General features: G+C 35.9%; 6 protein-coding genes across 16 annotated transcripts in view; 4 read left to right on the top strand and 2 right to left on the bottom strand.

Annotated features, from left to right (window-relative positions):
- LOC107864199 (glycerophosphodiester phosphodiesterase GDPD4) overlaps positions 1-6,486 on the bottom strand; it is a 9,092-nt gene extending 2,606 nt beyond the window's left edge. For 2 of the 8 annotated variants that reach the window (XM_047413974.1, XM_047413988.1), the window contains exons 1-8: positions 6,347-6,486; positions 3,521-3,775; positions 1,961-2,201; positions 1,761-1,847; positions 1,577-1,674; positions 1,001-1,061; positions 711-791; positions 361-453 (exon numbers count right to left, since the gene is read on the bottom strand). In XM_047413974.1, coding sequence (XP_047269930.1) covers positions 361-453; positions 711-791; positions 1,001-1,061; positions 1,577-1,674; positions 1,761-1,847; positions 1,961-2,201; positions 3,521-3,726 — 867 coding nt within the window. In that variant the 5' untranslated portion in view covers positions 3,727-3,775; positions 6,347-6,486. Of the gene's footprint in view, positions 1-360; positions 454-710; positions 792-1,000; positions 1,066-1,576; positions 1,675-1,760; positions 1,848-1,960; positions 2,202-3,520; positions 3,776-6,346 lie in introns of all 8 variants that reach the window. The other 6 variants (XM_047413978.1, XM_047413983.1, XM_016710506.2 and 3 more) reach the window with 6 other exon arrangements.
- A 2,920-nt stretch (positions 6,487-9,406) lies between these two features.
- LOC107875885 (F-box protein At2g26160-like) lies at positions 9,407-10,485 on the bottom strand. Its single transcript, XM_047403370.1, is given in 2 exon segments — positions 9,407-10,359; positions 10,362-10,485. Coding segments are annotated over 2 exon segments (1,077 nt in total).
- Positions 10,486-36,550: 26,065 nt separating this feature from the next.
- Positions 36,551-44,160, top strand: LOC107864193 (probable inactive ATP-dependent zinc metalloprotease FTSHI 1, chloroplastic). The gene is made up of 15 exons (XM_016710493.2): positions 36,551-37,410; positions 37,855-37,939; positions 38,603-39,031; positions 39,115-39,168; positions 39,272-39,337; positions 39,475-39,570; positions 39,651-39,779; positions 39,857-39,909; positions 40,230-40,425; positions 41,073-41,187; positions 41,430-41,704; positions 42,845-42,928; positions 43,017-43,129; positions 43,203-43,452; positions 43,707-44,160. The coding sequence occupies exons 1-15, from the start codon at positions 36,695-36,697 to the stop codon at positions 43,881-43,883; spliced, it is 2,838 nt and encodes a 945-aa protein (XP_016565979.2). The 5' UTR covers positions 36,551-36,694; the 3' UTR covers positions 43,884-44,160.
- A 4,934-nt stretch (positions 44,161-49,094) lies between these two features.
- Positions 49,095-56,761, top strand: LOC107864185 (SUN domain-containing protein 5). 4 transcript variants are annotated; one of them, XM_047413959.1, is made up of 5 exons: positions 49,095-49,386; positions 50,494-51,791; positions 51,939-52,024; positions 56,274-56,419; positions 56,522-56,761. In XM_047413959.1, the coding sequence occupies exons 1-5, from the start codon at positions 49,272-49,274 to the stop codon at positions 56,608-56,610; spliced, it is 1,734 nt and encodes a 577-aa protein (XP_047269915.1). In that variant the 5' UTR covers positions 49,095-49,271; the 3' UTR covers positions 56,611-56,761. The 4 variants fall into 4 exon arrangements, 3 of the variants coding, with proteins under 3 accessions (XP_047269915.1, XP_016565962.2, XP_047269913.1); XM_016710476.2 differs by having other exon boundaries at positions 49,096-49,386; positions 50,440-51,791; XR_001672591.2 differs by lacking the exon at positions 56,522-56,761 and adding an exon at positions 55,740-55,882 and having other exon boundaries at positions 49,097-49,386; positions 50,440-51,791; positions 56,274-56,507.
- A 203-nt stretch (positions 56,762-56,964) lies between these two features.
- Positions 56,965-58,418, top strand: LOC107852086 (F-box/kelch-repeat protein At3g06240-like). The gene is made up of 2 exons (XM_016697140.2): positions 56,965-58,074; positions 58,232-58,418. Exons 1-2 carry the CDS (start codon positions 57,592-57,594, stop codon positions 58,289-58,291), a joined length of 543 nt encoding a protein of 180 aa, XP_016552626.2. The 5' UTR covers positions 56,965-57,591; the 3' UTR covers positions 58,292-58,418.
- A 9,271-nt stretch (positions 58,419-67,689) lies between these two features.
- Positions 67,690-68,418, top strand: LOC124899349 (F-box protein CPR1-like). Its single transcript, XM_047413966.1, has one exon. The coding sequence runs from the start codon at positions 67,813-67,815 to the stop codon at positions 68,344-68,346; it is 534 nt and encodes a 177-aa protein (XP_047269922.1). The 5' UTR covers positions 67,690-67,812; the 3' UTR covers positions 68,347-68,418.
- The last annotated feature ends 3,487 nt before the right edge of the window (positions 68,419-71,905 follow it).

Genomic DNA, 71,905 nt, shown 5'->3' with positions numbered 1-71,905 from the left:
CAACTAGGCTGTGAAGAGTACCATATCGAGAGTAAAAGGGATGGGTGGTGTCTTTATATGTCTTGGGCAATCCTTACCTCTAAAGCTAGCTTTTGGGGTTAAGTTAGGCCCAAGACCCATAACACGGGATCAGAGTGAGGAGTCCCACATCATCAGTAAAAAGGGATGGGTGTGTGTTTATATGTTAGCCATAATCCTCACCTCTTGAGCTAGCTTTTGGGGTTTAATGTAGGCTCAAGATCTATTTTGTTAACATAGGCTAATGTCTTTCACCAACAAGAAAAACCATACCATACATGTTCAAGCAAACATTTTGGCCAGTACGGTAACTATTTGGAAGAATGAGACCTATAGACTTACAACAGAAAGAAGATCCTTCGCAAACTCTTTCTCATACAATGGGGGGCCAACCTTTGCATCAAGAATTACTCGTCGGGCAGAGCCTGATATCAACTAAAGGAAATGAAAGCCAAGTTATTAAACAAATAATGAAAAAGTTTTTTTCTGGAAACAACAGAAGGAATTTAATGCAGTTATTATATTGTTAAAAAAAATAAAATTCAATCAACAATGTGAACATCTCTAATAGCTGCTACAAATATTACACGCTAGGGGGAGAAAAAATAGTGACTTTTATTTCTTGAGAGAGGAGAATGAAAGAAGGGGCATGAACCGAGAGAACACTATTCAAGCTTGGGTCTTCCGAGTACCTTTAATGCATCTTCAAGAGTAGGAACAGTTAGATCATGATGCTCCAACTTAAGCTGACGAACTGCATCTAGTTCTTTAATCTACAAATACAGAATAAGGATGATCTCATTCAACATACTACTCTAATATGACCTGTGATTATGCCAGCTTGTTGGACGGAAGCAAAATCAAAAATACAATAGAGCTATCAAATTACGACGTGATAGTAAATCAAATATTTGAATGCATGGAAAAATGACGATCTACTATTTACTACAGTCGATAAAAAATTAAACTTATCAGTTCCCACCTCCTTTGAGCTTAGATATGAAACTTTAGAATTATTGCTCCCAGTTATCCGTTGCAACTCCCTGCCTGCGACATGTGAAAATCAATGCTCCAGACAACTAAAAGTGAAATAGTTGTTATCATGAAATTCCTAATGAATGTCGTAAAATGTCCCATCTTATCTTCTTGTGGGAAGGCTCTAAAGGCTGATCCAAATCTTAGGTTGTATAGCCAGCTTTGAGCCAACATATATAAGGTAAATCTAGAGCAAAAATGTATTTCAAGCAGAGAACAATGAAGCTCGATTTAATATGTTGTAGAAAGTAACAACTTAATGGGCCTCCAACACGGCCCAGAATGTTTGTCCTACACAACTTCACATTCACAGACATTCTTTTACTTACTTCAAACTTTGTTTCTCATGCGAATTCCTGGAAATTAGATCGTTTGTTTTCATCATGAGAGTTTTCTCCCAGCATAACATAAATATTTATAGTAGCAATACTTATTTCGGAAAGCATTTGTGATTTGACAGGTCATCCTTCTAAGAGCCAAACCTTTAGGTGTAGTCAAGTTGCTAAGTCTTAAGGCCACATACCGGTCATGGAGGGCAAACAATACACCATCTGAAGAACGAGAAACATCAACTTCAATGCAGTCAGCCTGAGAATCAAGAGCAATTTGGTATGCAGTCATCTACATGAGCAGCAAGATTATCAGAATCCCTTCCAAATAATGAATAATTTTTCAACCAACAAAGATGCAGTGACAGAAATGCATACAGTGTTGGGGAAGGCTTTGGACGAATCACCACCATGAGCACAGACCAGAGGAAGACTGCGCAGCCAACTGCATTTCTGTGATTGAATCTGCACAATTATGTTTGAAATAGTCCTCTCAAAGGTTAGGGAACAACAATGCATACCCAAAAATGATACTCCATTAGAAAGTGCAAAGATATGACGGCTAAGCCTAACTCAACCTCAAAAGCCAGCTCATAAGTGGAGGAATGCCCAAGTCCATATAAACAAACTGCCAATCCATTCTCCAACCAATGTGGGACTTTAACACACACACACACACACGCAAACCCATCCACCCACCTAGGCCTAGTTTGAGCATGGAACGGGATGCAGCTGGCATATGGGTCAAGTTCAGTATATCCCACCCCCTCCAAATTTTGCCTATAAGACAGACGTTCAGGATATTTTAAGACAATCAACCTGCACAAACAGAAGTCATGCCTTATAGGCAAAAATTAGAACATAGATATGTTGTCCATTAGACATAAGTTCTAATTTGACCTTAAGACAAACGTTCAGAACATTTTAAGATAGTGAACCTGCTCAATTGACCACAAATTTTGCATTATAGGCAAATGTTCGAGGCAGTGAACCTGCTCAATTGACCAGAAGTTTTGCCTTCAGACAAACACTAGAACATAGATATTCCAAGACAGTGAACATGTTCAAATGATCACAAGTTCTACCTTACAGACAAACGTCAGAACTTACTAAGCTATGACAAAAATTTAAGACCGGACACTTTGAGAGACATTAGGCATAATTTCCTACGGGTGGCAAAATCAAACCCAACCTACCCGACCCGTTCAAGTTTGGATGAGTTATCAACCTGCCCATTAATTAGCTCAACCCAATTCGGCTCATTAAAAATTGGGTCGATATGTAGCCTAAATTAAGTCATGACAAATTTCATCAAAATATTTTTAAAAAGACATTTTTTAAAATTTGATAGGTTATATATAGCCATAGTACACAGAAAAAAAATTATCAGGCACTAAAAATTTATAAAAGAACAAAAATCGCAATTAAAACTTAGTAAGAACTGGATGAGTTGGGTCATGACCGCATTTTAACTCATTTCAGCTCAAATAGTTTTGGGAAGGATCAATAACTCACCCATTTATTAACTTAACCTCACTTTGACTCGTTCAAATTCAGCTCAATCCGTCCATTTAGCATCTCTCACCCATATATTAACTTAACCCATTTTGATCTGTTCAAATTCAGCTCAACCCGTCCATTTAACATCTCTCACCCATATATGAACTTAACCCATTTTGATCTGTTAAAATTCAGCTCAACCCGCCCATTTAGTATCCCTCACCCATATATGAACTTAACCCATTTTGATCTGTTCAAATTCAGCTCAACCCGCCAATTTAACATCTCTCGAGTCTAACTCGCATCTCAAAACTAGCTCATACGAGATGCTGAGTATTGCCCAAATCCAGATGAGCAGATCGTCAATATATCACAATTAGAACTTAGTAAGAACGGGGTGGGTTGGGTCATAACCACATTTTAGCCCATTTTCAGCTCAAACAGTTTTTTTAAGGATCAATAACCCACCCATTTCTTAACTTATCCCATTTTGACCTGTTCAAATTCAGCTCAACCCGCCCATTTAACATCTATCGGGTCTAACTCGTATTGCCCAAATCCAGATAAACAGATGGTCAATTCATTCCCCAACCAATACGAGACTTTAACAGAGCAAGAAGATAGATAGATAGATATACCTGATGGAATGATCGGAGACGAAAATGGAAGTAAATAGGAGGGAGAATGGCGATGAGAGCGAGGACAATAAGGAGAGATCTGAATACTTTTCTGGAAGTGAAAACTCTGAAGTTAGGCGTATTAGACAAAAGCCCATGCCGGCGCTGTTGCCGTTGCCGTTGCCGCCTCTCCATTTTCTGTTATTCAACGAATTCTGTTGGTCCATAAGCCACAAAAATGACAAGCAACTGATTGTTCAAATCCACTCCTTTTAACTGAAATTTGATCAATATTTTAAAATATATAATTTAATATTTTAAAAGTTAGATAGTTGAAAATTATACAAAAATATTACTCCTTTTGTTCAGTTTTATTTGTCACATTTTAAATTGGCACATCTATTAAAAAAAATAATTAATAATATGATTATTTTACCATAGTACTCCTATTAGATAATGCTTACATTGTATCTTGAAGTTAATTTTTAAAAAATAATAATTTATGTTAAGGATAAAACAGAAAAAAGAATTATTTTCTATTGATATGTCAAAAATGACAAGTAAAAATGGAATTTTAATTAGGAAATTAGTGATAAATAAAAGTTAACGGAGGGAGTATAAGTAGAAATTCTTCTCATATTAATATGATGAAAAAATACATATTAAAATATTTGTTCAAAATTGTGCAAGTTGACCTCGAGAAGCGAAATAATGATAAGTAAAAACAAATGAGGAATATTAAAAGTGCTTTTTTTAAAAAAAATAAATTCAATTATTTGAATAAATTTTAAACATATACAATAATTAGGTACGCTCTATGTTTATCTTTACTTGTCTTATACGTATTTCGGTATTTGTTATATTATTGATTGAAAAAATAATTATCAGAAGAAATGATTATAAAAAATAATCAACAGCTTTGCATTTAAAGAAATTTAAAAAGTAGATTTTATAAAAATTTAATGCGTCCGTTTGATTTTTTTTGATACTAGACCACTACAATCTCGAGTGCTTGTGCCTGCTTTGCTCCCTTCATCGTGCATTATATGTTCCAATTTCCCCTTAAAGATATTTAAGTTCAACGTGTTGAAATAAAGTTTTTCTGGTTTAATATGTCATCAATAATGCTTGGAGTCATATTTAGGTATAATTTGTAAAGTACTTTGATCCGAAAATGTACTGAAAGAGTTGGATTTGAGAAAGAAAATTTAGAATTAATTAAAAGCTTAGCATCCAAACATCATCCATCAACTAACATTACAAAGAATAAAATAAGTAAAGAATAAAGAGATCAATCAACTTTTTGTTGGAAAGAATAATGGTGTTACCCAAGTTGGTGGACAAATACGACTTAGTGACAATCTAGTATAAAAGAAATTTAATTTTTCCGTCTTTAAGATTGTAAGCTCCCATGTCTCTTCCACCACCACCTTCCAAGTAGTGATAATCAATGCACCAATCATCAGTAAAATATATGTGACTAGGCTCGACTTCAGCAAACTTAGAGGCATCAATGGAAATCACTGCATTACTTCCCAAGAAAATTGCTGAATCTCCCAAAGTTTTGATCTGCTTGAAGTCGCCTTTGATTACGTCTAGTTCCACCACTTTAAATTTAAAAGTCGCGCTCGAGTCTCCATGGGAAAATGGGGCAACAAGTAACAATGCACTGGATACCTCGACTAGGTAGAACTTGGTTCCAGGGTGTTTAAACAATTGGCTGAGGGTCGTTAGGCCCTGGAATGTCAAAAACCCAAACTTCGCCACTATAACCGACCCCATAAAATCTACCATCATAATAGTTGATATCGGAGAATGCACCCCATTTTTTGTCAACAGGATTCCAGTTGAGGTCTCTAGGTCGCCAGAAAGCTAAATTATGAACACTGTCACAACCCTTTTTTTTTTCTGACTCCAAAAAATATGTATGTATTTTAAGTTCGAAAGGGTATTATTATTAAGGTGACAAAAAATGAAAAATTTATTTCCAAAAAAAAGGATTATTTACATTACTTTTTCTTATTCAGAGTCGCCACTTGGCATAATCCGGTGTGCCAAGTCACCTTTGGAAAATCCTTTTCGAAACGGTTTGACTCTAAAAACTGATCCGCGAACAGAGATTCCGGCTAAGGAATTCTGTTGACCGAGGGGAAGGTGTTAGGCACCCCTCGATCCCGTGGTTCAACCACGGTCGCTTGGTGGAGCATATCGGCTAATTTGACATTGCAAATGTACAAACCACATAAACACACAAAACAAGCAAACCAACAGATCACACAAAATTCAAAAAAAACAAACCAAAATAATGTTCAGTCCAAATTATACAATCCAAAATAAAAAAAAAGATGCTGAAATATAAAACCTATCCTATTCTAAACTAAACTCCACCCGACGTTCCGGGCCTTGATCACGAGCCTCCTTTGCGTACATGCTACTTCGGGGCATTCCCCAGCTAAATTATACAATTGATTCAAAAGTGATAAAATCAAACCATTCAATCAAATTTCAAACATTCAATCAACATCAATCTCTAGATTTGCCTACCCGACCTACATCTTGCCTATTCCCATCGGCTTATCTTGATACTACCAAATTCAATTAACGTTTATTTCAAGTCAAACAACTAATGAATCAAACTAATCAAAATTCACTAATTATATCAAGTTTTCAATTCTCGACCCACTTATTCCCACATGAATTCAAATCTTTCAATTCCTTCATTCAATCAATCAATCAATATCAACCATAATAATCACTATTGCTCAAACACAAGATCGAAACATATCACCAAAGAACACATCATAGCCACATTAAAAAAAATAATAAAGAGAGAGTTAAGAAATGGACCTTCAAATACTCGATTACGATGATAATAATGTTTAGGAAAACCAACTCCAAGAGTCCGAATAGTGAGACCTCAACAGTGATGCAATCCCAACTCGGTATAGAGAAACCACAAATCACAAAATTGACCACGAATGATCCAATTGAAACTGACGACACCCAAAGTAACCAAATTCTAGAATAACTCGACCAAAATTCGATGAATACCACCGCCTCAATAGAACTTGTTGTTGTCGTTGGTAATAAAGATAACCAAAATACCCTAGCGGAGAACCTCAACAATGAACCCCAATTCGATATTCAAGAAATTGCTACCCGAACTGCTCACAATACCCGATCGAGACCAAACAATAACCAATCTTCCAATAAAACCAGTACAAAACCCACAAAACCCACGAAGAAACACAAAGCCAGCTAAAACGCAACACACATTCAAATGGAATAGCGACAATAAACTAGCTTTGGATTGAATTTAAGAAAAGGGAAATCAATGGCGTCGTTTCTCCGATAGATGCACTGGAACAGTAACCATGAACGATGAATGGTTTTTTTTTTCTAATGAGCCCGTTGAAACAGTGACGAAAAAGAACAAGGATGGGAAGAAAAATGACGAAGACGGGATCGGTTTCTGTCTATATCTCGCCCGGAAGTCAGAGGAAAGCAATGAGATTCGGCGAGTTTGAGATCGATCCAGCGAATGACGAACGGAGGAGATGATTCCGGCGAAGCTACTGTCGGAACAGTAACCCGAAAACAACCTGAATAAGAACGACCAATTCGAATCCGCAACGAAACCCGAAATCCGACTCAAATCGAAAACCCAGCTTCCGAACCTAAATCCCCAATCAATTTTGATCCCAAAATAGTGTTGAATCCGGTGAGGAGACGCCGTTTTCCGGCGACGAAAGGTCACCGGAATAGTAGCGTGAACGAGCTGTTGTTTCTCTTCTCTCTCTGTTCTCTCTCTCACTATTTTCTCCGATCTATGTGTGTGCGTGCGGTGAAGAGAGTGTGAATCCGGTGAGTGTGTGCGTGAATTTATCTCGGTAGCAGCTGAAAATGGAAGATGATGGTAATAGTTTTTGTGGTGAGCGTGTTCTTGTGTATTTAGTGATGGTGAGTGTTATGTGTGCCGTGGAGAAGAAAAAGAAAAATGGAGTTCATCCATGGCTACTGTCGTGTGTATTCTTAATTGTCCAAATGGGAAATTTCAGTGAGTGTCTTTTTTAGGATGTGAGGAGTGTGTGTGAATGTGAAGAAGAAAAGGAAAAACAAATGGATCCCCCCTTTTTTGTATTGATAGAATGGCCAAATCTGTGGACCCTTTTTATTCGTGTGTCCCCCTCCTTTTATGATGAGAATGATGATAAAATGGGTCTCCTCTCTTTTAGTTTGTTATTGTGAGGATAAAAATGTGAGTGGGTAGGAAGGTAGAAACTTTTAATTGGGTAGGTTGTTAGGATAAGATAAATTAGTTAGAGATATATTTTTTTTGTTTATTATTTTTGTGTATTTTTATGGGATATAATTACATGGTTGAGGATACATGATAGGATAAGGTAAAACTAAATAGAAGTGATATCAGGGAGGAACAAAATTAGGTGTCTACAAACACCAACATAATACGACCAACAACACATAATCTGATGTAACAGAAGGACTTGGCTGATAAGATAGCCTTCTCCACGGAGTGAGAGGTACCTCTCTCTTCAACTGGTCCGTAACCCTGTAAAGCCCATAAGTTCTTTTCAGGAGGAAGTGGAATTTGGGTACGAGAAAAAGGATGCAACAAATTCATCTCTCCGTTAATAGTAGTATATGCCATGGTGCAGAGCCATCCCTTTGTTGAATAACATTACGCCTTTCTAGCTTCGGGGAGGAATATGCTTGAAACTTCCCCGTTTAAAAGAAAGTAAAATTCTCGATAATCATCATCTTTATCAGCGAGCATCAGTAACGGAACTTGGGGCTCCAAAGGCACTTTATAAACTTCCTTTGTACCAGCAATTCTCCATGAGGTACAAACAGAACAAAAAGGAATGAAATCTTTCAGCAATTTAAAACGTTTTGCAATTAAAACAATGAGGTCGTAGGGTAATTCTGCCCAATTTCCCATAGAGAGAATGTGTATGGTTAATTTCTTGGGCAAGTACAAAAGTTAAACCTTTATTTATAATTAGGACTTCAACTCGTGACGGCTTAGCGTTTACGTTAAACCAATAAATTCATGAAATACATGTGTCGAAATTACAATGAAAAAAGTGATAGGAGTCCTAATTTGCATGGGATTTAGACTAAAAAGTAGAAATTTACCATAATAACTTTCCCAATTCGCTCAAAATACGAATTAAAACACGAGTTTAAGTTCGGAGCACCGTGGTCGATCAGGTGACTTTTACCCGTTGTAGCAGGTCATCCATCCATTTTTATATTTTTACCTGAGAAATGGATGACCTGCTAGAACACAGACGGTGCACCAACTTAAATTCATTAAAACACATTGAACAATTTTGCCTTCCTTAAATAATATGCAAATTAGGGTTTTACGTAAGGAAAAAACACAATTATACAACCATGACCGCAATTATTAGACTTTTTGGTAAAAACATTGAATTTAAGGAAAGGAAGCAACAAAAAAAAAAGAGCATAAACCATAGTGTTTGTGTGTTTGCAAATGATATATGATCTGTACTGAAGTTCGTTGATCCAAGATATATTTGAGGATCAAATGAAGATAATTTTGTACTGAAGTAACAGTTGCATGTTATGACTTGTTTAAGAAAACAAATTTCAAAATTTACACACAAATGTTATTGCAATATTTAATACCATAAATTACAAAAGTCTTTATCTTATTCAAGATTGTGCCAAGTCAAACTGCGATAACAAAGTGAAACAGAGCGACTACTTGCGAATTGAATATCATAAGCCTGAATCGTCTAGAGAAATTGATCAAATACAACTACATTCACCCAAAGAAAATAATAAATCACAAAGGTAGAAAGAGACAGTTACTCCTAATGATCTGAACCGACATGGAGGTGAGCGCGATCAGATTAACAATCAGAATGATGGTGCAATCCAAGTTGGGCCAGTAGGACTTGGGGATAATTCGGGAAAAAACGATTTAATTTTTCCATCTTCAAGATTGTATATTCCCTTATCGCTTCCACCCCTTCCATTAAAAAACACTCTATGCGAATCATCAGCAAAATATATATGATTAGGCTTGACTCCTTTAAACTTAGAGGTGTCCACGGAAATTGGTGCCTCACTGTCCCAAAAAATAGCTGAATTTCCCAAGGTTTTAATCTCCTCCTTTGATGTACGCTTGATTACATCTAATTCAAACACTTCAAATTTAAAGGTCTTATATTCGCCATATGAATATCCTCCATGGCCAATTCGGGAAACAAGTAATAGTGCACCGGATAGCTCGAATAGGTATAACTCTGAGCTCTCATACCATATATCAACCTCCAGCTTAAAAAGAAAGCGAGGCCCTGTAACATCGAAAACCCAAACTTCACCACACAACGTCACATAATAAAATTGACCTTGGTAATAATTGATAGCTTCGATTTCACTTCTAATGGCAATGTCAATTTTAGTCCAGTTGAGGTCTCCATGTCGCCAAAAAGCCAAATACTCACTATCTGTAAAATAGTAAACCACAAGTACATAATCAGATGTAACAGAAGGACTGGCTGATAAAACAAGTCTTTCCATAAAGTCCAATGTATCGCGTCCTGCTTGGTAACCCTGTAAATCCCATAAGGCTTTTTCCGTAGGAAGTTGAATTTGGGTACGGGTGAAAGGATGCAACAAGTTCATCTCTCCAGTATTCTTTTCCAAGGTACACAGCCATCCTTGTGACGGAAAACACTCTCGTCCTCTAGCTTCCGGGAGAAAAATGCGTGAAACTTTCTTCTTGGAAAGAGAGTAGAATTCTCGATAATCGTCATCTTTGTCCTCCAGCATTAGCAACGGAAGTTGCGGTGAAAGTACATCGAATTTTCCTATGTAGCGGCGATTTTCCAAGAGGTACAAACAGCACCAAAAGCAATGAAGTCTTCAATCACTTTAACACGCTTTGCAATCTGAGCAATGAGATCGAAGGGAAACTCTGCCCAGTTCACCATTGTTGAAAGGTAAAAAAGAAACAAGCGTTGTTTATGGAAGTAGACAGTATTTTACTAGAACTAGAATTTGGAACCAGTTGGAATGCTTTACTTGAGGAAGTTTTTGAGTGGATTATCCTATTTTCGGGTGGATAAACTTCAACTTGCCTCCATGAGCAAGGAGACTTGGATAAAGTTGAATAAGTAAAGACATGTGTATTGTATTAGTAGGGCGCAAATTGGCCAGGTAGGTGCCACATAGGACGCGTATGTCTACTTATTCAACTTTATACAAGTTTAACTGTCTACTTGTGCATGCCCAAAGTTCAAGGGCATAGGTGCAACCCAAAGTTAGAGGCCATAGGTGCAAGTTGAAGCAATGTTAAAGGACATGTTTATCTATTATGCCTTGCGCACTAAAGATCTAATGGTCTTTAATTTTTGTCTATTTGGCTCATTTAATTAATGAAAGCTTGTCGACCAAAGTACACTTATTTATCCCATCCTTATTCGCTTTTCAAAGGTTTAGAACTTAAGTTATACGCTTTGTGTAGTATTTTTTCAGAATTTGTTATAGTGTTCCGCAGTTAGATGTTCTTTATCTTTTTTTAGAGAAAAAAATTGGTAATAAATATGGGATGGTAGAGTGTATATATTGTTCTGTGTGTTGTGCATTTTTATTGTTCAAATGTGAAAAAGAAACAAGCGTTGTTTATGGAAGTAGACAGTATTTTACTACAACTAGAATTTGGAACCAGTTGGAATGCTTTACTTGAGGAAGTTTTTGAGTGGATTATCCTATTTTCAAGTGGATAATACGCCCTTTGTTAAGATAGTCAAATACCAGTGTCAAGATATTTGTCAAAGTATATCAATTGTTAGATTGTGCTAGATACACATAGTCAAATATTGTAGGTACACATAATCACATATTGTAGGTAAAAAGCAGGATATCAGGGATCTGATGTTGACCTTTTCGTACCTAGCTTTGTGTATATATTATAGGTATAATCTATCATTTTGTAATGAGCTGAAATACAGCTACATCTGTAATATGGTATCAGAGACTCCTGCTGTCTTTGTAGAGGCTCAAGTTGCCTTTTCCGGTGACTGTTTTGATAGATTTGCCATAACTATTCCAGCTTCTTTCTTTACTAGCAGCACTTCCTGCAGGTTTTCCTGGCCATGTTAACCTGTCATTCTGAGTTTGTGAGGTCCAATCGTTCATTCTAATCTTACCCATCACTCATATAATTTTCAGCAAAATCAGTCATCTTCATAGACTGTTTCTTCCTTTTTCTGGCGAAGCTCTTGTTCAGTTAAGATCTGAAATAGTTATACCAGATCTTTAGTCATCAAGAGGAACCTTGTTCTTCTATTTCCTTTGTTTCAAGTTCTGTTAACCAAAAAAAATTCCTTTTTTTTTGTAACTCATTTTTTTGGAATTTCAGTTAGTTGTTGAAGCCATAATGTCAGAGAAAGGTGAATCTCTAACTAATGTCTCAGAGAAAACTGAATCTTCAGGTGATTTCAAATCCATGTTTTCCTTTATTTCCAGTTCTCCTGTTATAACTACCATGAAATTGAAAGGTAGTAATAATTACACACCATGGTCTTCATCTGTCGAGATGTAGTTTACGGGACAAGGATATGAGGATCATTTAGTTAAAAATACTAGTGATATTGTTGCTAGTGAAAGGACTAAGTGGACTCGAATTGATGCTCAATTATGCAATCTCTTATGGAACTCTTTGAATCCTAAATTACTCAATCTATTTCAATCTTGAAAAACTTGCTATAAAGTTTGGACTAAAGCTAAGACTTTGTATACGAATGACAGACAACGCATATACAAGGTTGTCTCAGACTTGGTCCAACTTCAGCAGAATAATCAAGATATGGCGAGTTATTTAGGGCAAATCGATACCTTGAAAGATCAATTTGACTCTCTCATGCCACTTTCTGAAAGTGTCACCACGCAGGAGCAACAAAGAGATAAGTTCTTTAGCATTAAAAGGACTTCGATCTGATTTGAGTCCTATAAGGGATCAAATCTTGGCAAGTTCATCAGTTCCTTCCTTAATCGACGTTTCAGCTCAATTGCTGCATATTGGTTCAGAAACAAATGATACCAATAACGTTGAGACATCTGTATTAGCTGTGAAAAATGAGAACTCACAGGAACAAAATGTCCACCAAAGGGAAAACATTAGAAACTCTAGACCCTATTGTAACTATTGCAACAAGCTAGGCCATACTCGACAAACTTGTTGGAAATTGCATGGTCGACCACAACCTACTAACAATCGTAGTACAGCTCACGTGGCTCAGATCCATAAAGATACAGAGGGTCAACTGTCTAATTCTATTACTTTTTCTGGAGCAGATTATAATGATTACTTGCAGTATCAAGTGGCTACGCAACAATCACCTTTAGCTGGCACCCCACAAACTGGTAATTCCTTTGCTTGTCTAACCAGGTCTTCACCCACTTGCCCATGGATATTGGATTCTGGTGCATCTGACCATATCTCTGGTAATCAGAATCTTTTCTCAAATCTTATTCATTTCACAACCGTCTCCGCAGTTACCTTTGCTAATAGATCACGAACTGCAGTAAAAGTAATAGGGGATGTGCAACTTCTTCCCTCTATTTCCTTAAAATCAATTTCATTTGCTCCTAAATGTCCATTTAATTTGATATCTGTAAGCAAATTAACCAAGCACCTCAATTGTGGTGTCACTTTTTTGGCTGACTCTGGGGAAGATGATTGGAGCAGGATATGAGTCACAGGACTGTATCACATGTCAAAATCGCCACCACCAGTTGCCTTCACTTCTGCTGCCTCATTTGATCTTCTCCACAGCCGTTATGGTCACCCGAGTCTCGCAAAACTTCAAAAACTAATGCCTAGTCTTTCCACTTTATCTTCTTTTGAATGTGAGTCATGTCAACTTGGGAAACATAGTCGCACTTCATTTCCCAAAAGAGTCAATAATAGGGCCACATGTATGTTTGACATTGTTCACTCAAATATATGGGGTCCTAGTCGTGTCGTTTCAAGTCTAGGATTTCAGTATTTTGTTACCTTTATTGATGACTTCTCCCGTTGCACATGGGTATATTTGATGAAAAATCGTTCTGAAGTATTCTCTATTTTTCAAAAATTATATGTTGAGATAAATAATCGATTTGGTGTTTCAATAAAGGTATTACGCAGTGATAATGCCAAAGAGTACTTTATCTTCTCCCTTTTCCAGTTTCATGTCGTCTCAGGGAATCACTCATCAGACGTCTTGTATGTATACTCCTCAACAAAATGGAGTCGCCGAACATAAAAATAGGCATCTCATTTAAACTTCTCATAATTTACTTATACACCATCACGTTCCTCTTCGTTTTTGGGGAGATGTTGTTCTCGCTGCTTGTTATTTGATCAATAGAATGCCCTCCACTGTGTTGCAACAACAAAGTCCTCACTCAATTCTTTTTCCAGGTCAAAACCCTTATCATCTACCTTTGAAAGCGATTGGATATATTTGCTTTGTCCATGATCAAAGTACTAGAAATGACAAACTCCAACCAAAATCAATGAAGTGTGTCTTTCTAGGATACTCTCGTCACCAAAAAGGTTACAAATGCTATGATCCAAAAACAAATAAATATTTTATTAGTGCAGATGTGACATTTTTTGAAACATCTCCCTATTTTACACCAAGCACTACAAGCAGAAGTTTAATTCCTCAAGTTTTGCCAGTACCTATACTTCCTCTACAACAAGTCACTGTTTCAGAAAACCCTCAAACCGCTCCTCATCTTCAAGTATACACTCGACGTGTGATACGGGAAAGACGAGAAGCACGAAACAAACACCAAATCAGTCCACTAATCTTAAGGATTCGAGGACCAAGATGGAGACCACACTCGGATTCGCTACCAACAACAAGAATACAAGATACAATAGTATATTTTAACACCCAAACAGCTACAAAATGTGATGAACAAGATGAACAACAATAATACAAGTTTTGGATTCAACGAAAACCCCAAAACAGTCCACTATACAACACATACACGATTTGCAAGAAAATAAAGATAGATAGTGAGACCAAGATTATTACAAGATTAAGAACCAAGTGTATTTCAACACTAACCCCTAATGAATGTAACAATCAAAACCATACTCTTACGGTGACCACCAAGGGAATGAACTCACCTCAAGATCTACCGTTTCCAAGCAAAGATCAATATTGGCTTTTCCAAGCCCTATACTAAGGATGACTTTTCCAAGCCCTACAACTAAGGGTGTTACACTCTCAAAAGAGAGAAAATATGTCTTTCAATTTTTCATCATTCCAAATCTCGTGAAAATAAGACTAAGGGGGACTATTTATAATATATTATAAATGAAGATAAAAAGACCACTTTGCCCTTAATGAGAGGGGCGGTCATGGTGTGTAAATACACCATGTGTAATGTCCAAAATGCCCTTAATTAAGGTCCAAAACCGTGAGTCCTCAACCTTAAATGCTCCAAGCAATCTTCCACACGCGAATTGCTTTAAGTTATGCTCAAAACGGGTCCTCCATGCATGCTATCGTATTCTCGAGGTGACCAAGTCTTGAGCCTCTATGTGTTGGCCTCCAAAAATGTCATCAAAAAATAAGATGGCCATTTGTCCCGTATCAACGTGCTCGTCCTCTTAACTGATAATTATAGCACTACTCCTAGTCCTGATACATTAGTTGCTCCCGATGACTCTTCTCTTGCTCCGTCATCACCTTCTTCCGTCATGCCTTCATCAGATGCAGTGACCCCACCAATTGTCATACGTAAAGTATACGTACTACACGAAATCAACAACCAGAAAGATATAATTGTTTAAGTTATCATCGGTTGTCCTCATTATATTATACCTTTGTGTCTACCCTATCTAATGTACCTATACCAAAAATTGTTAGTGAAGAACTAGAACATCCAAGGTGGAGAGATGATATGATTGAAGAAATAAATTCTTTACAGACCAATAACACTTGGGAGTTGGTCAAGTTACTGAAGGGGAAATCTATTGTTGGAAGTCGATGGATCTATACGGTAAAAGTGGGTTTGGATGGAATAGTTGATCGACTGAAAACTCACCTTTTTTTCAAAGGGTATACCCAATTTATGGTCTTGACTATGGTGATACGTTCTCTCCAGTTGCCAAAATTGCATCTGTTCACTTGCTTATCTCCTTAGCAGCAATGCATCATTGGACGCTTCATCAACTAGTTATTAAGAATGCATTTTTGCATCGTGAACTTGCTGAGGAAGTTTATATAGAGCAACCTCCTGGGTTTGTTGCTCAGGGGGAGTCAGACTTAGTTTGCCATCTCAAACATTCTCTATATGGCCTCAAGAAATCTCCAAGGGCATGGCTTGGCAGATTTAGTTCTGTCGTCCAACAATTTGGCATGTCTCGAAGTAAAGCAGACCACTCTATTTTCTATCGACATAATGATCCAGAAAAGAACATTTATATGGTCGTTTATGTTGACGACATTGTCATAACTGGAAATGATCCAGAAGGAATATCACAGCTAACGCAACATTTGTTCAGTCACTTTCAAACCAAAGATTTGGGGAAGTTAAAAGTATTTTTTGGGAATTGAGGAAGCACAATCCAAGACAAGTATTGCTATCTCACAAAGAAAATATGCTTTGGACATATTAGAAGAGACATACATGTTAAATTGCAAACCAATTGACACTCCTATGATCCAAACATCAAACTCGTCCCTAGACAGTGGGAGCCACTGAAAGATCCCGATAGATATAGAAGATTGGTCGGTAAAATGAATTATCTCACTATCACATGCCCGGATATTTCATTTGCAGTAAGTGTGGTTAGTCAGTTTCTCCAAGCTCCATGTAAAGATCATTGGGATGCAGTAATTCGCATCCTCCGATATGTCAAAAGAGCTCCAGGACAAGATTGATATATGAAGACAAAGGTCACAGAAACATTGTTGGATATTATGAATTGGATTGGACAGGTTCTCCAACAGATAGACGCTCTATGTCTGGCTATTGCGTCATGATTGGAGGCAATTTAATTTCTTGGAAAAGTAAGAAGCAAGATGTTGTTGCCAGATCTAGTGCGGAAGCTGAATATCGAGTTATGGCCCTTGTTACATGCGAGCTTATTTGGCTGAAACAACTTCTCCAAGAGTTAAAATGTGTTGAATTCAAACAGATGAAGCTTATATGTGACAATCAGGCCGCCCTACATATTGCCTCAAATCCAGTTTTTCATGAAAGAACGAAACATATAGAAGTGGACTGTCATTTTATTAGGCAGAAAATTGAGTCCGGATGCATTACCACCAGCTTCGTCGGTTCAAATGACCAATTGGCAGATATTTTGACTAAGTCCCTTAGAGGAGCTCAGATTGGATACATTTGCAGCAAGCTTGGAGCATATGACATGTATGCTCCAGCTTGAAGGGGAGTGTTAAGATAGTCAGATACCAATGTCAAGATATTTTTCAAAGTATATCAATTGTTAGATTGTGTTAGATACACATAGTCAAATATTGTAGGTACACATAGTCACATATTGTAGGTAAAAAGCAGGATATCAGGATCTGATCTTAACCTTTTTGTACCTAGCTTAGTGTATATATTCTAGGTATAATCTATCATTTTGTAATGAGCTGAAATACAGCTACATCTGTAATACCCTTTAACTTGACTTCAATTTTGGGCGTGCACAAGTAGATACTTAAACTTATATAAAGTTGAACAAGTAGACACACGCGTCTTATTTGCATAATACATGTAGGATGCAAATTGGCCACATAGGTAGCATGTGTTTACTTATTCAACTTTATAAAGTTTAAATGTCTTCTTGTGCACACCCAAAGTTAGAAGGCATAGATCCAAGTTGAAGCCAAGTTAAACGACATGTTTATCTATTATGCCTTTCAGTTTTCGCCCTAAAGATCTAATGGTCTTTAATTTTTGTCTATTTGGCTCATTTAATTAATGAAAGCTTGTCCACCCTTATTTATCCCACCCTAATTTGCTCTTCAAAGGTTTAGAACTTAAGTTATACGCGTTGTGTAGTATTTTTTCAGAATTTGTTAGAGTTTTCCGCAGTTATGCCCTCTGGGGCATATGTTCTTTATCTTTTTTAGAGAAAAAAATTGGTAATAAATATGGGATGGTGGAGTATATATATTGTTCTGTGTATTGCGCTTCTTTTTTTTTTTTTTTTTGAAATACATTATCCCCTTTACGACATATTTGTGAGATATTATGATACAAAAATAAATTTATGTGTTGATAAATTTTTATTTTTTTTAGGTTTTCCATCCGGTGTCCGGTGCCCGCATTGGAGTCCCGAATAATCCGAATCGCGCATTGCAAGGCCCATTAAGGTGGCAGCGCTCCCAACAGAGTTTTCTCTATACCCAAGTTTGAACCCTCAATCTCTGGTTAAGGGTGGAGCAGCCCCATCCACTGCACCACAACCCATGTTGGTGATAAAAGTAATTTGTTACTTCAGAACAAGCAAGCAACTGCTACAATTTATAAAATATCCTGGTTTTTGAGTTGCATACATGAAGTATCGGTTGTGCTCCTATCTAAATTATCACCAACTATTATTAAAACACACCTCAACAATCAGTTGTTCCCTTTCCTACTCGAACAATGGTGATATTTTGGAACAAGCAACCAACTATTATGATCTATATAATGGTAGTGAGTAATGTAAGTTTCGTTAGAGCTTTGGACTACGCTAATTGATTAGTCATCATTTGCTTCAGGATCAATTGCAAACTCCAAACTAGTCAAAAAAGGACTTTCCACAACAATATTGTACATATGCTGCTGGCATGACGGGTCTAGTTTACAGAGAGAAGGACCGGTGGACGATCAAGATCCACATCGAACTTATGGATGGGTGCATTAATATAAACAACAGATGTTTGAGTAAGACAAAGAGCCTCACAGAAGTTAGCGGAAGCATAACTTCGACCAGGTTTAAATACTACCCCGTCCGAAAGACTGGAAGAACAAGTACTGATTCTTCCAAAATCATTGACCAGCGTTTGGGAGTTTGCAATGCCATTCATAGGGAATATACAACTCTCCGGATTGATTTACACTCCCTCAATAACCTCAAAAAGGAACAAAGTTACCGTTAGGTTCATTCGCATCACAAACACAATGAGTGTGTCGTCTGCATATAAATTATGGGTAACCTCAATGTTTCTATGCAGACGCCAAGGAACTTACCCTGAATCCCCTCATCCATGATAATTCCATCCCTTTAAACATCAATCTGCTGAAATTAAACCTTCCAAAACTTGTTAAAATAGGAAAGGGGAAAGAGGATCACCTTGCCTTATAGCTTTATAAGCCCAAAAGAAACCTTCTGGTGCAACTGTATAAGTATACAACAACAGCAACATACCTAGTGTATGCCCACACAGTGGTGTGTGGGGAGGGTAAAATGTACGCAGAACATACCTTTATAGAGGTAAACTATAAGTAGACATGTACGAAATTTAAATCTTAGCGTTTGCGTGTTTGCAAATAATATATAATTTGTACTGGAGTTCATTGATCCCTTACAAATTTGAGGGATCAATGCAGATACTATTGTACTGGAGTAACAGATGTTATGACTTGTTCAAAAGTTCACACAAATGTTATTCCAATATTTAAGACCACAAATTTAAAAGTCTTCGTCTCCTTATTAAGGATTGTGCCAAGTCAAACTATGATTTAAAAAAAAAGAGTGAAATAGATCAATTACTTGTGAATTGAATATTAGAAGCTTGAATCATAGAGAGAAATTAATCAAATACGATGACATCCATCCGAAAAAAAGTAATAAATCACAAAGCTAGAAAGAGACTGTTACTCCATGTGATCTGGGATGACGTGGTGGTGAGTGCGATCAGATTAATCGTCAGAATGATGGTGCAATCCAAGATGGATAGCTAACTCTTGATGGTTTAGTCAAATAGAATAAATGGCGGCAAAAAACACGTCCAACCTTTCCATATTCAAGATTGTAAGTCCCCATATTGCGTTCGCCAAAAATATCAAACACTTGATACGAATCATCAGTAAAATATATGTGATTAGGCTTGACTCCCGTAAACTTAGAGGTGTCAATAGAAGAAGGTGAATTACGCCCCAAAAAAATTGCTGAATTTCCCAAGCTTTTAATCTTCCTCTTTAATGCACCTTTGATTACATCTAATTCAAATACTTTAAATTTGAAGGTCTCATATTGACCATATGAATTGTGATGATCAAATCGGGTAACTAGTAGTAGTACACCAGATAGATCGACTAGGTAAAACATTGATTCCTGACTCCGCATATCACTCCCAAGCTGAAAAAGCAAGCGATGGCGTGTACCCTCAACAACACAAACTTCGCCATACCCTGTTACATAATAAAATTGATCCTTGAAATAATTCATAGCCGTGACTATAGTGTCAGCTTGACCATGAGTGTCAATTTTAGTCCAGTTGAGATCTCCATGTCGCCAAAAAGCCAAACAATTATCAGAATAATAGGTACGATAGGAAACCACAAGTACATAATCACATTTAACAAAACAGCTCTGTGCACAAAGGTCAATGTCTCGGATCCTGGTTTGTAATCCGGTAAAGCCCATAGGGCTATTTGTGAAGGAAGTTGAATTTGGGTACGGGTGAAAGGATGCAACAAGTTCATCTCTCCGGTCCTCTCTTCCACGGTACAGAGCCATCCTTGTGACGGAAACCAAAATCTTTCTCTAGCTTCCGGGAGGTAATATATGCGCGAAAATTTCTTTTTGGAAAGAGCGTAAAGTTGTCGATAATCGTCATCTTTATCTCGATTTTTGTCACGAAAGTGCATCAAAATTTTCCTTCGTAGCAGCAATTCGCCATGAGGTGCAAACAGCACTAAAAGCAATAAAATCTTCGAACACTTTAACACGATTTGCAATCTGAACAATGAGGTCGCAGGGTAACTCTGCCCAGTCCGCCATAGTAAGGAATCTAAGGGAAAGAAAGAAATCAAATCAAAACAAAACAAAAAAAGAGCAGAGGAAACTTTGTTTATATGGGGTTGGCGTGTAACATAGGATTAGGGTGTACATAGGTGGGTTGGTTTGTTCTTTGGCATAATACATATATGGTTTGTTCTTTGGCTTAATACATATATGATCATTTTGATAGTGCACAAATAGGACTTTTAACTATTTAAAACCTGAACAAATATAACTTTCGATTTTGCAACCCCATGCGTGAGTTTCACTCGCGCCTACGTGAAAAATTAATTCAAAAGGACTGACTTGGAGGGAGGTCATATTTGTGCAGTTTTGAATAGTTAAAGGTCATATTTATACACTTTCAAAGTTTTGTTTTTTGTGTTAAAACGGGTCGTTTTTATTATTATAATTTTTTTATTTATTTATATAGCAACAGCTCCTAGCTTTTTTTATATTAAAAAAAAAAAGTCACTAGCAGGGATCGAACCCGCACAGTAGGTTGAAAGAAGCGCCCAAGAAGAGCAAATAACACCACTGGTCTATCTAAGTACCTTGTTTCATGTGGTTCAACATTAATATACGTACATAAATATAGATTTTCTACCTTATATATACAACATAATATTTTTACCGAGGGGGTTTTGGGTGAAACCCATGGCAATCACGTAGGTCTGCTCCTGTGTTAATTTAATAATGTTTTGATAATGTTACATTTTAATAACGTTAATTTGATAACGTTAATTTAATATACTACTGCTACTATCCTTAATAACGTTAATTTAATAACGTTTTATTAAAACTAGAGAAAATGGTTTGTTACCCCCAACCTTTAGTCGAAATTCCAACTACACACTCAACCTTTTAATGTGACCTATTACCCCCTGAACTTATTTTTACCGAATTTATTACCCCCAGTTGCTGACGTGTCACTGGACATGACTACACGCGCCCATAGGCGCGTCAGTTGACTTTCTTTCACTTTAAAATCATGATTTTTTTATTGCCACATCATTATTTTTAATAATTATTATTTTTTCTTAATAAATATTGGCTTCTTCTTCTATTCTTCTTCTTCAATGGCTTCTTCTTCTCCTTCTTCTTCTTTTTCTTCTTCTTCTATTCTTCTTCTTCAATGTCTTCAATAGTGCAGCTTCAATGGTGAAATGTCGATGAACAGTGACGGCGCCGGAAAATTCAAAATTGCCGGAAAATTCAAAATTCCGTCGATTTTTTTTTGATGAATTTCACGTAATTCGATTCAACATTTTGATTCAACACGTTGATTCAATATTCGATTCAGCTTCACGTAATCAATGGCATTCGACTTTTTTGATTCGACATTCTCACATAATTCGAGTTCTTGGATACCATTGAAGAAGAAGAAGAAATGTCATTAATGAGTTCTCACTTGAACTAAGAACTTCGATTCAAAAAACTTGAAAAAAATTAAGAACTTGAATTCTTGAATGAGGAAGATGATAAATTAATCTTGAATGACATTGATTAGTTCTTGGATGCTATTGAAGAAGAAATGTCATTGAACCCGAATTAACTTGAAAAAATTTAAGAACTTGAATTCTTGAATGAGGAGATGATGAAGATGATAAATTAATCTTGAATGCCATTGATGAGTTCTTGAATGTTATTGATGAAGAAATGTCATTGATGGGTTCTTGTATGCCATTGAAGAAGAAGAACTGAAAAAAAAAATAAAGAAGAAGAATTGAAGAAGAAGAAGAAGAAAGAAAAATAATAATTGTCATTGATGGGTTCTTGGGTACCATTGAAGAAGAACAAGAATTGGAGAAGAAGAATTGAAGAAGAAGAAGAAGAAGAAGAAAGAAAAATAATAATTGGGAAATAATAATGTTAAATTATTATTATTTTTAGAGTAAAAAATAAAAAATAACGTGGCGGTGCGTGCATCACATCATATTTGCAATGACTGGTTGTCATTTTTGGGGGTTAATAATTCCACTTTAAAATAGTTCAGGGAGATAATAATTCCACTTTAAAATAGTTCAGGGGGTAATAGGTCACCTTTAAAAGTTGAGTGTGTAGTTGATATTTGAGGTAAAGGTTGGGGGGTAACAGACCATTTGCTCTTAAAACTATAAATTTTTTTATTATTAGTATAGTTTCATCTTTAATTTAAAATTTAAATAAATTATATTTAGATATATTATATAACATAAATTCGCCCTTTGCTTTATCATATATATACATACCCGCGTGATTTTTTCGTATGAGGCTGACCCACCTAATTAATAAATCTTCAATATTGCTCTTTTTCCGCAATGAAAAAAATAAATTAGATGCAATTTTCATCTTTGAGCCGAAAATAATGAAAAATAATAGTGAAAAGTGATTTAAAGGTCATATTTGTGCAGTTTTGAATAGTTAAAGGTCATATTTGTGTACTGTCAAAGTTTAAGGTCAAAGTTATAATTTGTTGTCAAGTTTAGGGTTATATTTTTGTATTATACCCTTAGATTTCAAGCTGGACGTATCCAATTTTGCGTGTTGAACACGTGTTTTGCCACGTAGGATCGAGGTCATATTTGTGCAGTTTTGAATAGTTAAAGGTCATATTTGTGCACTTTCAAAGTTTAAGGTCAAAGTTATAATTTGATGTCAAGTTTAGGATCATATTTATGTATTATGCCTTGTTCTTTTATTAAAAAAAAATTAAATCAATAATATCGGTTTTTAAAAATTATAAACCAAATCAAACCAACATAAAATTGGTTTTTTCGGTTTAGATTTTAGTAGGTTCTTTCGATTTTTTTATTTTTTTGGTTTTATTTTATAATTTTTAGTTTTTATAATTATATTGTTATTAAAGACCACATCAAATATTTTTTCACTCATGTGCTAATAAAAATCAGAATTATGAAAAACTGAGGAGCGAAAAACTCTCTTAAAATCAAAAAATATAAAAAGTGAAAAATTTAGGTTTAAAATTTATATTGGATTTTGGATCATTAATTAGCAATTAATGGACAAACATTATAATTTAAATACCCAAATCTAAATATATATTTACATCTATTTCTAAAATATTGAAAATTAATAAAACTAATTGAAAAAGTGTTTAAAAAGTAGATTATAATATATATATATATATATATATATATATATATATATATATATATATATATATATTATGTCAGTTTGATTTGAGTTCGATTTGATTTTTTTTTGTTAATACCAAACCAAATCAAGAATGGTCGGATTTTTTTCTAACGCCAAACCAAATCATAAATCATTTTTTTTTTATCTGATTTAATTCGTCAATTCGATTTGACTCGACGGTTTGATCTATACACCCCACGGGCCACCATAACAATGCATTCATTTTTTAGTAGGATTTAGAATACCAATGACAATCCCTTTAGTTTTAGGGAAATATTGGAACCCGTAATTTCTTAGGAAGCTTAATTAAAGCATATGTAAACTAATTTCACAATTTGAAAATTTTTAAACTAATTTTGAATTCTTGTCAATATAGGAATATACTGTCCTTTGTTAAATGTCCTCCTTTTTCAATACCATTGTCCAAACATATTCCACTTTTAACAGTTATGATGTTGGAAATTGAAAGAAGTTGAATTGAATAATTGGAAGAATGATTGATAATTGAATTGAATAATTGATTGATTGATTTGATTTAATATAATTGAGTGTAACATCCTGAAGGTTTTCTTAGCTAAATTTTGTCCCTAAAATATCAAGCATTGGCTTCTAGAATGATATATACTTTTTTTTTCCAGTGGAAGCCCTTAGATTTCAACTTTTCATTACGTAGATGACTGAATAAGCTTTCCATCGATATAATGTTCGTCCAAAACGGACACTCGGTGAAGAAGTTATGGCTATTTTATGTGCTAGTCGAAAAACATCGTCATTCTGGTGTTTAGCGCGCCACGGAGAGAGTTTAATTAGCAATTGTCAAATTCCAGTGGGACATCGCGATAGTGGCACGTCGCAGAGGATCCCAATTTCCTATTCATCAATTTCCAGTGAGCCACTACGATAGTGGCGCGTCGCGGTGGCCCATAAAATTGGGTTCCCAGTTTAATTTTTCCAGCTTCGTTCAGAAGTTAACAAGGGTAATTTGAACTTTTTCCAAGGCTCTTAAAACGTCCAAACAGTAGATTAAGACCTCTACAAGCAAAATATATGACATTCTCAAGATTTTCCTCAAAACAAAAACCCTAGTTCATATACTTCTCCTCCAAGAAACTCAAGATTCAACTGTGGGTTTTTAAAATTGACTGACGATTTGGAATCCTCAAAATCATAGACTTAAAGGATCATCCCTTATTCTTCGTAATCGAGGTACGTGGGGTTTATCCTAAAAACTACATGGGCTTAAAACCATTAGAGCATGATTTTTAGATTTTTATGCATGAATTTCAAAGGGGTTTTGGAACCTATGTTCAAAATTACGTACTCCGAATGTTTTAATGTTACTATTGTTTTGACCTTGTGGTCCTATCTCCTAAAATTGACTTACATGTATACGTATATGTATGGAATTTGAGATTTAAGATCGTTGAGAGCATAAATTATGAATTCCCTCTCGTGTATTGAATTAAAGATTATGATTTTGTGATTTGAAAGATGTTTTCGCAATATTATAACATTTGAGCATGATTTGAAATTGTTGAGAGGGTGTTTCTTGATATAAATGTGTTCTCGTGTTTAAGACAAAGAATTGCATGTGAATTGGGAACTTTGACATGACCACCTTGTACTATTGAAATGCTTGACAAAGATGAGTTTACATGAGCTCTTTGAATTGAATTATCGAAATGGTGGTCCCAAAACTTGTGTCTTGAAAACAGAGATTTATGATTGACTAATAATGGCTCAGAGATGTGACTTGCAAGTCAATGGTATGACGATACCATATGTATTTATGCCATAACAGAATATGTTTTCAGAGTATGTTTTCAGAGTATGTTTTCAGAGCATGTTTTCAGAGACTGCATGTTTTGATAGAGTTTTAAAAAGGGGCTTAAAGAGGGTTAGGTGGTCACCCGAAGAAGGCGCGAGTTCAAGCAACTCCTAGCTTGAAAACGTATTTGCCGATACGGGTAGATTATTATTGTATGCTGGCGACGATCGTGTGGCGTAGTAGATTCAGAGACTCCGACCCTTGCGGCACTCTTGCGTTGGGGGCTTCGCTACCGAGTTAATGGCAATTTCCATATAGCCCATGAAATTTTTTCAAAGTTGTAGGGTATACCACCTAGCGCGGAAGTAAGACAGATTTCTCAGAGTTGAGATGATTTTTCAGAGTCTTTAAAATGCCCATGTGAATTCTTACTATTTGTTATACTGATGAACTGTTTTAAATTGCTCTCATATATGTTGAATAATAAATGATTATTTTGGATATGCTCTACATACCAATACATCTGTATTGACCCCCCCTACCTCTCAGGTTCTGAGACTCAATCTAGGAGTTCAGATAAGTAGTAGATAATTCAGACAGCTGATCAGATTGTGCAGTGGTGAGCCTTCTCTATTCCAGAAGGCCTGTCTTTTCAGATTATATCACTTATTTCAGTTTTGGTCTATTGGGAGCCTTGTCCCAGTTTTAGACAATTGTCAGATTTTCATGTAGTAGAGATTTCGCAGACTGGGTCAAATATTATTTAGATGTAGTTGATTTACAGTTTCCATACTTATGTTGAATTCAGAGTTGACCATGTTTTCGTAGCAGATTATGTTTCCGCATCTTCTTTATTATATGAATGTTGTGCATGATTATTAGATAGAGAAGGGCGTTCTGGGACTTCATGATTCGGGATGTCCGTCACGGCTAGGCCCTAGTTCGGGTCGTGACGTTGAGGTACAATATTCTATTTATACAAGTCTAAATAAGTTAGAGGTTTAAATAAGGTACAAAATAATAAAGTGATAGAGTCCTAAATAAAATAGGATACTCTTCTAATAGGATATACTCTAAAGATTTACATGTACACTAAAGATTTATCTAGGATGTATAAAACAAATAAAATAACATATAAGGATTTTCTAAATTTGAGCCGAAATAAACATGTTAAAGCGGCTGAAACCAAGGTTGATTCAAGCTTTGTACTACAACAAATGAATATATAATGAAATAAAATAGGTGAATCAAACTGATCCAATTAACAAGTACAACAATATTCCAATAAATACTGAATAAGTTTTTGTTTATCCACAGGCAAAGAGTTGACAATATCTAGCTAATTCGGAAGTCCATTCATACTTGAGATAATAATATGCTCATATCAATGAAAGAAGCAAAAAAAAAATTAGAAGTTCACAGTTCACTAGTAAAAGGGATTAAAGTTGAAGTAATTCAAACAAATAGTCACATGAAATTCTTGAAGCAAACATACGTGAAAGGGATATGTTGGTTTCATAGTATATGAAAGAAGTGTGAATGGAAAAATGGAGAATAAAATGGTGGAGGGGAAGGAGACACTAAAATGAAAAGTGTACTCCCAAATTAGAAAGTTTACTCTTTCTCCCACATTGATGGAAGAAAAGAACTTGAAAGTGTTTATAATCAAGAACACTTACTCCACATGGAAAGTAAGGCAAGAAATAATAGATGCCTTGCGCCGTCGTCGTCGTCGCTCGCTCGGTTTCGGCTTCGGCGTCGGATTTGGATTTTTGGACCTCCAGTTATATATACATGCAGTAACAGTTGCACTGTTTCAAGTGAACTATTGCATTATTTTCGAACTAGTGCTTCAGAAATGATACATTGTTCTGAACTGAGGCTACAGAAGGTTGCAATGGTTCGAAATGATGCTTCAGAAGGATGTAATCCTTCAATGAAGTGACACACTGATTCATGAAATGAGATGACCGTTCAGGAAAAGATGAAATCATTGATGAACAGACATGAATTTACAGTAAAGGTGTAACCTTTGGAGTGAACCATTGCCTCTTTTTAGAAGAGGCATGTTGTGGCTATATAAACTGGTTTCTTCTATAGGTTTAGTACGAAATTTTCAGATTAAAAACTCTCTTCTTGTCTCAAAAATATTCTGTTGATCACTCAAAATGTTCTGTGAGTTTGAAGATATTCCAACCGTTTGAGGTACCACTACTGTTGGTCTGTTAGCCATTTTATCCTGGGAGGAAAAATTCCACAACCTCGGGTACAGTGAGGGGGATTATTTCCTTAAGGAAAATCCGTGAATTCGGACGACTTGGCTATTTTCTGTTTCATCTAAATTTCTGCAAAATAAATTACACCTCTTGGAAAGGTCATTTGATCTTGTGTTAAGGGTATTTGATATACTTCATTGTGTTCTTGTTTATACTTGAACTCAAGTTGAAGTCGGTGTTGTTATATACAGATTCTGTGTACCCAAAGTACAAACAAAATAACAATCTTAAGGAAATAATCACTATTACAGAATCTGTATTGCTTGTTTTTGGAGATTAAAGTTTTAACTTTCTACACCGTCTGAACTTAACTAGTGATTTGAAGTCATAAAAACTCCATCACAAGTTAAAGATCATTCGGTTGACAATTGGAAGTCATAAAAACTTCATTGTTAACTAGAAATAAGAAGAAGAAAAAAAAATTTAAAGTTGCTTAATTTTTATAAGTAGTATTCTGAAAATACTAAGTATTTTTTGTCTTGTGGTGACAAAAAAAATGGAAACTGAAAGTCAAATGATGGATGCGACAACATCTATGGAGGCAACTAATATTGCCACATCAAGTCACACAAATGCTCCACCAATAATGGCACCGGCGGAGAAGCCCAAAAAATTTTCGGGCATTGACTTCAAGCGGTGGCAGCAAAAGATGTTTTCTTATCTCGCCACTTTATGTCTGCAACGGTTCACTAGCGAAGACGCTCCTGAGGTATTCGAGGGAACCTCGGACAAAGACCGTTTCGTTATTGTAAAAGCTTGAAAACATTCGGACTTTCTTTGCAGGAATTATATTCCGAGTGGTCTCCAAGACGACCTCTACAATGTTTATAGTGGAACCAAGATATCAAAAGGACAGTGGGGGGCACTTGAACGAAAATATAAGACAGAGGATGCGGGAATTAAGAAATTCCTTGTTACACGATTCCTGGACTTTAAAATGATAGATAGCAAATCTGTTGTCTCTCAAGTACTGGAGTTGCAAGTCATCATACATGATCTCCTAGCAGAAGGTATATTTTTGAAAAATACCTTAGTTGAACAAATTAAAAATGTTCTTAATACTCACATAAACTGTTTTGTAGGTTTAATCGTAAATGATGCTTTCCAAGTAGCAGCGATAGTTGAAAAGCTACCACCTTTGTGGAAAGACTTCAAAAACTACTTAAAGCATAAACACAGGAAGATGACTGTTGAAGATCTTATTGTCCGACTTCGTATTGAAGAGGATAATAAAGCTGTCGAAAGAAGGTCAAAGGGGAATTCTACAATTAATGGAGCACATATTATAGAAGATGACCAAAACAATTTCAACAAAAGGAAGAAAGTTGAACAAGGAAGCAATCAACCCAAGAAAAAGTTCAAGGTAAAATGCTTCAACTGTGGCAAGATTAGCCATAAGTCCACAGATTGTCATGCCCCAAAGAAAGGCAAGAAGAAGGATCAAGCAAATATGATTGAATCCAACAAAGAATGCGATGATCTGTGTGCTATGTTCTCAGAATGTAACTTGACGGGGAATCGTCGCGAATGGTGGATGGATTCTGATGCCACCCATCATGTATGTGACAACAAGGAGTTGTTTTCATCATTTGCTCCGGCTCAAGCAGAAGAAATGATCTACATGGCTAACTTTGCTACTGCTAAGGTGGAGGGAACAGAAAAAATTTGCTTAAAAATGACTTTCGGCAAGGTCTTAACACTGAACAATGTGTTATATGTTTCGGAGTTACGTAGGAACTTAATTTCTGTTTCACTCCTAGATAAGAACGGATTCAAATGTGTAACAGTTTCTGAAAAAACTGTAATTAGCAAAGGAGAAATGTATGTAGGAAAAGGTTATCTGACCAAAGGCCTTTATAAGATGAATGTAATGACTGTTGAAATAAATAAAAGTTTGAATTCTTCTTATTTGCTTGAGTCTTATAATTTATGGCATGAATGTTTAAGTCATGTTAATTATAAAACGTTACGAAAACTGATTAACTTAGAAGTTTTGCCAAACTTTGAGCGCAATAAATCAAAGTGTCAAACGTGTGTGGAATCGAAGTATGCTAAGCATCCTTATAAGTCCATTGAAAGGAATTCCAATCCCTTAGACTTAATACACATTGACATTTGTGATATGAAGTCAACACCATCACGTAGTGGGAAAAAGTATTTCATAACTTTTATTGACGATTGCACTAGATATTGTTATGTCTACTTGCTAAATAGTAAGGATGAAGCAATAGATGCGTTTAGGCAATATAAAACTGAAGTTGAAAATCAGTTAGACAAAAAGATCAAAATGATAAGAAGTGATAGGGACGGAGAATATGAATCTCCCTTTGCGCAAATATGTGTAGAGAATGGAATAATCCATCAAACAACGACCCCATATTCACCTCAATCTAATGGAATTGCAGAAAGGAAAAACTGAACTTTGAAGGAAATGATGAATGTCTTACTTATAAGTTTTGGTTTACCACAAAACTTATGGGGGGAGGCTATCCTTACGGCAAATCGTATACTCAACAGCGTTCCCCATAGTAAGACACAATAACTTCCTGACAAAAAATGAAAAGGAAGGAAATCCAACTTGAAATATTTCAAAGTGTGGGGGTGTCTAGCGAAGGTTCAAGTTCCAATGCCTAAAAGGGTTAAGATAGGACCTAAAACGGTGGACTGTGTATTCATAGGATATGCTAAAAGTAGTAAAGCATGTCAATTTTTGGTTCATAAATCCGAACATTCGAATATTAATGAAAATACGGTGATTGAATCAGACAATGTTGAATTCTTTGAAAATATTTACCCATATAAAATTAGACATGAACAGTCTAGTGGAGGATCTAAACAGACCTCGAGATGAACCAAGTGAGAATGTACATAATGAAGAAAATCCAAGATGTAGTACACATCAAAGAATGTCAACTTTGTTTGGATCAGATTTTGTAACATTTCTCTTAGAAAATGAGCCTCAAATATTTAAAGAAGTTATGTCATCGTCAGACTCATCCTTTTGAAAGGAGGCAGTCATTAGTGAGATAGATTCAATCTTAAGCAACCATACATGGGAATTGGTTGACCTTCCTCTCGAAAATAAACCGTTAGGTTCTAAATGGATCTTCGAAAGAAAAATAAAGGCGGATGGTACTATTGACAAATATAAGGCAAGACTTGTAGTAAAAGGCTTCAAACGGAAGGAAGGCCTTGATTACTTTGATACATATTCGCCAGTAACAAGGATAACCTCAATTCGAATGTTAATTGCCTTGGCGGTGGTATATGATCTTCAAATCCATCAAATGGATGTGAAGACCGCATTCCTAAATGGAGATTTGGAGGAAGAAATATACATGAAACAACCTGAGGGTTTTGTGGTTTCAGGAAAAGAAAATAAGGTGTGTAAACGTGTTAAGTCACTTTATGGACTAAAACAAGCACCTAAGCAATGACATGCAAAGTTTGACCAAACAATGTTGACAAACGGATTCAAGATAAATGAATGTGACAAATGTGTATTTATTAAAGACACACCAAATCACCAAGTCATTGATTGTTTATATGTGGATGATATGTTGATCATCAGCAGAGATATTTGTGACATAAATGCAACCAAACGAATGCTCGAGAGCAAGTTTGATATGAAAGACCTTGAAGTTGCAGATGTGAGCTTAGGTATAATAATCCATCGAACTCTACAAGGGTTAGCATTGTCACAGTCTCATTATATCGAAAAAGTACTTGACAAGTTCAAGGATATGGAATTTGGTATTACCAAGACTCCATTGGATGTGAACTTTGCACTTCGAAAGAATAAAGGTGAAAACGACTCACAATTGGAGTACGCAAGAGTATTGGGATGTTTGATGTATATAATGAACTGTACACGACCAGACATAGCATGTGCAATTAGTAAATTGAGTCGGTACACGAGTAATCCCAACAAAACTCACTGGATGGCATTAAAAAGAGTTCTGGGGTATCTTAAATACACTCAAAACTATGCTTTGCATTATAATAAATATCCTGCGGTACTTGAAGGATATAGTGATGCAAATTGGATCACCGAATAGAACGAAGTAAAATCCACAAGTGGATATGTATTTACTATCGGTGGAGGAGCAGTTTCTTGGAAATCATCCAAACAGACTTGTATCACTCGCTCTATAATGGAATCTGAATTTATCGCATTATATAAAGCCGGTGAAGAAGTAGAATGGCTTTGGAATTTCTTGGAAGATATTCCGTATTGGCCCAAGCCAGTGGCACCAGTATGTATACACTGTGATAGCCAAGTGGCAATAGGTAGGGCAGGGAGCATGATGTATAACGGTAAATCTCGTCACATACGACAGAGACATAACACCGTTAGGGAATTTCTCTCTAGAGGAATTATCACTATTGACTATGTAAAGTCAAAGGATAATGTTTTGGATCTACTTACAAATGGCCTATCTAGAGAAGGAGTGGAAAGAACATCCAAGGGAATGAGTTTAAGGCCTAGGACGAGTCAGCATGGCGGTAACTCTATCTAGTAGACTGGAGATCCCAAGAGTTAGGTTCAAAGAGATCAAACAAAGTTGTGTCTGACAGGTTTAACCACGTTAATTACCCAACCCATTCTCATGATGTAGATAATGTATAGTAAACTAGGATAAGACTTAAGGTGAAAAGTCTTTTAATAATTATCTAAATTTGGCAGAATTGACCAAACAGTTTTAATCTACAGGATTGAACGTTTAGAAATCACCTATGTGAGGGCGAAGTAGAAGCCGCTTCAAAGAGAATGTTAGTAAAGGCCTATTCTCTAAGCTCTCATGAAATCGGGACGTGTTCATGGCTGAAAAGAACAAAACCATGAGAACCATAAACGTTAAAAGGCTGGTTGTGTGACATGTATTGTCTAGGTGTACATTAAAGCTCGACAGCTCAAAGATATCAAATCTACCAATTGACTGAGTGCATCCGATGCATGATCACTACGGAAAGTTCAAAGGGAAACCCACTTATACAGATGCAATCAGTCTTTGCTTAATGATCACATACTTGTCCGTAAAATTTTTACGAAAAATAGACATTCTCCATTCATGTGGGGGATTGTTGGGTTCATAGTATATGAAAGAAGTGTGAATGGAAAAATGGAGAATAAAATAGTGGAGAAGAAGGAGACACTAAAATGGAAAGTGTACTCCCAAATTAGAAAGTTTACCTTTTCTTCCACATTGGTGGAAGAAGAGAACTTGAAAGTGTTTATAATCAAGAACACTTACTCCACATGGCAAGTGAGGCAAGAAATAATAGATGCCTCGCGCCGTCATCGTTGCTCGTTCGGCTTGGCTTCGGATTTGGATTTGGATTTGGCAAATGATCGATCGATGAGATCTATCTTTTTGGATAAACTTTAGTTGAATTTCGAAGAATGGCAGGGAAAAATACAGTAAAAAAAATTTCTATAGTTTCGGACCTCCATTTATATATACATGCAGTAACAGTTGCACTATTTCAAGTGAACTGATGCATTGTTTTCGAACTAGTGCTTCAGAAATGATACATTGTTCTGAACTGAGGCTACAGAAGGTTGCAATGGTTTGAAATGATGCTTCAGAAGGATGTAATCCTTCAATGAAATGACACACTGATTCATGAAATGAGATGACTGTTCAGGAAAAGATGCAATCTTTGATGAACAGACATGAATTTACAGCAAAGGTGTAACCTTTAGAGTGAACCATTGCCTCTTTTCAGAAGAGGCATGTTGTGGCTATATAAACCTGGTTTCTTCCATAGGTTTAGTACGAAATTTTCAGATTAAAAACTCTCTTCTTGTCTCAAAATATTCTGTTGATCACCCAAAACGTTCTGTGAGTTCGAAGATATTCCAACCGTTTGAGGTACCGCTACTGTTGGTCTGTTAGCTATTTTATCCTGGAAGGAAAAATTCCACAACCTCAGGTATAGTGAGGGGGATTATTTCCTTAAGGAACATCCGTGACTTCGGACGACTTGGCTATTTTCTATTTTATCTTAATTTTTGCAAAATAAAATACACCTCTTGGAAAGGTCATTTTGATCTTGTGTTGAGGGTATTTGATATACTTCATTGTGTTCTTGTTTATACTTGAACTCAAATTGAAGTTGGTGATGTTATATACAGATTCTGTGTACCTGAAGTACAAACGAAATAATAGGATATATATGCCATGTCCAAAAACATAAAAGGCAGTCTGATGCACTAAATTTATCGCTATGCGTGGTGTCCGGGGATGGGCCTTACCACTAGGATGTATCGTACGCAGCCTTACCTTGCATTTCTGCCAGAAGTTGTTTCCAAGGCTTGCCATATCCAAAAACAAAACAAAAAGAAGTCTTGTGCACTAAAACTCCTATTATGCACAGGGTTCGAAAAAGTCTCACCTCAAGAGTGTATTATATACAACCTAACCTTACGTTGCATTACTGTCAGAAGTTATTTCCAAGGCTTGAACTCGTAACTTTCTGATCACATGATAATAACTTTACCATTTACTCGAAGTCTCCCCTTCATATCATGTTAAAAATGACAAGTCAAAACAAATGGAAAGAGTAGTACTTACATAATTAAAACCTACATAATTAATACAAGAATAACTAAAGCCTGCACAATTAATCCATGTATAAAATAATATATAAAATTCCTTATATATTTGTATAACTCTAACCAGTAATTAAACGATCTTAGTGGCTTGTTTGGTACAAAAGACAAAGGATAATTACTTTTGAGATTAATTTTAAGATGAATTTATCTCATGTTTGGTTGGAATAAGATGCATGTGATAACTAATTTTGAGATAATTAATTCCAAAATAATTTTTTTTTTTAATTTTCACTCGATGTTTGATATCTGCATTGGAACCCGAATAAATAGAAATCACAGTGAAAAATTTCACATTGTAGGGTAAACCTCTTCCTAACAAAAATAACTTCGTACTCTATAAGGTTCAGCCCCATTTTGTTCAACTTTGGCAGCAAGAATTTTTTTCTTTGGCTGCCAAAGAACTAGTCAAAGATGGACAAATATTTTCAAGAAAGATGGCTGCAAATTGCATGGTTCTTTGATGTCATTGATGATATCAATGGGGACAATTCTTGCCTATATAAGGAGCTCATTAGCTCTATGGAAGAACACCACAACTGAGAGGACACACCAATTTGAGAAGAACACAACATTTGAGAAGATGGAGTTGTGTTTGTTTTTCTTCTTTGTAGAGAGTATTTGTGAGAGAGTTGTGTTGTGAAATACTTTAAGTAAACCTCTTCTTTGGAGTGATATTTGTGAGGTTATTTTCTTGGGTATTTGGGATATTAGAGTATTTAATTACTCTAATTTTGTACTCTCTTTTGTGTCTTTGTACTCTCTTTTTGTTCCGTTGGTGTTTAGTAAAGTTACTCCTCCTTTTGGTTGTGGACGTAGGTTAAGTTGACCGAACCACGTTAAATTTGTGCCTCTTTTATTTTTCTCAACTTATCGTTATTATCGTCTTTTTTATCGTCTTCAATCGATTATTTTGTTTAATTCCGCACTATCCAGGATTTTTGATCTTAACAAATTGGTATCAGAGTAGGTTAATCTCGATTTTGTCTTAGTAGTCACCATAACGATTACAAAGATTTATGTTGAGAAATTTAACCGAAATGCAAACTTTGGTATGTGGCAGTTGAAAATGAAAGCTATCCTAGTTCAGGATGATTCTGATATCGTACTGCAAGGAAAGGAGAAAATTTCAGAAAAAATGATAGACGAGGAGTTTGATAGCCTTGATAAAAAGGCGAGATTTAGTATTATACTAAATCTCTTTAAGAAGACGGAGATACCTTCCTATGATGTATGAGAATGGAGGGGGAAATTTGTAAGGTCCAGTCCCATTTTGTTCAACTTTGGCAGCAAGAATTTTCTTCTTTGGCTGCCAAAGAACTAGTTAAAGATGGACAAATATTTTCAAGAAAGATGGCTGCAAATTGTATGGTTTTTTGATGTCATTGATGACATTAATGGGGACAATTCTTGCTTATATAAGGAGCTCATTAGCTCTATAGAAGAACACCCCAACTGAGGGGACACACCAATTTGAGAAGAACACAATATTTGAGAAGATGTAGTTGTGTTTGTTTTTCTTCTTTGTAGAGAGTATTTGTGAGAGAGTTGTGTTGTAAAATACTTTGAGTGAACCTGTTATTTGGAGTGATATTTGTGAGGTTATTTTCTTGGGTATTTGGGATATTAGAGTATTTAATTACTCTAACTTTGTACTCTTTTTTATGTCTTTGTACTCTCTTTTTGTTCCATTGATGTTTAGTAAAGTTACTCCTCCTTTTGATTGTGGACGTAGGTCAAGTTGACTGAACCACATTAAATTTGTGTCTCTTTTATTTTTTCTCAACTTATTGTTATTATCGTCTTTTTTATCGTTTTCAATCGATTACTTTGTTTAACATACTCAAAGAGATACTCAAAGAGATTCTAACCCAAAACTTCTTGTTCAGAATAAAAAACGTGCTTATCTTTTCACTATAATCCTTGTGGGATTTTTCAGGACAATTTGTTTCCAAACGCCCCGCAACGATTTAATTCCATACGACATAAACGGCAAAGGGGCCGTTCGGTGGAAACAAGTTATCCCAGAATTACTAATCCTAAAATTAGCTATCTCCAAATTAGTTATACCATTCTCTAGAAGTTATAAAAATAGCAATATAATTTCAAAATATTATCCCATAAATTTTATCCCAATCAAATATGGAATAAGTTCAACTTAAAATTAATTTTGAAATTAGTTACCCCTTATCCCTCTCGCCAAACACCCCTAAATGCAATACGGGTCATCGGGTCATCCGTTTGACAATTCGGATTCTGATAAACTGGTTTCACTTTTCTCTCTTGTGAAGCTTTCTTCATTCACTCCCAAGAACAAATTGCAGAGCAAACAAAGCTCCAATTTTTCTTCATTAAAATGCTCAACAGTTAATGAATTCTCACTTGAGTAAACATGTATTTAGCAACAGCTAGTAATTGTATATCAGTAAAATCCATTCATCAAAACCCTAAAATTCAACTACAAAGTTCCTTCATAACCAAATATCCATATCAAAAAAGTTTCAAGAATTCAACTTTTCATTCAAATTTCAGAAAAAGATCACATTTTTATCAATGCCCATATGCAATTCTTGGAAAATGGAAGTCAATTCTTAAGCCCACTGAAGAAAAGGAAAGCAATAATGAAGATTTTATTACTAGGGTTTTGAAAGAAAACCCTAGCCAAGTGGAACCCAAGTATCTAATTGGGAATAAACTTTATACCTTAAAGGAAAAACAAGATTTGGGTAAGAAGGGTTTAGGTAGTGGGGTTTTGGAGATACTAAAAAAGTTGAATATTAAAGGAATGGTGAAGAATGGAAGTGATGAGGGTAGTTTAGTAAAAGGGGATGTTTTCTTGAAGGATATATTGAGGGAGTATAAAGGGAAGTTATATGTACCTGAGCAAATTTTTGGTGCTAGTTTATCTGAAGAAGAGGAATTTGAGAAAAATGTTGAGGATTTGCCTAAGATGACCTTGGAGGATTTTAAGAAGTATCTGAAATATGATAAGATAAAGTTGTTGATTTTTAAAGAGGATAGTGGAGCTTATTTGGGGTTTGGATTTAGAGATTTTGTTGTTGAGTTGAAGGAAATGCCTGGAGAGAAGAGCTTGCAGAGAACTAAATGGTTAGTGTCATAAACTGGTTGAGTACTTTTACTATCATAGATTGTTATGAACTGGTTAATTTCTTTCATTATTAGCTGTACTATTAGTCATGGTATTACCTTGTAGTTTCTTGTCCTTTGAGTTTGGTTACTGCTTTTTGTACTTGTTTATCGTACATCTTGTTGAGATTATTGTTTAGGATGATTTGTCAGGTTGTCTATAGTTTTTTGCTGTGGCTTCTTCATTGCCGTTATTTCTTTTCCTGTACTGCTTGGACTGTTTTTACCTTTAGCTGAGGATCTATCAGAAACAACCTCTCTACCTCCAAGGTAGGGGTAAGGTTTGTGTATGCTCTACCCTCCTCAGATTCCACTTGGTGGGACTAGATGGGTATCTTGTTGTTGTTATAATTGTAGATTCTTATGTTTATGCGATCATTCTCTAGTGTTACTGATATCAATCAGGGCAATGAAGCTGGATCAAAATCAAGCTCAGACTCTATTGGAAGAGTACACGGGGCCGCGGTATGAAGTCGAGAAGCAAATGATGGTATTTCACTTTGCTTGGTGCTTTCTTTAATAATGCATTATGACTATAACTTCATTGAAGAACTTGAGCAATAAATGAGTTTAACAAAGACTGTTGATTCATTTATATGCAGTCCAGTGGGATGATTTTTTATTTTATTTTCCTTTCTTTTGCATTAAGTATATTGTTGTGCTGATATTCGTTGCGCATAAGTGTTGCAGCATCTAAATGTTAGCTGACAGCCTAAAAAGTGATAGTAAAATTGTCTTTGAATCTAATTATATTATGCTCAGAAAGAGGAGCACAGATTCAGTAAATCAAATATGTCATTTCTTTAAGATCAAATTTCCATACGTGTCAGAGAAATCAATATCTTGTTCTTCTGTGGTTGCCTCTATCACAAGGGAAAAGAGTAATTAAAATATATGAAAAGGTTCTCAAATCCATTAGTGTAAGGTTGTTTCATCTCTTCTTTTTAGCTTAAGACTGACGTCGTAGTTGCTTGAACCTTGAAGAAATAGGTGCTTTCTCTAGTAATCCAATTGTCAAGACTGTAGAACCTAAGTTTGGTGGGATAAAGATGTGGCTTACCAATAACAGGGTGAAAACTCTTTGACTTTTCAAGTACGTTGGAAAACCAGTCTTTCTTTTTCCTTTACCTCTTACAGAGTGATCCTATTGCAGTCTTGGGTGGGTAAATTACCAGAGTGTCCTAATCCAGCTGCATCGAAGATATCAAGCAGAGTAGTTGTAGAACTTGCAATGCTGACTGCTGTAATGACTGCTGCTGCAGTGATTGTGGGTGCTTTCTTGGCTTCAGCTGTGTTTGCTGTGACAAGCTTTGTTTTTGCCGTGACTGTGTATGTCGTGTGGCCTGTGGCCAAACCATTTCTTAAGCTATTCTTTGGTATCATCTTTGGTATCCTAGAAAGAGTATGGGATAAGGTTGCTGATGCTTTTGCTGATGGAGGCCTTAAGTTGTATGAACTGTACACTTTTGGTGGTGTCTCTGCAAGTATTGAGATGCTGAAACCAATCATGCTTGTTTTTGTAACTATGGTCCTTCTTGTCCGATTCACTCTTTCACGAAGACCTAAGAACTTCCGAAAGTGGGTGAGTAATACTCCCTATCCTGGAATTATCAGTTTATCAATATTTTCTTCTTGCAAATTTAAGATGCTCTGTGCTTCATTCAGGACATATGGCAAGGGATAGAATTCTCCCAGTCCAAGCCACAAGCACGTGTTGATGTGAGTTTCCAGTTTCTCACTTTCTCTGGTCACGGACATTCGCAACTTTTCTTTTGTAGATTATGACCAACATTTTGTCTCTAAGTAAGAAGTTTTTGTTCAGGGTTCAACTGGAGTCACATTTAATGATGTAGCTGGGATTGAGGAAGCAGTGGAAGAACTTCAAGAGGTAACAACGTTTTACACCATATATAATACTTCCTTCTTGTGTATTATTCTTTTCCATTATAATGTGTGAAAGCGTGTCCCTCAGTCACAGTGTTTAGATTAAAATGCTTCTAATTCCTGCCTATTTTTGCTGGCTAGTTAGTGAGATACCTGAAGAATCCTGAACTATTTGATAAAATGGGGATCAAGCCCCCACATGGAGTTCTTCTGGAGGGACCTCCTGGATGTGGCAAGGTTTGTTGTTCATTTCAGACCTTAGTTGAGATCTCTAAAAAAAGGGCCTTCACTAAAATCCTACATGACGCTTTTCTCAGACCCTGGTTGCCAAGGCTATAGCTGGTGAAGCTGGTGTTCCTTTTTACCAAATGGCTGGTTCTGAATTTGTGGAAGTTCTAGTTGGTGTTGGTTCTGCTCGTATTAGAGATTTGTTCAAGAGAGCCAAGGTGAGTATAATACGTAGTCAATGAACCATGCAACTTCCCTTTTTATGTTTTGAAGAATGCGTTGATTCTTGTCTCAGGTGAATAAACCATCAGTTATCTTCATTGACGAAATTGATGCACTCGCAACCAGGTATGGATATTTGTCTATACGAATAAGGGTGAATGTGCGTATCTTTTACTGGTTTAGCTTAGTACAAAGGGAAATTTGGAGCTGAAGCATCTGGGTGTTTCTCCTATCATAACCTCTTTTTAGCTAGTGGTAGAACTATTGAAATGGCCTTTTGAACCTAAAGGTACTAATGTCATGTTGTGGACATCGCTAATGTGTTCAGTGTGTGGCCATCTAGATATTCTTTTTAATTGTGAAAGAAATAACTTTGACGTTCATAAATGACCTGTAGACGTGTGAAGTGGTTATAGTCTCTCAAAATTATTATTCTTAATAAACAGGCGTCAAGGGATATTAAGTGAATCAACTGACCACCTCTATAATGCGGCAACTCAAGAAAGAGAAACTACTCTAAACCAGTTGTTGATCGAGCTAGATGGATTTGATACTGGGAAAGGCGTTATATTCTTGGGGGCCACAAATCGAAGGGATTTGTTAGATCCTGCCCTTCTTCGTCCTGGTAGATTTGATCGCAAGGTTTGTTCTTCTATTGAATTAAATTCTTTATCAACTGAGCTCCTCATGACTTGAATCACTCTATTCATGGTTCTGTGTGCGCGCGTGTTGGTTGGAGGAGGTATAAACATTTTCCATGTTTATATAAGGCTACTATCATGATTCCTCGACTTATTGATTCTTTCTGTATAGGCGCTTCTATATGCTGGATAAAAAGGAACATGATAAAAGCTAGTCAAAAAAAAAATCAAAGTGTTATGATTCAACATCAAACTGAAATACAGTATGTTATTTTATGTGATGCCTAGTGTGCCGCAAAATTCTTTTACAAAGTCCTTGGTTTTTTTTCTTTTTTTTTTTTTTGGGGGGGGGGGGGGGGGGGTGTAAATCTTTTTTTGGGCTTTTAAATCCTAATAGGTGGTTGTTTATGGGCAAAACATGTTTTGACTTTCAAGATAGGAATCATTTTTCGTTTCAGGCGACTTGTCAACATGCTGTTAATATTGGTAGATTCTATAGAGAATAAGTATCCTGAACAAAATACCTTAAATAAAGGTGCTCTGAACTAAGAAGTGTCAAATTGCTTATAGTAGCTATCTGATCTTTATTCCTCACTTCTTTCTGGAACACCATATTTCACGCTTGTTACATACATTTCTCTCTTTCAGATAAGAATTCGGCCTCCCAATGCAAAAGGAAGATTGGACATTTTGAAAGTACATGCACGGAAAGTTAAATTATCGGATACTGTTGATTTGGCTAGTTATGCCCAAAATTTACCTGGTATTCAACTTTACTTCCTTTCGGTTCATAAGAGATCATCTTCAGGCTACTAGTCACATGTTTTGCTCCCATGACTCGAAAAAATTACACTTGCTTGACTCTGGAGCTGCAATAGTCCCTGTCGCCAGTGGAAGATGAGGGTTACTGCCATAGTTCATCCATAATTTTTTGCATTATATTGGTTTCAGTTTAAATTTTTACTTCCTGCTCCTGGTCTGCTAAATGGTGGTCTTGCAATTCAGGATGGTCAGGTGCAAAGCTGGCTCAGCTTCTCCAGGAGGCTGCTCTAGTAGCAGTCAGGAGAGGGCATAACTCAATTCTTCAGTCGGATATGGATGATGCAGTTGACCGACTTACAGTAGGACCTAGACGGGTTGGGATTGAGTTGGGTCATCAGGGGCAGTGTCGTCGAGCGATTACCGAGGTGGGGACTGCAATGACTTCTCATCTTTTGAGGCAATATGAGAATGCAGAAGTTGAGCGTTGTGACCGAATATCTATCAATCCACGTGGCAAGGTTTGATTTGTTCCCTAGTTGCTTCATCTTTGAACGTCATCTTTTTGGGATCTGATTTATTACTCCCTCCATTCACGTGAGCGTTATCACGTCATAACATTTATATGGCTATAAAACTTTTGAAACTTTCGGCCTTAAATCAGTGTTATCAAAGGCGAAAAGCTTTCAAAAACGCTCCAGGTTCATTGGGATTTAAGCTCAAAGCACATTCAAAGTGTGGGCAAGTAATTAAACAAGGCACGATGAAGGAAAAATGTATGCAAGAAAAAAAGTAACAAATTCATTTATAATGTTTCCTTAACAATTAATACATCTCTTTGCCGATTATATTATTGTTTAGTAGTGCTTGGTTTAAGATAGAACTCATGGGCAGTGAGGTGCATTCCTTAGTGCCTTGCTGACGCTGAAGCAGCTTAAGCGACGGAAAGCACCTCCCTTGAGCTTTTCTGAGCTTCAAGTCTTGAGCACGCTAACATGAGCCTTTGCTAATATTGCCTTAAACATGCCATACCAGTTGCATGGTTATGAAAACTTCTCATTAGTAGTAAACGATAAGTATAAAGTCATTTTGCGTCATTCTGTTTGGAACGGACTAAGCATGAAAGTGTGTCACAAACAAGAACATTGGCAGTATTAGTTTTTCTCTTGTGACCAAAACTATATTTCATGTATACCTTGCCTGCCTTCTATATTAGTTCATTAAGTACTATATTCCTGGGCTTTAACAACATTAGAATCCCGTATCCCTTAGGTATGGACTGTTGATCTCCTTATAAGATCTTTGTCTCTTGGACAATCCTCGCCACTTGAGCTAGCTTTTAGGGCAGAGTTAGACCCAATGTTATTGTCTTGACACTCTAAATGTCCAGTTCTGAGCATGTTGGAGGGTGTTACATCACACACTGGGTAAGTGTATGGGCTATAGTAATCTCTTTATGTGAACCAAGTCTCCATACATGGTCTTGGATGGTGCTCGCTTCTTGGGTTAGCTTTTGAGGTTGAGTTAGACCCAAGGTCCAATTAATAACATACTTGAACACATACTGATTGTGTTTTGTGTACATCTTTACTGGAGAATTCATCACAACATGTTAATTGTTTCCTGTGATTACTGAAAATTCAAAAGTGACGTGCGTGCAGACCCTGTCTCAAGTTGTGTTTCACCGTCTTGATGATGAGTCATACATGTTTGAGCGGCTACCGCGGTTACTTCACCGTCTTCAGGTACTAATTTTGAAGTCACGTGCTCATATCCTCTTGCTCTTTTTCTTCGTACATGCAAAGCTAATGGTTATGTGCATCTTTGAAAAAGGTATTTCTTGGAGGGAGAGCCGCTGAAGAAGTCATTTATGGACGTAATTCTTCAACAGCGTCTGTAAGCTACCTTGCTGATGCATCCTGGCTTGCTCGTAAGATAATCACAATGTACGTACTCATTAGTTATAATTTAGTTGGCGTTGCAGTATCCGCCAGAGCTGTGACTCTTGTCCCTGAACAGATGGAATATGAAAACCCCAATGGCTATACACGGAGAACCTTCCCCCTGGGTAAAGAAAGTGAGGTTTGTTGGTCCACGTCTTGACTTTGGAGGATCTCTATATGATGATTATGACTTAATTGAGCCACCGATCAACTTTAATTTGGATGACGACGTTGCTAAGAAGACAGAAGAGCTCATACGCGAGATGTACAACAAGACAATTGCTCTGCTGAGGCAGCACGATACCGCCTTGCTCAAAACAGTGAAGGTAGTTCTTGACACATTGAATAAGTATCTTATAAACTTGTTTTCGAACTTATCTATCCTTAACTTAGGGGGTACCTCTGCTTTGCAGACCATTAAACATAACTCGCCAAGTTCAGAAACATTAAATAAACTTCATGTTTGTTGTGCTTCTTATTAAGAAAAAGGTTTCACCAATTGCGCTGAGATTAAAAGCTACTTGGGTCCAAATAGGTGTGTAGATCATTGATTCTTGATTCTTGTGCATGTTTGTTCTAGGTTCTTCTGAATCGGACAGAGATCAGTGGAGACGAGATCGACTCAATCCTTAGCCACTATCCACCAAATACACCCACAAGTCTCCTGCTTGAGGAGAAAGATCCAGGGAGTCTTCCATTTGTTGATGAAAGGCAAGAACAGCATGATAACATTGAGTACAGTCTGTCTAGTTCATGAAAAAACAGAATTGCTTGATCCAGTACGAGGAGGGATATTGCGGTGCATTCAGAACAAGAATGTTATAGCGGGAATTGTCTGAAAATAGAGAGATGCTTAAAAGTGTATCCACATCAGTAGAAATTTTGTTAAAATTGTTCCTATTGCAGCAAAAAAGGTAATAGTTGTCACGTTTAGCTTCTTGAGAGTTGATTTGATTAATTTTTAAAGTTAGCGTATAATGGATACTGTAATTTTTCTCATATCAATATGATGAAACAATACATGCATGTTAAAATGTTTGTCAAAGATCATGTAATTTGACTATAATAGTGACATTTGAAAAGAATTAAATGGTTCTGAAGGATAATTTTGTTTGATTGATGAGTAAAAAGAAGTTACTATTTTGCAGTGTTGTAAAAGGCGTGTTTAAACCTTAAAGCAAGCTTAAAACGTGTTGAGTGTTGTCACATCCCTTTTTCAACATCCAAAAGATCGTATTTTAGTTTTGAAAGGGTTTTATTATTAAGGTGATAAAAATGAAAAAAATTTGTTTAAAAAAAAAGGATTATTTACATTATTTTTTCTTATTCAGAGTCGCCACTTGACATAATCCGGTGTGCCAAGTCACATTTGAAAAATCCTTTTTGAAACGGTTTGACTCTAAAAACTGATCCGCGAACAGAGATTCCTGCTAAGGAATTCTGTTGACCGAGGGGAAGGTGTTAGGCACCCCTCGATTCCGTGGTTCGACCACGGTCGCTTGGTAGAGCGTATCGGCTAATTTGACATTACAAATGTACAAACCACATAAACACACAAAACAAGCAAACAAACAAATCACACAAAATTCAAAATAAACCAAAATAATGTTCAGTCCAAATTATACAATCCAAAATAAAAGAGGTGCTGAAATATAAAAATTATTCTATTCTAAACTAATCCTAAACTAAACTCCACCCGACGTTTCGGGCCTTGATCACGAGCCTCCTTTGCGTACATGCTACTTCGGGGCATTCCCTAGATAAACTAAACTAAGGGTTTGAATTTTTCTTTTATAAAAAACCCCTAAAAAAATTTTTTTTGGAGTTTTCGAATTGTGAAAGCTTGCTAAAGGAAATAAAAGGAAAATCTTTTTGATTTTTTTTTTGAATTTTTGAATCGTGGAAAACAAAAGCCATAAAGAACCTAAAAACTACGAAACTCTTCTTTGATTCACCTTTTCTCTTCTTTTTTTTTCTCTTTTTTTTCAAGCACACCTTACTTTTAACACATGTTTTCCCCGAATCAGTCCGTCAAATGACCACATTACCCTAAAAGATGCAACATTTAGCATATGGGGATGTTTTAAAGGTGAGTCTCTTACAAAGAACCGTGTGGGCCCCGCTAGGTCTCAATATAATGCACATAAGAATGACCTAAAGGCTGACCTACGTTGTGGTTTACTAACAAGGCCGTCCGGGGGAGCATATGGTCGATAGTGGCTACTTTGCTTTCCACCTACTCCATACATCCAACGGCTCCCCCCTTAAAATAAGGGTGACTCAACTAGAGTTCGTGCGCACGACGTGCACTCCGGGACTTATTGCAGAAAGAATTGACTTGGGTTATGCAAATGATGCCAGATATAAAGCGGTAACACATAAAAAAACTGTAAACAAAGAGCACAGAAATGCACAACAGTGATAACAATAACACAAACAATAATCACAAACAATGTTTATACACCCATAATGCCAAACAACGCCGATACGACTCCAAAAAATAAATCAGAGATTTTGAGTTCGATCCCCAGCAGAGTCGTCAGAGCTGTCACACCCCTTTTTCAACATCCAAAAGATCGTATTTTAGTTTTGAAAGGGTTTTATTATTAAGGTGACAAAAATGAAAAAAATTTGTTTCGAAAAAAAAAGGATTATTTACATTATTTTTTCTTATTCAGAGTCGCCACTTGGCATAATCTGGTGTGCCAAGTCACCTTTGAAAAATTATTTTCGAAACGGTTTGACTCTAAAAATTGATCCGTAAACAGAGATTTCGGCTAAGGAATTCTGTTGACCGAGGGGAAGGTGTTAGGCACCCCTCGATCCCGTGGTTCGACAACGATCGCTTGGTGGAGCGTATCGGCTAATTTGACATTATAAATGTACAAACCACATAAACACACAAAACAAGCAAACAAACAAATCACACAAAATTCAAAATAAACCAAAATAATATTCAGTCCAAATTATACAATCCAAAATAAAAGAGGTGCTGAAATATAAAACTTATTCTATTCTAAATTAATCCTAAACTAAACTCCACCCGACGTTCCGGGCCTTGATCACGAGCCTCCTTTGCGTACATGCTACTTCGGGGCATTCCCCGGATAAATCAATACAAATCCTTCGGGGCATTCCCCGAACAAATGAGTACAATTTAAACTTTCCGTGCAATAAAGTAGAAAGTACCATTCACGCATATATTCAAACACTCCAACAAATCGTTATTCCTAAATTTGCCTACCCGACCTACGTTTGCCTACCAAGTTCAACGTATCACAATTCTTTCATGTTCAACATTATCAATACGTCAAAATTAATCAATATTCATTTTCCTCCATTTTTAATCCCCACCCTAATTCATTCTCAACCACGTGATTAACCCATTTCAATACACAATCCACCAATCGAGAATAATGAAAATTCACCAATCATGCTTAGCACATCACACACCCAAATGTCACCAACAATTCACATCAACAAACAAACCACGGTATCGAATCACACGCAATCACAATCACATAAGAATTAAATGAAAGAGAAGAAAGAATTGGACCTTAAATTTGAAACTTTCAAACTCAATGTTATTCGAATAAAGAGAGTCCGCACTCGGAAACCTCGAGCAGAACCTTAACACCAACAATCCAACTCGACAAATAATGACCCGTTCACCGTCACTTTTCACGTCGTTACTGTTCACCGGTATTGTTCACTGGTACTGTTCACCGGTTATTGTTCACCGACGCCCTTTTTTTGTTGTTGTTGTTGTAGTTCTTGTGAGGAAGATTATTTTGTGATTGTTGTTATTGTGGAGAAGATGATGATAAACAAATGAGCCCCCATTTTCCCTCTTAGAATTTTTCTTTTATAATGGGCATGGATTTGTTATCATGTGAGAATTTTGGTGGGTTCCCATATATTCTTTCTTTGTGGATAAGAAAAAGGGGGGATCACATGGGTAGTTAGGATGGTGATGGTGATGTGTCATTTTTAATAGGGAGAGGTTGTTAGAATAAGATAAAATTAGTTAGGAATTGTTATTTTTGTCTTTTTGTGAAGGGGTTATCACACGGGTGAGGGCACACACTAAGACGAGGGTAAAATAGTAAGAATATTTTCGGGGAGAGACAAAATTATGTGTCTACAAGTGTCTCTCCTTACTATGCTCTTCAATGTCGTGATCAAGGTTCTGCAGGCATACTTTTTCTTGCCCGTGAGTGATACTAAACAATTGATATATCGATTTATCGTAGAAAAAATTTCATTTTCTTAAAACAATTGATACTGTTTTTTACACTTCCTGTTCTTAAATTTCAACCTCTAAAGAGGAAGAGAAGAAGTTAGATTAGATTCTCTTTTACATAGTTGAGTAGTAGAGAAGAGCCAATTTTGGTAGTGCAAATTAGATGTGGTTTTCAATTTACCTATATTTCAAAGGGAAGGTTGCGGTATTGATCCCCCTAATGCCTTCTCAATCTAGCTTGTTGTACAGGGTTTACCTTGTGCAGTTTACATCTCCTTGGTTTACGAGCGATTGCACAGTGACAGTGAGTGCACACAAAGTATTCAACACAGAGTGCTCACCTGAAGGGCAGAGACTATGGTAGAGGTTGTAGTGGCCGCGGGTTTTCCTGAAGTTTCAAAAAAAAAAAAAAACTAATCATATGATTTTATTGTAGTTATAGTTTCTTTTCCAGAATGTTTTGTCATGCCTTGTTTAGTATTAAATTTTGGCGCCAAAGGTCTATCGAAAACAACCTCTCTGTTACCGTTTCCATACACACTATCCTTCTCAAATTTCACTTGTGGAATTTACATTAGGTATATTATTATTGTTGGTCAGGTATGAAAAAATAGTTGGGCCATGTGAACTAATAAATTAGCATCACCTATTTAATTAAAATTTCATGTATGTCATCTCGTAATTTCATTAGGAGGAATAATTTTTAACCCGAAAATTGTTAAGGGCAGTTGGTTAATTCAATGTTAACGATAATTAGAATCCAATTGATGGAAGAAAGGATAAATTTAAAGTCATATTAAATACTTTTGAGCGTGTTTTCATTTAGATATACCCATATAAAATATATTATCTCCTCGTACATTAACCTTAAATAAAAAAAAAAATTTACTTATATACAAGTAAAAAATATGTAAATATGTACTCCCTCCATTCCAATATAAATGAATTGTTAAACTATTTTTTAATATTCAAAATAAATAAATTGTTTATTATTGTTCAAGAGACATGTTGGAATTTTTAAATTCCAACTGAAAAATTATTGGGATATGACACACTCCTTAAAAAATATCTTTTACTTTACGTCTAGTAATTTAAGAACAATTAAAAGGATAGTGAAAAGTAACATACGTCCTAACAGATGTTTTTTAAGGGTGTGTCATATCCCAATAATTTAATTTATTTTGAAATGAAGAGAATATAATTAAATAAAATGACATATGGTTGACTTAAACCTTCTCAAAATTTAATCTGAAAGTATTTAATTAGAACACTAATAGTTAAGGGATTTAATTCAAGTTCTTGTATTTAAGGAGCTGATTATGTATTAGATTAATTTCAATTTCATCAAAAATAAAAGAAAAAGAAAAAATAGGAATAATATTCAAAAAATTAGCTTTGATCGGATTTTCAGCATACTGAACTTTACGAGGTCCTATTACCCCTGCACTTTTTATTAAAGTGGATTTAATTCCCCCAAAAAGCTATACCCAATTTCGGCGGCTGGCGGTGTAATACACGCGCCAATCTCGTTTTTACACCTGTATTTTTTAGCAGATGATGGTGTAATACATGCGCCAACCTCATATTTATACGTGTCCAAGTGGACAGATATATGTCATTAAAATATAAAAAAAAAAAGATTTTTACAAAGTTCGGTATACTCAATTGAAAATTCGATTAAAGTTTTATTTTCAGGAGTATTATCACAAAAAAAAAAAAATAGCTTCCGGTTGTTGGGGAACTCGATGCATTTATTCTGCACTAAAAAAATTCACAAAAACTCCTCAATAAACCACAAAAACAAGATTCCCATTTGTCATTTCTTCATTAAAAAACTCAATAAAATTTGTACTCATATGCAATCTGACACCCAATCATGAAACATAGTATTAACAAGAAGAGATGAAGCAACCTCGTAACATCGTATACAACGATGTAGTCTCCAAACCTCACCTGTCTTTGTCCCTATTCTTTACAGTTTTCATTTTTTGTTCTGAGTTTCTTCATGGAAATGGAGGTAAATTTTCTTGTACACCCTTTTGGGTTTTCTTTCATTATATATTACATGTACACTTTCTTGAAATGATTTTTTATAGCGTGGGTATTTTATAAAAATAATTAAAAAACCCAAAAAAGAGAGTTTTATGTGTTGGTAATTATTCTCTTAAATGAATGTTTAGTGTAATTTCAGTGCTGTCTGAGGAATTAGTTGAGATGTGCGCAAGCTATCGAAAAAAGGAAAAAAAAAAAGAAGACTTACTTGGGTACATGGTGTTTACAAATTTAGCTCCAGGAGGAGCTTAGTAGAAAAAAGATCCTTATTTGGGCTATGGTGTTTAAAATTTAGCTAATTTAGCTCCAGGAAGAGCTTAGTTTAAAAAGAACCTTTGTTACTTTCTTGATCATTGTCCTCTTCAATGAACATCTAGTGTAATACAGTGCTATTAGCTGTTTAAAAAGACTTCCTTGGGCATATGGTGTTTGCCAATTTAACTAATTTAGTTGAATGAGGAGGTTAGTTACACCTGAGATGACTTAGGTTTGTTTTCAGTTTTCTTCGGTTTATTATGAATCATCTTTCAGAAAATATTAAAGTGGCTTCTTCTGATGCTTGAAGTTTGTTTATGGAGTTTGAAAGTAAGTGAATAAGTAATCAAAGTTTTTTTTTTAAAATAGAGTTATAAACAATTGCTTATAAGTTTAAGAGAAAAAGACGACACGTGAGATGTATTTATTGATTTGGCATAAACACCGGGCATGAGTAGGCTGTTTCCTATTAGACTCGATTTTTGTGTGAAATTTCAGTAGCTCCTGTTCTTTTCTTCTCTCTGATTATGGCATTGCTCGATGTGAATTATTTTGCTTTTCACAATTGTTGGTCCTTTAACTCTCACCCAAATGTCAGTTTATGTAGTTGGAAAACTTAAGTATATAATTTATGTTTAGTGGGCGTGATTTGTGAGGTTCGTTTAGCATGTGGAGCGTAATGTATATATACAGAGCAAATAGGATAGTGATGGTCTTTTATAATTCTCTAACTGATATGTCGTCCCAATGGAATTTTCTTCAGGGATTTCTCTTGCCTATGCTGAGACTGTAACAAATTATAGTGTTAATGATACAGAGTTCAACGGCTCCACTCAACCGCTTCTAGAAAACGGAGGGAAGAACTGCAAAACTGAAGTACTTTTGGAACTCAACTTATCAGTTAAGATTAATGATTCTTGTAGTCCTAATGATAACAATGCGACCCTTGTGCATTCACTTCAGAAAACAAGTGCATTAGAGGATGCCGTTTCAACTATTTTAGGTTACAACATGTTAAAATGCCAATTGCAACCACAAGTAGTGCATATCCGTCGTAATGAAGATCGGCTACTAAATGGAAGAACTCTCTTGACCTATCCGAATCTGGAAGAATTCAGAAGCATTACGGAACAAGAAAAGAGAGGGAGCACAGCAAGTCAGTTAGTAAATATCACCCACAGGCTTGAGCCTGATGGTACGCCTTACAATTATGCCTCATCATCCAAGGGTGCTAAAGTGGTGGCCCATAATAAAGAAGCAAAAGGAGCAAACAATGTACTGAACAAGGATCATGATAAGTATCTCAGGAACCCTTGTTCTGTTGGTGAGAAATTCTTTGTTATTGAGCTTGCAGATGAAACTCTAGTTGATGCAGTCAAAATTGCAAATTTCGAGCATTATTCATCTAGGCTCAAAGAATTTGAGTTATCCGGGAGTTTGATATATCCAACGGAGACATGGAATCCACTGGGAACTTTTGTTGCTGAAAATGTGAAGCATGCTCAGTATTTTAAGCTACCTGAACCAAAATGGCTTAGATACTTGAAACTAAATTTACTCACGCATTATGGTTCTGAATTTTACTGTACTATCAGTTTTATCGAGGTATATGGTATTGATGCAATAGAGCAGATGCTTGAGGATCTTATAGTCACTTCCCCAGAATCTTCTGCTGATAAAATGGAAAACCTTAATAAAACTGCTGTGCTGTCTATGATACCAGATTCGGGTTCTGACTACCATGAACCAAAGGATGTCGTTCAAAATGTGGTTGAATCTGCTAACAAGGAGGTAGAAAATTTTGATGAAGGGCAAGGTCTTCAATTAGATGCAACAAAGAAAGAACAAACAATAACCACTGGCCCTGAGTTTATAAAAAAACATAGGCAGCTGTCAAATGGGAGAACTCACGGTGATGCAGTTCTAAAAATACTGCTGCAGAAGGTGAGAGCACTTGAGTTGAACTTGTCTGTCCTGGAGCAGTACATTAAAGAGCTGAGCAAGAGGCAAGGTGACATTCTGCCTGAGCTGGATAATGAAATTTCTCAAGTTTCAGATCTCCTAGAGAAAAGCAAATTGGAGATCAAGGATCTCCTGAAATGGAAAGAGAATACGGTATGTGTAACTATTTCCTTGTTTGTAACACCCCAACTCCCACATCGACAAAACACAGGAGGGATGCTGGGGTGTTACATTGTTGTTGCTAATGAGCAGACTAATGCACACATTTCATTCATAAAAGCAAGTTCTTTTTCCTTGCAGGAGAAAGAAAATAGTGATCTTGAATCTTGGAAAGCTTCTGTCTTAGCTCAATTGGATTTATTGGTCAACGGAAATCACATGCTAAGGTAGTATATCTCATGTAATCCCCTTAACTAGCTTGTATCATTGAATAAATTGATTTTGTGTTATTATCCGAGTGAATTGCGTCTATTTATCTTGATTCTTTCTTCTTTAAGGTTTGTGTCCCCAATAGCCGCAGATTTTGCTGAATCTCAACTTGAATATGAAGTTTAAAAGAGCTTGAAAAACATGAACCTTGAGGAATTTCAAAGTTTTAGGAAGTCAATAGGAGTTTGATGTTGTACCGAGTGAATGGTCCATTTTAGATTTTGTCTTATGTTTCTCTAGCACCTCAAAAAAGAAAAGCTGGAGCCTTTTTTTGTAGTAGTTTAATATGCAAAGCTGAAAGCAGCTTTCTCAGCATAATTATATTTCCTGTTCCCAGTAAAAATGAGGTTGATGGACAGGAAAAAAGTTAATCTCTAGAGTAAGAAAACTCTATTGTTTATATGTGAACCTGATAGTAGTAAAGATTCCAAATCCATTTATTGTGGCCCATACTATTACAAATCTAAGGAATTCATTTGACACTAGAATGTAGAAAAGCTGGAATCCATTGAAATGCCTACTGGATGTTTTGAAGAGCGATTCTTAGAGTTTATGCTTGCAAATGGGTTTCTAATAATTGAATCTACAAGGAGCTTGGATGGATTGTTGATTATCCGTTTCTCAAACTTATAGAGTTTTTCTTGGCTTATTCCACTTGTGCATAAAACATTTCTGGCAGTCTATTTATTTCTTGAGTCGAGTATGACAACAGAAGTTGCGAGAACTTGAAATCTATTCAAATTCGTTATGGAAAGGTTTGATGATAACCATGTGTGTCACAAAAACACTTATTTTTATCCCTCCCTAGGAGCTTCCCCAGTTTTTGCTCCCTTGGTGACTCGAATGGAGGTGGAGGGTGCTTTCCACTTCAGCAACCCTCTCTTGTCTCGACATTGCATTAATTATGCCTGAAAATGATGTATTATTTGTTGTAAGTGCACGGATATCAAATCAGTTGAACCCAGAAGGTGCTTGGGTAGATTGTTAAGTATATCTTTCAAATTAGTCTGATATCATTTTTCATTGTCTATTTTACTTGTGTATATACTGTTTCTGGAGGTCAAGTTATTTCTTGAGTCGATGTGATCTATGTCATTGTTCTTCTGTTAGCTTTCCATAAACACATTCGGTATTCCCGCATTATATAGAACCATATGTGGCTAGGTTTCTCTACCTTTTGGTATATTTGCGGGGATTTCCCCAACATTAATCAGTTGAACCCAGAAGGTGCTTGGGTAGATTGTTAAGTATATCTTTCCACTAGGATGATATCATTTTTCATTGCCTATTTTACTTGTGGATATAGTGTTTCTGGTGGTCGAGTTATTTCTTGAGTCGATGTGCTCTTTGTCATTGTTCTTCTGTTAGCTTTCCATAATCATATTCAGTATTCCCGCATTATATAGAACCACCTTTTGTTATACTTACGGGGATTTCCCCGACATTAATAGATTAAGTTATGTTATGAAAGAAAACCATAATTCGGCATAATGAATAATCACGCCCATTCAGGAACTAATTGTAATGTATCATCAAACTGAACAATCTTCTTTAGTTTCTTATTTATTGAGAATCATAGGGGGTTTGAAGATATGGTTTCGAGTTAACAAAGTCTCCATACATGTGGTGGTTTTGTAATGATTCACTTTTCATGCAGTGAACTAGTCAAATCACATTTCATGGACAAGTGACAATTCTATGTCTCTTCATATTGTCTCAGCTGTAAGTGAGAGAGATCTGCAACCCTCCAATAAAAGCGAGTATTTCAATAGGCCAAGTGATATTTTAGTATCACTTCATTTATCTCTGCTAGCAGCGAGACAGAGTTGTAGCCCATTTGAAAGTGTGTCGATATGCACCAGATTAATATCAGTTATAGGTGCATTTGATGCTAGTAGTACCTGCTGCTAAACTTTTACACCACCAAAAAAGACTTTTGAATACCGTGAGGAAATTCGGTGCTTAATTACTTTCACAAAAGGATTCTGTTTAAGTTGAGTGTATCACAGGCAATGCATTGCCTTGCTAATTAGTATAAGGAGCCTGGGGAGGCTTCTGAATTTAAAGAGGGAGGATATGTACTTAGCTTCATTTTCATTGCTATTTCTGGGTGCTGTTTTCTCTTACATGTGCTGGCAAATGATTTCTTTACCCCAAAAAGAGAGATACCATACTATTTCATTTAACCTTATGAATGGAATTGAATGTATCTTCAAAATTTCTATTATTCCTCTCTCTCTCCAAACTGACCACCGTATGCAATGTGGCATTAATCTCAACCGTGCCTTCTGACTCTTGCTGCCCCTCTCCAAATCCTTCAGCTCAACAAGTCTGCAGTGTGTTCAGGCATATTCTACTTTGTTTCTGTGAGATTGAAAATATATGGCCCAAATCTGTGTTGGGAAACTGCAGTGCAAATATTGGTCTCTTTGTCTTCCAACATACTGAACGCCGAGATACTATAGTCATTCCTTTCTTCTTCAGGACTTCATGTGTCAGGCAAACCCTGCTAGCAACCAACCATGTAAATTAGTTTACCTTGGTTGGTGTTGAGTTTCTCCACACCTTCTTCTACCAGCTTTGTTGACTGCTGCTATGTTGGTTGCCATCCATTCTATAGGCCCTGTGAGCAGTGAACGCCCCATCCTTACTGTGTAACCATCTCACTGAATCGGGGCTATTGTTGGTGCCTGGAAATTCCTTTATTTCTTTTAGCAATTTGGCCATTCTCCTCACTTCCCGATCATTCAGTAATCTTCTGAAGGACAGGTTCCATTCTTGTGTTGACCAGCTGTCCTTGACCAAATCTGGGAACGAATTCTGAATTTTGTTCTTTTACCATCTCCCACCTTTATGTATGTATTGGTCTCTAGTTTTGGCCGTAAGTTTCTAATAGTTCTCAAGATCCCAACTCTATAAGTACCAGTACTAACATATCTGCACCAGTCTTCCTCTTCACCATATTTGCACTTGATCATGTCCTTCCATAGAGCTTGCCCCTCCTCTTTATATCTCCACAACCACATAATCAGTATACTGTTGTTCTATTTACTCTGATCTCCGATACCCAAACCCCCCCTATCTTTGCTCTTCAAAAACCATCTCCCATTTGACCAAGTTACAACCTTTAATCTCTTTGCATCCATGCCAAAGGAAATCTCTTCTTCGTTTGTCCAATTTCTTCAGCACTTTTGAAGGCCATGGAAAAAGTGGTAGAACAAAAGAACTGACTGAATTAGATGTTACAACCCAAATTCACAGTCACTTTCATGCAATGTACAGATTAGGAAAAGCAGCACAAAGTCTGTATCTTATTGTAGGTTTTGTACTTTTTGGTGTCCTTGTATACAGGCACGTCCAAGTATAATGTGGGAATATTATTCACTTTGCAGCCCGGAAAACTTGCCAAACTCTGAAAATCTTCTACCTCCTTAATAAGGAACAGATTGCTTTTTCCCAGTTCACTTTCAGTCGCGAAGCAGCTTCAAACAACTGTAGGATTGTCTTATTTGTGCCTCCTGAATGAGCATTTTTTTTGAGTAAAGCATGGAATAAGAATCTGATCAAGAAAATAAAATATTGTTTGTAAGAAAGAGAATCTCTTTCTTGTTTGATTCATCCTAACTAGCGATGGAACGAGGAAGGTCATTGGGTGTTACTGCATCATTTCAGGTTTGAGTCATTATCAGCTAAAACTACGATGAAAGTAATGAAAGGGTAAGTAGAGAAAGGAGGTTATTTGGTGGTTGATGTGCTTATTGACATTGCTTGCTTACCTGGAGAAGGACCAAACCTGATGACACAGTCTGGACCCTGTAAGTGCTAATGACTCGATAGATATCTTTAAGAAGCGTATTTATAATGATAAAACTAGGTGCAGACAAGTTCTTTAGGTTCCCCTAATATCCTGTCGCTAATTCATTCGTATACTGAAGATGCTGAGAAGTTATTATGTCCGAGCAAATGTTGTAAATTGTAATAGGGGTTCGGCATTAAAACTTAAATTGTAAATTCCCCTGGCAGCGAATTGTGTTTCAGAATGAACAGGTGAAAGATTTGGATGTTAAGTTTGCCTGTTCTATTCTAGTTGGTAAAACTGTACTGAATATTGTAATGGATTTTGTTTCATATTTGGTAGATTTTTTTCAATGCTCGAGTCTGAACTGATTTTTCTTTCCTATTATCTGCTGTGAACTTCTTTTGCAGATTAGACGTCGAAAAGGTTATGGATGAGCAAGAGAGTTTGGAAAGGAAAGAATTGGTTGTGTTCTCAATCAGCTTATCTTTTGCATGTATTGCAATTCTTAAGTTAATTTCAGATAGATTTCAAACAACATTCGCGACAAGCCGAGGTTGGCTGTTGATTCTTGTTAGCAGCAGCCTAATTGCATTTGTCACATTGTTTTATAGTTAAATCTACTAACCTCATTGCTATGATAATCTTATACTTGTAGAAACTTGTCCACTCATTCTGGAAAGCTTAATTGAAAACAAGTCAACTAGGGGAGAACTTTTGCCTCTGAAGATCATGAACTATTTTTGATGATGGACTAGCATCATGTTTCCCATATTCTTTAAGGAATACTACTAAGAGGGGAGTGGCCCTTTGTAACATACTTTTGGTAACATACTAAAAGCTAAGCTGCTCGAAAGGGAGCCTTGGAGTACCTGGTAAAGTTGCTGCCATGTGATCAGGAGGAGGTCACGGATTCAAGCCTTGGAAATAGCCTCTGGCAGAAATGCAAGGTAAGGCTGAGTACGATACACCCTTATGGTGGGGCCCTTTCCCGGACACCGGACTTCTCAAAAATGTTGCCACACTCGTGTCGGTTCCTTCAAAAATTCACTATTTTTGGAGGATCTGACACATCCGTTGACATTTTTGAAGAGTCCGAGCAACATAGACTAAAAGTATATTATAGGTTTAAATGCAGTGCAGACGGAAACATGGTATTTAAATAGAGAAGGGTAGAGAGGCAACTCCGTTATCCACCGAGTTTCAATAGCCACTAATCCTTGGAGATTTTTCGATTTTAAGAGGAAAGATTATGTGAAATTCAAGAACTTAATCAAGAGTGATCTAGACTCCAATTTCGAAGAGAATTAGACAATAATTACTATATGACTACTTTAATTTTACGAATACTAGCAAAAGATATTAAGTTGACGAACTAATCACCTCTCTTAAAGAATCGTTCTTACAAGGTTATAAGATCCTAAATCCAAGCAGTCACATACAAAGGCGCAAGAAAGAATCTCGGTGAATTTTTTTAAATATTATGTTTCTCCCTCTTTATATGTACATAAAGTCATTAAATAAGGAAAGAATTAATACATAATATTAGTTGATTTAAAAGTTTTAATTAAGGTAAAAATTAATTTACACTTCCAATAGATTTCAAAGTCTAAATCCGGAAAATTAACCTTTAAATATCAAAAATAGTGAGACTAACAACAAAAACAACAATCGACAGTTGAAAGAGCTCAAAATCAAATTTCATCAAATTCAATTCAAGATTCGAACATGACAATCCCTATTCTTCCAGTAGAACTCATTAGTGAAATCCTGTCGAGGCTTCCGGCGAAATCTGTCTTGCAGTTCAAGTCTGTTTTGAAATCTTGGCTTGCTTTTATCTCGAGTCCTGAATTTGCTAAGGCCCATCTTAGATTTTCTGTTAAGAACACAGAAGATATCCGACATCTCCTTATTTTGGGTCGTAAAAGAAATAGCTGGATTTTTAAAGAATGTCTGCTTAGCTCTTTCTTTTATGACTCTATTACTAAGGCTTTCGACTTGGAATGTCCCATTGGAATCGTCAGGACAGATACGAGGCTCGCGGGTTCTTGCAATGGATTGATTTTGCTCGCACATTATTCAAATTCACAATATTCGATTCTATGGAATCCAACAACTGGCAAGCGTAAGACTTTGCCTGATTATAGACCTAGATGGAAAAGTTATGCCAGTTATGGTTTTGGATATGATGAGCTTCACGATGATCATAAGGTAGTGGGTATTTTTTATAAGTATATTTTTGAAGGTTCAGATGATGTTGAGGTCAAAATATATAGTCTTAGAAGTGATTGTTGGACTAGTGTTGATTATTGTGGGGGGATATTAAATAATTCATGCTATTCTAAAGAACTGATATCACCTGCTTCAGGTTTGTTTGCGAATGGGAAGCTTCATTGGGATGCTAGTGGTCTGTGTGTTTGTCTTTTGATTTAGCTAATGAGAAATGGGAAAAGTTGGAGAAGCCATCGTACGGAGTTGGAGAGACTGATTTGTGTCTGGGAACGTTGGGAAGTGATTTTTGTGTCGTTAGTAATTATAAGGAAACTCATTTTAGTGCTTGGGTTATCAAGGAGTATGGAGTTAAAGAGTCTTGGATGAAGATGTTTACCATCAAGTATCCAGATTATCAAAATTAGTATTCACCGTTTTTCATGTCCAATAATGGTGAAATATTGGCTAGGTGTTGGTCAACTTTCATGATATACAATTCAAAACACGACTCATTTAAATATCCAGATTTTATCAACTTTAATTGCTATTGTGATGCAAAAATCTATATTGAAAGCCTAGTTTGTCCTTTTTCATCTGACGAAACAGAGAATGCAACACAAGGAAGGCTTAAAGAGCTCAAGTAATTGGTAAGAGTACTTTCTTCTCAAGTTCTTTGAAATTCTGTTTGCTATGTTAAATATAGAACAATACGCGCATGTGAAGGATACCTTTAAACCTGTTTTTTCTTCCAGACTAGTTTTGGTACTTTTGTGTTTGGTGTTTGTTATACTATACTGAGCCGGTACTGAGCTGGGGTCTATCGGAAACAACCTTTCTAGTATGGCCTACGTACAGATTATCCTCTCCAGACCCCACTATGTGGGAATACACCAACTGTGTTATTGTTGTTTCTACACAGACCGGCAAATTTTATCTATAGTTTGACCTACCCATCAATAAACGAAAATTTGTATATGCAGTTTGTCCACATTTTTATGAATTTCTTATATTCTATTCCAGTACAATATAACAACCTTTTCACCCGTGAGAGATCAAAACGCTTGCTAGTTGTGTCGATTGGAGCCATAGAGAGTCATGGTTTATATGTAAAGCTGCAGCGTTGAATCACCTAATTACTTCTTTTCTGCAGCTTAATATGATCAGATTGACACGAGTACTGCTTGTTCCTTTTCTAAACATTTCTTGTTTTGATATTTATAATAGACAACATATATACTACTTAAAGTTGCACAGGTCTAGACATTGAGTCCAACTACTTTGCTACAACAAAACGAACAGTTTCTAATGCTTGTTTTGTTTGTTACATGTCGAACGCAGATCTTTCACCAGAACAGCCTACATTTGGTGTTTCTACCTGTCACATCAGTTGTGGTCTATCGCGGCGGCGCTTTGTTAATAGTTATTTATGTACTAGTGAACTTTCAGAAGTGACAAACAGTTATATTCCTATCCCTTGAGTTTGATCCACTCATGAAGTTATATTTTGTGAACTGGAAGTTATATTCCATCTATTTTTTTTTTAGGCTGGAGTTAAAAAAAAATCCTATCTTCCGTGTTTTATCTGTCTCTACTTATCCAATATTGACTTTGGAGATACAATCCTTAAGAAGAAACGTAATTGTATGTTAAAGCTTTCATAAAAGATGTGTTAGGTCAACAGATACCAAGTAATATGTAATGAAAGGAAGGATAGAAAGAAAAAAATATAAATGCTTTGTTACTATACTAAAAATAGTTATTTTAATTTACTAAAAAAGTAATATACTAAAAAGATGTTACTTCATAATTTTTTTATTTTTGGCCCCGCGAAGCATGAATAAGTTAACTAGTTAGATAAAAATTTGAGAAAGACTAATAAAGATTTATAAGGGACTATTTTGAACCTAGTATCAAACACAAGCACCATTTGTTCTCAGATTTTGGGTCCGTCGAGATGCATAATTACCTCTTCGACATATCTAAGGAAGATACTGTTATGAATTCGGTCATGGGCTTTGGACTTGGGCCTGAGGTGAAGTTACAGCCCAACAAAAGAGTGGATTTCCTTTGGAATCCGGGTTAGGCAAACACCTTAAATGGGAGCAGTTCCCTACTGAAGAGATTATGCAAATTACGTTGAAGCTTCGGCTTAGTCTATATCCTCACATCTACCCTTCAATGGTCTATTATCTCATCTCCTTCTAATTACCTTCTCCCTCTGTTACTCGTAGATTTCCCATTAGTGTTTGTCCATTGTTAATTTGTCAATCGAATTCTTATTTCTATTCAGATTTGGAAGTATAATATATATATTAGAGTTGTGTGAAATTTAGGTTGTTACATTGGTGCTTTCATCGATCGTATTCCTATTACAGTGATGGTCCTCGATAAGTTTAGCGGCGTTGACCCAGACGGGTGGATTCTTCGTGCCGCGCATTATTTTGCCAACCTCGGCTTCCCCGAGAAGGACTGGTTACCTCTTGCTCCCTTCTATCTCGATGGTGCTGCTTATGATTGGTTCCAATGGTTGTATCGCAACAAGCAACTTTTTGATTGGAAGCATTTCACTGAGTAATTGAGAATTCATTTTCAAAATAGCTCTAACATGAGGCATAACCATGTCGACATTTCCCTTCATTTGCTGCAGAAGTTCGATGAGAGTTACTTTTCTATGCTCAACAAACTTGACAATGTGCACCGCGCACTATCGGCTTGCTCCCAGCTAGCCACTACAAATATCGGGCTTTCAGGTGTGAACTCGTCTTGCAAAGATGAGGAGGATTCCGACTTGTCTAAGCCTGTCAAATATTCTCCTGCCTCTACAGATCTAGTTACCGAAATTGACGAGTCAATAAAGGGCTTTTTCGCAAAACATGAGGGCCAGGTGTTTGATGATTTGTCTCAACGAATTGAGCATATATTTCTAAAGTTATCCGTTATGGATGATAATTTCGGGAATATGGGTTGGGTTGTCAACAAACATCAAGAGTCAGAGATTGAATATTGTGGGATATTGGAACCTGTGAGCTTCCTTTGATAATTGAGAATGAAAAAGGCAATGTCACAACATACCACGATGAAGAGAACTCCAAAACTTATGTGGGGCAGGTATTTGCTAATTTTTATTATGGACCTGAGTAAAAGAACATGAAGTGTTTGAATCACTATGGGAAAGAAGTCCTCTCTTAATTTTTGCTAGTATCTTGATGCCTGATCATATATCTATACACCTTCCCTTTGATCCCGGTGAACCTATTTCTCCACCTATTTTATTCGAGTGTGGGCTTCGGCAATTTGGTATACGTTGTAGATATGCAGGAATTCCACTAAATTTGGAAACAAAAGTTGCCAACATATGGAGGATAGACTATGTAGCTAGTGTGTTTGACCAAATTGCTTATCCAACTGCTGGTATATTAAATATCTTCCTTAGCTACTTGTCTAAGGATGAAGTGGGCTGGAATATTGGTTCTTTCTCTGTTATGCTCTATTGTTTTGTCCAGAACCATCTAGTTGTGCAGTACTTTAATGGTGCAACTTTATTGGATAGTTCAATTGTCCATTTGAACCAACTTGGCTCGGGAATGTTCCAGGAGATGCTTGAACTGTTCTTAGTTGGATTAGAGTTGCCATTTGATCCTTGCTCTAATTTACTTACTATATTCCTTAGAGTTATAAGAAATTCTGTGTATTGTGTTGCTTTGGGCGATTTGGATCATGATAAGTTAATTATGTCAACCTTGTGGAATTCTTGCAATTGGATTGATACGGGACAGGAGCGTAATCTTCCCGGTATCTTGTTGTCTAAATTGAGAGAGCTTGGTAGTGAGGAGAAAATAAAGGTGGTGTTCAAGGCATTTGTTGCATGATACTCAGAACGGATGCAGCATATTTTGGTCAACAAAAATTATGGGCTCTTGTTTGCTATGTTTGGTGTAGTTCGTATATCAAGGCGAACTTCGTCGTATCTTATTTTGGGTCTCGGTCTTTTTCTTGATTCTGATATGTTTGTGAGGTTTCCTGGATTCATTCATGTTATGCTTTCAGCATATGCTCCTCTACTTGTGCATGTCAATGAATTTCTCAAGGTGATTTGTTGTTGCTTTTGGCCACACAAATATGGGTTGGAAAAGGCAGTCACTATCATAAAGATGTTTAACACACTACTCACTGGTTCTGGCAATTATTCAAGGGAGTTGCAAGCTGTTTTTATATATCAATTGTGTTGTACGATGCTTGCAGCGTTTGGATCAAAAAGATTTCCAAACCAGCATCACTCATATGCTTTTACAACAGCAGGAACCGAGGAGTCCTATGGTTATTGCATGTTGCTACCTGGTGAACATCAAATCCAACTCTCCACCATCAAACTTTGGTCACAATTTAACTTACTTTTTGTTGGATTCCTTGTCTTGAACCTTGAGGACAAGGTTCTTATTGAGGATAGGGGTATTATTATGAATTCAGTCATGGGCTTTGGACTTGGGCCTGAGGTGAAGTTACAGCCCAACAAAAGAGTGGATTTCCTTTGGAATTCGGGTTAAGCAAACACCTTAAATGGGAGCAGTTCCCTACTGAAGAGATTGTTGAAGCTTCGGCTTAGTCTATATCCTCTCATCTACCCTTCAATGGTCTATTATCTCATCTCCTTCTAATTACCTTCTCCCTCTGTTACTCGTAGATTTCCCATTAGTGTTTGTCCATTATTACTTTGTCAATCGAATTCTTATTTCTATTCGGATTTGGAAGTATAATATATATATTAGAGTTGTGTGAAATTGAGGTTGTTACAGATACATAATTAGTTAAAATTTTTGTAATCACTTTGTAAGAGTGGAGATTTGTGTACATAGGATAAGTTAAGGTGTATATTTATATTATTTTTCCTATAAATATTCCTTTAGGGAAAAGACATAAACAGTCACTCGGTTGAAAAAAGGACACAAAATGGCCAAGAAATTTCAAACCCCATTTCTAGCCATTTGGCTATTGGCATCGGAGACCTTTTTTTTTTTTCTTCTTCTTTTCAGCTGTTGTGTTTTTTTTAAAAGAAATCCTTACATTTTTTGGTGGAGGTTGTTGCTTTATTCTTTTCTTAATTATAAAATTTCAGAGTTTTTTTATTTTATTTTAATCATTTAATATAAATTGATAATATTGTAGTTGCTAATTTTTCTTACTAATCAGATACAAAACAAAGTATTTTTTTTGTTATATAAAAGTAACATATTTTATACAACAATGATACAATAGATATATCATATAACAATTATACAATATATATACACATTCAATACATAATTATACAATATTTATATAGCTTTGAGACAATCTTTAACTGCAATTATTATCCAGATAATTAAAAATAACATTCGTTTATTGCATGCATTTTGTATCATTATGGTATAGATGGCTCCTATACCATAATGATACAGTTCCAATACCATATTCATATAGTTTATACTGAAAAACCTACGCATATATGGTTCCTATACCTTATTGACGTAATACTTAATATATTGATGCAGTCCTTATACTGTATCGATACAATCCTCATACCATATTGATACAGTCCCTATAGCACATTCATTGTTCTATACGTATATTTTATACAATAATTATACTACACACACACACACACACACACACACATATATATATAATGATTATATAGAATACGTATATATATAAAAATATACATATAGAACAATGAATATATATATATATATATATATATATATATATTATATATACATATTTTATACAACAACTATACAGATTCTATATTTATCTTATATCGATACGTATTTACATAATATTTATACAGTTTCTATATTATTTTTATACACATTCTATACAGTTTTGAAAAATGGTTAGTTAGTGAAATTAAAATAGGAGAGTGGTTATGCCATGACATTACTTTTGAAAAATGGAAGTTTTTGTGCAAATAGATATGGAGTGTCAGTTTCCCTATTGTTTTTTCTAAATTTGTGAGCCGTCTGTAAAGCCTTGAAGGGGTAAATGGATTGTGAAGCCTCCATTCCATCAAATTCAATGCAAGATTCGAACTTGTTAGCAGAAATGGTTGCTGAAATCCTTTCGAGGCTTCCAGTGAAATCCATTTTGAAATTCAGGTGTGTCTTGAAATCCTGGCTTGCTTTAATCTCCAGTCCTGAATTTATCAAGATGCATCTCAGAATATCAGGTAAAAAGGAAGACACTCAGCATATCCTTATTTGTAATAATCCTTATTTTGGAGACAAGTCGATTTGTAAAGAATGTCCTGTTAGATCTTTACTTTATGACTCTGTTGCTGAGGTTTTCGACGTGAATTATCCCACTGGAAAGGCCGGTGATAATCGCGTGATTGTGGGTTCTTGCAATGGATTGGTTTTCCTTTACCATTATTCAGAATATCGCGTTTTGTGGAACCCAACGACTAGAATGTACAAGAATTTGCCTCATTTTAGATATCGACGGTGGGGCAAATTTCCCATATATGGTTTTGGATATGGTTATGGAAATGATGAGCTTCATGATTATTCTCCCGTATATGGTTTTGGATATGATGAGCTCCATGATGATTATAAGGTAGTGGGTGTTTTTTATAAGTACACTGATGACGGCGGTGTAGATAAAGTTGAGGTTAGATAATATAGTCTAAAGAGTGATTCTTGGACTAGTATTGATTATTGTGATCAGATATTAAACACTTTAGACTCTTACAGGAAAATGAGTTTGGGCAAGAACAATATTTCTTTTGATTTAGCAAACGAGAAATGGGAAAAGATGGAGAAGCCCTCCTATGGAGTAGGAGAGACTGATGGGGAAGTTGGGGAAGTGATCTTTGTGTCTTTCGTAATAATAAGGAAACTCATTTTAGTGTTTGGGTTAAAGAATCTTGGATAAAGATGTTTACCATCAGGTATCCAAATGATCGTCCAAACTATGAAGGTTTTTATCCACCCGTTTTCATGTCAAACAAAATCATGATCCTCCATTGTTGCCCGGTAATGCCCTAAGGTTCAATGATTCATCTTCTGCGCTAAGGCTAGCTTCTCATCTGATCGTTCATCTTATTGTTTTCCCCTTTGCTGGATCGCGTTAAGAATGGAAGATGGTGCAACATAGTACATTACTTGGAATCTTAGACTGCTTCACTTGCTTTCTTTATCGCCTAAATAAGGGCATAAGTGCAAGTCAAATTTATCATCTATTCAAGTTGTTACGGTCTTAATCAAAGAAATGAAAGTGAAAAAGAAAAAGAGAACATCAAGTATTATTTTTGAAAAGTTTACTACTATTATTTATTTTCTTAGGGATTGCTCCTGTAAAAACATATCAAAAACTTTATATTATTATGGGGATTAATGAAATCTTTAGGTTGCAATTTAATTTAGGTATGAATTAATAGTATAAGGACAGTCAAAATAAAGACAATCAGCATCCATTTAATTAAAAGGTTATTTCAGATTAATTGTTTCATGTCACATTCTTTCTCAACTTCGTATAAACTATAGATTGGATATAAGAAAAATCACTTAAATATCCGGATTTTGATTTTTCAGGTTTCATGTCACAACTTTTAGGTGTGTGAATTTCCTACTTCAACTATATATTGGGCCAAGTTATTCTACCAGCCCCAGACCAACTAAAATACCTATTATTTTGTTTAGCAATTGTATTTAATTTATACTATACTAGGAACTGTATTCACGTTACACTAGTAGTCGTATGGGTGTTAGGACTCTATGTACTCTAGGTTATTGGTGCGCACCACCACTGATTCGGTCCGATTTTATGTATTAATGGTTTATGGTTATATCAGTTTTTGCACCTCTACCCTAGGCAACGATTGAACTTCATAGAGCTCCAATTTCTGCAAACCAAAATGGATTCTAAAGCCTCCAAAAGACAGCCAAATCGGAGCAGACACCGAAAACGAACTCAAGATTCAAACTTGGCAATCCCTATTTGTTAGGATTTTTGTCCGATTTTATTACCAAATTTAAGTTTTATTTTTTTGTTATAAGGAAAATAAAAGTAACCATAAATACTTTTATTTTTTTTAAAATGAAAATATAATTTTTTTCCATATTTGACTAACCTCTTTCTTGGAGAAAAGGAGGTTTTGGACATGACCCTCATCTCGTACCATAACATAATAGCATCCACAATGTAATCATTAAAGAGTCTTTATTTAGGGAGATTTCTCTCCATAGGTTTAATGTTTTTGATATTAGATTTTATAATATGTAGGTCGATTGACCAAAACATATAATAATTTTATGCCTTTTTAGTATTATTTTCTTTGTTGTCTGATTTATTGTCTCAAGGTTTGCAAACGTTAAGCTTCCACATGACGCCCTCTCGATTTTGAACCCAACAAGTGATATCAGAGCCTATGGTTCAAATATCCAATGGTTTGGTAAAGCGAGGTTGAAGACAAGTTCAAGGCAGTTCTAATCAATTTGCAATCAATTGGATGATAATAAAGATTTTGTCCAACTACATGTGGAGAAGATATTTCATTCATATTTTCAACAATCCTGCTGTCACATCTTTGGCAGAGATAAATGAAGAATACGTGAAAGAACCAAAATTATGCATATGATATGAAGAAGGCGGATCAGGTTAAGAAAATCAAGCCAAAAAAAGGAGATTTTTTTTAGGATTTTTGCCCTAATTTTCTTACCAAATTTAATTTTTATTTTTTCTTATAAAGAAAATAAAAGTAACCATAAATACTTTTACTTTTCTTTGAAAATATTTTTTTTCATATTTGGCTAACCTCTTTCTTGGAGAAAAGGTTTTGGGCATCTACTCTCTTCTCATACCATAACATAATAGCATCATCCACAATGTAGTCATTAAACATCTTTATTTAGGGAGAGATTTCTCCTATTATTTCTCTAATAGGTTTAATGTTTTTGATATTAAATTTTATAATATATAGGCCGATTGGCCAAAAAATATAATAATTTTATGCCTTTTTAGTATTATTTTCTTTGTCGTCTGATTTATTGTCTCAAGTTTTGCAAACGTTAAGCTTCCGACGCCCTCTCGATTTCTAACCCAACACTATTCTGCCAGCGGAACTCATTACTAAAATCCTCTCGAGGCTTCCAGTGAAATCCCTCTTGGAATTCACGTCTGTTTCGAAAGCTTGGCTGGCGCTAATCTCTAGTCCTGAATTCATCAACATCCATCTCAGTTTATCCGCTAATAATAAGGAAGACACCAACCATATGCTTACTGTGAATTATAGAGGAGCTTATAAGCGGAACTTTAAAGAATTTCCTGTTAGGTCATTATTTTTTGACTCAGTTACTGAGGCTTTTGACTTGGATTGTCCCATCGAATACGACAGGAAATATATCAGAATTCTGGGTTCTTGCAATGGATTGATTTTCCTTGCCAATTCTGAAGGATACTCGTTTCTATGGAATCCAACAACTAGAAAGTACAAGACTTTGCCTTATTTTACATCTAGATGGAAGAAGTACATTGTGAGTTATGGTTTTGGGTATGATGAGCTCCATGATGATTATAAAGTAGTTGGTGTTTCTGATAACTATATTATGAGCCCAAATGACATTTCAGATGACACTGAGGTCAAAATATATAGTCTAAAGAGTGATTCTTGGACTAACGTTGATTATTGTGATGAGATATTCCTTATCAAAAAAAATGTTGGTTATTGTTGGGTGACATTACGTGATCCCGGCTTGTTTGTGGATGGGAAGGTTGATTGGGGTAGGTAGTTATATTTCTGATCCTGTTCTTAACGTCTATAAAGGTTGGTACATTATTGCCTTTGATTTAGCTAACGAGAAATGGGAAAAGGTGGACAAGCCCTCCTATGGAGTAGGAGAGACTGAACTGCATGTTGGAAAGTTAGGAAGTGATCTTTGTGTCTTTACTGATTATAAAGGAAGTCATTTATGCGTTTGGGTTATGAGTGAGTATGGCGTTAAAGAATCTTGGATAAAGAAATTTACCATCAGATATCCAGATAATCGAAAATTGCATCCACCACCTTTTGTCATGCAAAATAAAAGTGAAATGTTGCGGGCGTTTAGATCAACTTTCATGATATACAATTCAAGAAATGACTCTTTCAAATTTCCGGATATTATAAACTTTGATGGCTGTCTTGGTGCGGAAATCTACATTGAAAGCCTAGTTTGTCCTTTTTCATCTGAAAGGACAGAGGAAACAACAAACGAAAGGCCGACAAGGCTCAGATCAAAACAATTGAGTAACATATAACTTGTAAGAGGAGAGTACTTTCTTCTCAAGTCTTTTCAGCTTTTATTTGTTATTTCAAATATAAAACAAGACGCACATATAAACTGTTTATCTTATCGACTAGTTTTGGTGTTTTCCTTTCTTCTTTTCATTCTTTTATTTTTTTGGTCATTTCTTTCATTTTGATAATAACACTGACATAAGCAAGACTGCTTTGCTAGGATAACGAATTTAGAAAGCTTCGTTTGCTACTTTGATCCCGGGATGGGGTGGGGTGGGGCTACAAAAGAACAAGAATATAGGAGAAGCAGAGTTTGGAATGAACTTCGTTTAAGAGGGCGCAATCTATTCTAAGGTAGTGTAGATTGAAGTGCACCTTTGTTACATGAACGAGAATTTATCACCTTTATTATTTGAACAAGAATTATTCCACTAACATTCTACGCAATCCATGTCCTCCATAATCTCCTATCTAAGGTCATGCCTTTTGTAAGTTGCAGCGAGGCCATGTCCTGTCTAATTCCTTCTTCGGTCTACCTCAATCTTTTTCTGAAACCATCATAGCCAAACTTTGACACCTCAACACCGGAGCATCCGTGCACCTCCTCTTCACATGCATGCCCTAACCATTTCAGATGAGCGAATTGGTTAGCAGTCATGTACTATTTTTCAACTCTTTAGCCTGAACTGATTTTTCTTTCGTGTTCTCTGCTTTGAACTTCTTTTGCAGATTAGAGACATCGAAGAGGTTGTGAATGGCCAAAAGAGTTTGGAAAGTAAAGAATTGGCTGTGTTCTCAATCAGTTTATCTTTTGCATTCTATTGCAAATCTTAAGTTAGTTTCAGATAGATTCCAAACAACATTCGCGACAAGCCGAGGTTGGCTGTTGATTCTTGTTAGCTGCAGACTTTTTCATCAATCTTGTTAGCTAGCTTTTGCGGATTTTTCGGTCATATAAATTTGTGCAGGTGTATCTAAAATTATATGCAAGATTTTTCTAAATGCTTTTAGGGCCTTTGTTGCAAACAACACCTGCATTATCCCATGGTATAGGATACTATGAGCCAGTGGCGGATCTAGCATATATCCAGGGGGTTCATCCGAACCCCCTTCGATGAAAAATTACACTATTTATACACGCTAAAATTATTTTTTATGTATATATAGTATATGTTGAACCCCCTTCGACTAGTATGTGTGTGCACTTTCGAACCCTCTTAAATGAACATCTTAGCTCCACCACTGTTATGAGCTATGTTATGTGGTTTGCCATATGGTTAAATATATAGGAACGTGGAACTTGTCCGTCATAGTGATTTTGCTACTATATGTTAAACCTGCTCAATTGAGTGAAAATTTTGAATTTGATCGTGCTACTTAGAATTCAATGGTACAAACTTGAAAAATGCATATACAATAGGATATGTGTAGATGTTTGGTTTGAATTTATTTCACATCGTCAAACTCTTAAATTTAGTATCAACTTTCATTTTGACACTTCAACTAATTTTAAACACCTAAAATAGTATCACGCTGTGCCATTTTGACACCTTTTACTGACATGACAGTGTGAGTGTGATGAGGATTTTTGTTTTTCCTTCTTCTTCACTCTTTCTCCCTCCACTTTCCACCACCATCCACCAAATTATTACAGTGATGTTCAGACGAGCCCCAGGCATGGTAGATGGATTATTGGCTTATTGGCTGACAATAACATATTCACGAAAGAATATATTCTACAATAATGCTCGCCATGAGGTACAAACAGAACCAAAAGCAATGAAATCCTCCATCACTTTTGCGCGCTTCGCAATCAGAACAAGTAGATCTAAGGGAAACTCTTCCCAGTTCGCCACAGCTTTGAAAGAAGAGGACTACGGCAAGAAAAAAAAAATTGTTTGTTGTATTGAAAAAAGAAGATGTTTATAAATACAGAATATTCCAATATTGACTAGGATTTGGACATTAAATTAAATTTTGGAGTTAACTGTTTAGATGTTTAGTCCAATATTTTGTTCGTTTGTCTTTAAAAAAAGCCTCCATCCGTCCCTCAAAATTAATACGATTCATTTAATAGACCGTCGGGGGTGAGCTCAACAAGTTTCACCCGAAAGTCATTCGGACGTCCACACCCACCCATTGATCCATAAAAGCTAAAACACACGAAAAATTACAAGAAATCATCAATTTTTGTTATTTCGGTCATATGTCTTCAAAAGAATCTCCGCTTGCTCCTCCAAATCAACACGATCTATTCAAAAGTCTTTTAAGTCGAAAATCAACCCGCGGTGTCGGAATACATCTCTTAACTTTGTGATTTTGAGCGAATATACCATGGCGTCTAATAAATGTTGCATCTTTACTTTATTCTGGTCATAGTCTACTCTCTATTCATCTATTAATCTTGTTTATGAATGTTATGATGGCTAGATATAGTCGGATTCTTTCGTATGACTTGAAAATAATCTCCCACAGTCACCCATCATAATCGGGGTTGAAATAATTCGTATTGGCTTGATTAGGTCAATATTCATACCATCACTTCTACTTAATGTAACATAGTATAGAGGTTAAAATTGAGAAATCATCAATTAAAGTAGATGTATCTTTTCCATTGAACATGTTTTTTTTCATTAATAATATTATTTTATATATTTTCACAAATTTTTAACCAGGTGAACTCATTCAACGGGACTTGGATTGTCCCATCGAATACGACAGGAAATATATCAGAATTCTGGGTTCTTGCAATGGATTGATTTTCCTTGCCAATTCTGAAGGATACTCGTTTCTATGGAATCCAACAACTAGAAAGTACAAGACTTTGCCTTATTTTACATCTAGATGGAAAACGTACCTTGTGAAATATGGTTTTGGGTATGATGAGCTCCATGATGATTATAAAGTAGTTGGTGTTTCTTATAAGTTTATTATGCGCCCAAATGACATTTCAGATGACACTGAGGTCAAAATATATAGTCTAAAGAGTGATTCTTGGACTAACGTTGATTATTGTGATGAGGCATTCCTTATCAAAAAAAATGTTGGTTATGGTGGGGAGGTATTGCACCATGATGGCGTTTTTGTGAATGGGAAGGTTCATTAGGGTAGGTATATTTCTTACATTATTGCCTTTGATTTAGCGAACGAGAAATGGGAAAAGGTGGAGAAGCCCTCCTATGGAGCAGGAGAGACTGAATGGTGTGTTGTAAAGTTGGGAAATGATCTTTGTGTCTTTACTGATTATAAGGGAACTCATTTAGGCGTTTGGGTTATGAGTGAGTATGGCGTTAAAGAATCTTGGATAAAGAAATTTACCATCACATATCCAGGCAATCAAAAATTGTATCCACCACATTTTGTCATGCCAAATAAAGGTGAAATATTGGCGGAGTTTAGATCAACTTTCATGATATACAATTCAAAAAATGACTCATTCAGATGTCCGGATATTATAAATTTTGATGGCTGTCTTGGTGCGGAAATCTACATTGAAAGCCTAGTTTGTCCTTTTTCATCTGAAGAGACAAAGAACTCAACAAACGGAAGGCTGACAAGGCTCAGATCAAAACAATTAAC

This window comes from Capsicum annuum, chromosome 1, assembly GCF_002878395.1.
Source record: "Capsicum annuum cultivar UCD-10X-F1 chromosome 1, UCD10Xv1.1, whole genome shotgun sequence".
Classification (NCBI taxonomy): domain Eukaryota; kingdom Viridiplantae; phylum Streptophyta; class Magnoliopsida; order Solanales; family Solanaceae; genus Capsicum; species Capsicum annuum.
The sequence above is the reverse complement of the archived record's forward strand: the minus strand, read 5'-3'. Positions and strand labels throughout refer to the sequence as shown.

Bases quoted from the DNA above. Each gene is read 5' to 3' on its own strand.
- LOC107864193 (XM_016710493.2), top strand. From the start codon at position 36,695: ATGTATTTAGCAACAGCTAGTAATTGTATATCAGTAAAATCCATTCAT. The intron at 39,169-39,271 runs GTGAGTTTCCAG...GTTTTTGTTCAG, and splicing joins AGCCACAAGCACGTGTTGAT to GGTTCAACTGGAGTCACATT. The intron at 41,705-42,844 runs GTTTGATTTGTT...ACGTGCGTGCAG, and splicing joins CTATCAATCCACGTGGCAAG to ACCCTGTCTCAAGTTGTGTT.
- LOC124899349 (XM_047413966.1), top strand. From the start codon at position 67,813: ATGGGAAGGTTGATTGGGGTAGGTAGTTATATTTCTGATCCTGTTCTT.
- LOC107864185 (XM_016710476.2), top strand. From the start codon at position 49,272: ATGAAGCAACCTCGTAACATCGTATACAACGATGTAGTCTCCAAACCT. The intron at 49,387-50,439 runs GTAAATTTTCTT...AATTTTCTTCAG, and splicing joins GTTTCTTCATGGAAATGGAG to GGATTTCTCTTGCCTATGCT. The intron at 51,792-51,938 runs GTATGTGTAACT...TTTTCCTTGCAG, and splicing joins TGAAATGGAAAGAGAATACG to GAGAAAGAAAATAGTGATCT.
- LOC107852086 (XM_016697140.2), top strand. From the start codon at position 57,592: ATGACAATCCCTATTCTTCCAGTAGAACTCATTAGTGAAATCCTGTCG. The intron at 58,075-58,231 runs GTAGTGGGTATT...CACCTGCTTCAG, and splicing joins AGCTTCACGATGATCATAAG to GTTTGTTTGCGAATGGGAAG.